Here is a 72,089-nt window from a genome sequence, read left to right on the forward strand (position 1 = left end):
CTTAGTTTTGCTGAGCTAGGTAGGCCATTGTATGCTTTGATAAAACCGAATTTCAAAGCAGCTCACTGGCTGCCAGAACACACATTCTGCACCATGTGTACCTGTTGGTGGGAGATAATGCTTTCACATACACAGTGTGCAATCTAGGGGAGACTAAACCAATTGCATATAAGTCACATGTATATTCCACACCCGAGTTAAAATGTACACCTGAGGAGACCATTCTGGCTACAATTCAGATGATTATTCAGAAGGAGAGGCCATTAGCAGCAAATAGAACTATACACATAAACAAACCTTTAGCTCAACTTGAGGCTGCCACAAAAGCTAGCGTCCCCAATGCAAAGGCATTATATAACAGATGGATTCAATGGTCAGCGTATCAACAAGCTCCAGATGTAAAGTATCATTATAAGGCAGAATTGCAAAGAATGTGTGGATTTACTTGGACAATGGGCACAGACCCTGACACCTCATGGCCTGAAATACCATTGTTGATTTTTTCCAAGTAATTTACTGCGATGGTACTGCGATACCGGCGCTGGGGACACATTCCAAATATGCTGCCGCCGGCGCAGCAGTTCTAGGACATTTTTCACATGAAGAAGCATTTATACACACTGATATTGCAACAAAGCATCTGGGAGATATGTCTACCCAGACTGCTGAATTGCATGGATTACTGTTTGCATTGCACCTAGCAGATGCAGGGAAGCCCACACTAGTAGTCTCAGATTCAGATTACATTGTTAGTGCTTATAACACTGATTTGCTTTGGTGGATTCAAAAGAACTTCAGAGACATTCGGCATAAAACCATTGCTTCCAGGCAACTCTGGAAGCAGATTTGGGATCTTAAACAGACTTGCCCTTTGCTATGGGTGATGCACACAAGAGCACATACTAAAGGGCACATTCATAGCGCAGTGTGAAATAGGCGGCGGGAGGCGGACTGCGGTTTAAACCAAATCTTCTTTATTCAGTGTTAAGTACACACACTTCGTGTAAAACAAATATATAACAGAAACTAAATGTCAGCCACGGAACAGATACCGAGTACGATAGCCTCAGCTTGGTTGTTTAAATCAGTCCACTAGTAATGTCCCACCCGCTTTTCGGCTGCTTTCTTTAGCAATAACCAGTGTGATCACGTCGTTGGGCAAGAGATGTCAACTCGACAATTCGTGATCTGGGAGTAATACACTTCTTGCTTTTGGACGCTCAGCAAAGTAAAGTTCATCAGAGACACGCGTGCCCAGCTTAAAACCACTCAGCTCGGAGTGCACCTCCGTAATTGGGTCGCGAATACGGTCCTCCTCGTTCTCCTCTGTTCCGCTCCTTAGTATGCCCAGTGGAAGCCTCCAGAGTCTTCACTCCATTGCTCGTTGTCTGCGGGCAGTTGTTGCAGGCAAAAACAGAGAGAGCCCATGAGTCTCTGGATGCAGGTTTTTAAACACTCTCCGCTCCTCCACTCCAATTAGTGTTCCCCATTCCCTCTAATTGTTCCATTGTAGTTACCTCCCCTTTCCTTGCACCTGTCTTTAGAGTTTCTCCTGCCACCGCCAGGTCCCCGGTGATGTTTTCAGCATTCTCCAACCTTGTATACCATTATCTCGTGGGGTTTTACGGGCATAAGGTAAGTACATTCTATATTTGGTTTGCATACTCAGGTTCGTTTTGCATTTTAGGCTTCTGTGTTTTACCCTGGACAACCTGCAGTGACTTATGGGAGCTCTAGTCCCGGGATCCGGTGGTTTTATCGCCTCGGACATCCCGCAGTGTCTTATGGGATCTGCAGTCCAGGGATCCGGTGGTACTGTCACTTCCGGACACGCCTTACGTGCCATTTTATAATCCGGGTAACTGAGCACTGTATGTGCCTCCGTTTGGAACCCTTCTTCCACTGCCATCACGGGAGGTGTATAGTGTGCTTGCTTCTCAGTGTAACGTGGACCCTCTTGCTGTGCCGGGTGTTTGCATGCTTCAGGTAGGGTTGGGTCTGTTGCAATAGTGGGTTTTGGTTGTTCTGTTGGACATGGCCCGTGGAGGCCCACCTCACACAGGCAATGCATTGGCAGATAAATAAGCCAAAGAGCACACAGTGAGAAAAACGATAGCAGCCATAACTCGCTCAGCGACTGCAGTGGATGAGGAAATGAAAGAGGCTTGTTTAGGTATTGTACCTAGGCCAAAAGGTTTCCCCAGTAATTATCTTTATGACATTGAAAGTAACAAAGTAATAGTCACCATTCCTATGAAACTAGGGGATCCTATTCAAAGATGAATCCCTAATAGAGCAGACAGGGAAAAGCTGATTGCAGCCAGGCTGGACTTGCATCTGCCCATTTTAAAAGACAATATCAGTCAGGTAAAATCAGGATAAAAGTCCTTAAAATACAATTCACATTAATAATAAACAGAGCAGCAAGGTACCTCCGATTGAACCTCTGAGAATAGAATCGACTTACCCCAATTGACCCGGAGGCCGATGTGTCATCCATACATTTGTAGGGTTTCCATTATTCTGGTGATCGACTTATGCTGTTCCCTAACATAGAACAGTAGGTCATCCACATACAAGGAAGTGCAGTCCTCCTGTCCCGACGGCCACACGCATCCCTTCATGAGGGGATCCCCAGGGGCTCGATGGCTAGGATAATCAATAATTGGGAGAGAGGGTAACCCTGGCACTTATCTCTTTCCACCTATAATTGTTGAGAATTCACCCTGTTAAGCCGAAATGTTGGCTGCGGCGCTCAATCAACAGCCTAATCCATTGCAGGAAAGTTAGTCCGAAACCCATACCCAACACCGTTCAAACTGCATCCCAGTATATTGAGTCCAAAACCTTCTTGAAATATATAGCCACTATCGCCAGCAGATCTGGGCTTCAGTCTGCCTTGTCCAAAGCTACAAGGAGTCTGTGAATATTCATATGAGTTGGCCTATCTGTCAGAAACCGTTTTGATAATGATGGATCAGCGCCGGCAGGATGTTCGACAATCTTGTTGCTAATATTTTAGCCAGTATTTTAGACTTCATTTTAAGGAGCGAAATTGGTCGGTAAGAGGCACAGTTTTCATTATGACTATGATGGTCCAGTTGATGCAAGTGATTGGGCAGTCTCCCCACATTCCTACTAGTCTGAAACACCCATAACATGGGTTCAGGCACAGCATCACTAAGCCTTTTCCGCAGGTCTGCCGGTAAGCCTTTAGGTCCTGGAGCCCTTCCCGATTGGAGCTACGATATTGCTGCAGCCACTTCATCCTTTGTGATTTCAAATTCCAGAGCTTCTATCTTTAGTTCTGTAATTCAGGGGAGGGAATCGCCACCAAAAGTTCCACGTACACTGGCCTATCATGCCCCGCAGGGATCGCGTACAGTTGCCTGTAATAATCAACCAACTCCTCACAGATTTAGCTGTCCTCAGTACCCACTTCCTCCATTGCCATGGCGACCTTCTGTACATATGTGGGAGGTGAATCTCTGTTCCATCCACGCAAGTAGTTGCCCAGCTTCATCCCCTACCTCGTATATTCTAGTGCAGGATGCCAGATGGGCTTATCTCGCCTAATCAGTTGCGATGAAGCGGTACGAGTCTCTTGCCTGCAACAGCTGGCACTGTGTTCCCTGGGAGCTGTCGGTAAGACACTGCTGCTCAAGTCGCATCAACTGTAGCTCAGTATCCGTCAGCTTTGCCAGCCTCTCTTGTTCCCTGACGGCAAGGACTGTGATTGCCTCACAATGTAAAACTGCCTTATAACCATCCCAGAGTATCCTGGAACCGTTCACTGGGGTTGGGGGTGACTGGGGGTATTCAGCTTATTCTGAGGCCCTGTCCTGCAACCTGCTAACCACCTCCGGAAATAGCCCAAAATAAAAGTTTAATCGCCAAGAAAACTGGTAATGTGCCTGTGCCGTTACCCATAGAAATCAACAACCGGGAGTGATCGGATACCTCTTGGCAGGAGCAGGGCATCGGTGACCCTATGGGAGTCCGGGTTCGGCATGAAAAAAGAATCAATCCTTGATAAGGAGAGGTGCACCCCCGAATGGAAGGACTAGCCTGGCTTGTGCGGGTGCATACTTCACCACACATCCACCATAGACTGTTCACGCTCACACACACACAAAGTTTTGTCTGTTCGTGATTTGTCTTGTCGGGCCTGGACACCTATCCCAGCTACTATCCATTACATCATTAAAGTCTCCGCCCACGAGCCATCAGTCTACATGATGTTATACGAACAACCTTTGAAGCTTGTGGAGGCGATCTATATTACGTGGCAGCGGGGCATACACACAGAGCAGCCCCATTGACTGTCCTCTGAAAGACCCCATTACCAACACATCTCCCCTAATATCCCGGCCAACTGACATGATACTAAACGGTGTGTGTTTCCAGATTAGCACCATCCCTCCCCTGAATACTCTTGAGAAGCCTGCATGCACATTAGTTTCAGTTTGACTTTTTTTAAAACATGCAGTCCGTCACCATCAAATGTGTCTCCTGAAGAAACACGATTTTGGATTTTTTATCTGTTCAATGTCTGTAAAACACTATATTGATCTTACCGCACAGACCATTAACATTGCAAAACATTGTCACCTGGGTAGTCTTCCTCCTCCAATTCCCCAATGCTCCCTCCTCCTCACCTGAGCTGGTGTCTTCAGACTGCGTCTTCTTCGTCTTCCTCCATAGACTTCCTTTTTTTGTATGCCTGCTACGAGACGAAGCCACCTTGATCACTTAGTAGTGAAGCAGCCAGAGGGCCCCCACCCGGGACGGGGAAAAAGCCGGAAGGCACAAAACCCCCCTCCGCTGAATAGGTGATTGCTTGGATCTGGCTCCTTTCGGGTTCCGGTAACCACAACTGGAGGAGAAGTTGGTAGGTTGAAACCGGCCTTTAGCAGGACCAGCTTGTTGGAATGTGGGTTCCTGGCAGAGCACTGTGTGACAGTTATAATTATCACACATAGGATAAGTGCCGAAGGACCACGTAGGACCCCCAGAGAGATAAACTCCGGTGGTAGATGGAAGACAAGGACCACACAGAGGAAAGATCACGGGCAGAGAGGAGACTCCAGAGAGGTACCAAAACTGGGGAAGGCGCTCTAGCACAGAGAGGGAGAGCAGAGCCAGGGAAGCCAGAGAGCACGAAAGGACAGATAAGCGGAGGGTAAGTAGGAAGCAAGGTGAGAGGCCAAAGGGAGGAAAAGGGCTGCAAAGGGAGGCTGGCAGAAAAGGAGAAAGAAAGCACTGCAGAGACGCGGCAAGAGAGACACGGACAGAAGGAGAGAAAGAGAGGAGCGTACCGTAGCGTGCTTACCCAAAGAGGAACTACCGTTGTAGTGGGGTTGCAACGCGCCGGCCGTCGGGAAGATAGGGGAGAAGTACCTCCTGGCAGCGGCCATGTTGCCGACAGCTAGACCGCTGCCCTGAATGGAATGGAACGTGGCGGCACAATCAATGGCTGCCCAAGCACCAGCAGTTCCATAAGCGCCTGCCCACACGGTGCATGACAGACATACACACTACCTTCTTGTCGACTGTGTCATTCAACCAATCTAGGAACATTTTCAAGAAGCAAAATTGTGTGACTACGAGTGTCGAATGGCTATTGAGTTAACAGAAATACAAATATTCCCATCATCCCCAACAAGATACCCCACCCCATACACTCTCTGAACTCGCCATCGCCCAACTTTAAACACTCTAGAGAGAGCAAAATGACCCCACCCTAAGAGGAACACAGAGTAAAACTCTGGTCTCGCCACCCGTAGAAAAATAACACCCCCCCCCTCCAACCTTCAGGCGGCCCTTGCAACGCCTTCCCTAGGCTGTGGCACTTCTGTACCATACATAGACATTTTAGCAACTTCCCCATTTCCTGCAGGCCGTAGGAGCATCCTCCAGTATAGGCCCCTTCTTCCTCATAGGCAGCAACTATCAAACAATCCCAGCCAAAATGGCGGCCCTACCATGACAAATCGACCTAACAGTGTCTTCCTCACTCAGCTTTGGAAGTCCACCAAATTGTAATCCAGATCGGCTCCATCCACAGTAGTCTCCAAAGACAATGTGCTGTCTGCTCCCACATATATCCTTTCATTGGGGACATTGGCATGCATGGTCACCTCAGTACCAGCAATAGCCGATCGGGACAAACCTGGCACCCTCCCCGCACGATTTCTGGTCCACACCCTGCCCTAGTGTCTCCAGCCGGCCTCAGACTTGGTTTGGGCTGTGAAAGTAGAGGCCCTCCACCAGCACCTTTAGTTTGGACCTATAAAACATCATATACTTGTTGTCCAATTCCCTTAGCTTCTGCTTCACTGTGCTATAGGATTTGCGCTGCCACTGCATCTCTTGAATGAAATCTGTGAGGACCATCATTTTCGAGCTACCCACTTTGTAGGGAGAGCATCTTCTTCCGTCCTGCAGGATCGCATTCCTGTCACGAAAGTTGAGTATACGCATAATAACTGCAGGGGGGGGAGCCCACCAGCGGTTTCCTGCCAGGGACCCTATGTGCCCTCTTGATCTTGAAACACTTTGAAAGGCCTTTAATCTTCAGTTTCCACGATAAGGGTCTCCAGAAACCACTCCATACTGGGGCCTTCCTCACCATCCGCCACTCTCAGGATTCTCTCATTGCTTCTTCGTGAGTGGCTTTCTGCATCTTCTGCTCTCTCCTCCACCAATCCTGTCACCGCTGTGAGAGCATAGAGCCTGGCCTGCAACAATGTGACAGTTTCCCCCACTTCTGCCACTTTCCTCTTATCTTCAGTCACCCTTTCACACACCTTCTTGAGGTCCACCGCGATCGAGGACACCTCGACATCCACTGTCTTCACCTTAGTCTCCAGAGATGACCTGGAGCCCTGTATCGCCTCAAGTCGCTTGGCCATAGGGGTTGCACAGTTCATCCCTGCTGCTGCACCAGACTTTCCAACAGGTTGCTGGGCCTGTTTGGACCGTGCACCTTTGGCGGCCAAGCATTGTTTGAGCTTCTGCTGCCATTTCTGTCACTTGACCATGATGAAGGTGTGGTGCACTCTATCCTCTAGCCTCTCCAAGTCAGACGGCAGGGCGCTTGCACTAACCCCTCCCCCACCTCGCAGGTTCAGGTGATCCAGTCAGCTCGCCAGACAGAGGGGGAACCTGGGCCCAATACAGTCGCCAGGTGCTGGTCCAGTGGGCCGTCACTCCATCAATCCCTCACAGAGCCCCCCAGTACACAGTCTCTTATCCCCATAAACAGAAGATCTCTCAGCCCACCGTGCCCTACTTCGTATGCCAGAGGCTGGACGGGCAAGGCCTTCCGGATGGACTAATCAACCATCTTGGCCAGCGCCCCTCTAGTTACTATGCTATGTTCCTCTCCACCAGCTGCAAGTCCAGTGGACTACACCCACCTCTTCAACACCTGCCTCCCTGGAGCTGCTCCTCATGCTCCGCGCAGCCGGCTTCAAGATGACAGTTAGCGGGCCACTTTATCACTCCCTGTCACTCGCTCCTCGACACCCTTGCAGGTCCACACGCCACCTGGGATTTCATGGCACCTATCGTCCAGTCAATGGATCGTACACCCACAGAGCCTCCGGCCGCACCATTCTGCAAGATGGTGGCTAAGGCTGCCATCGCCAGCTCTCGTCGTCCCCGCCAACAAATCCGCTCTGGAAAAAATGATCAGAGTAGTCAGTACACTTCACTGGTGCCTCACCCCCTTTTTTCAGCCCACGTGGGGCGCTGCGGGCAGGATAGTTCAGAATATCCGCGGTGTGGGAATCGGAACTCTGGGATCTCACATACTGGAGAGGTTCACGTAATTCCTGGCTGATAGTACCCAGACGCTCTGTATGCCCCATTTTCTTTCCGCACCGTGTCACCTCAGTTGCAGAGTGCCTTCAAATATTTGTAGAGGTTGGAGACTATGCTTTTCGATCCTGTGTTTGTTATAATATATTGTTAAAAGGGCGTCAGTTGTCTTGGGGCTGCTCCTTTTATTGTTGGGATGCTTAGACAATGTTTCAATTGATTGTGTTTGAATCTGTCCCTTTCCTCCAAGCCTATATCTTGATCGCAATCCTCAAACGTTCTAAGTGATTGTCCTTGGTACATGTCCCTTTACTTTCTCCCACTTCCTAAATGCTTCTTTGCCCAAATCTGGGTTTTCAAACATTGGGAAGAATGGAGAATGTTTTGTCGATAATGCCCCCCTGCCTGTTGCCCCGTCCCACATTTCCATTCCTACTCCTATTATCTCACTAATTCTTGTATTGGGGTTCACTTTCCTTTATCCATCCACAGGAGCCCCTGAAGGGGTGATCCCGCAATCGCCCTGTCCTGTTGTGCCCATGTTTTATTTTCGTTTCCCATTAGCCAATCTCTCATAACCCTTAATTTTGCCGCCTCGTAGTATCTGAAGAAATGTCGGAATGTCAGCCCTCCCTTGTTCCTCGGGCCGTGAGTGTTGCCATTGCTACCCTGGTCGTTTCCTCTTCCATATGTATGTATTTTTGGCCTTATTCAGGGAGCGAAAGAAAGTCTTAGGGGCTTTAATAGGTAGTGCTTGAAATTAGTACATTCATCTTGGTAAGATCACCATTTTTACTGTCGTCATTCTGCCCCACCATGTTATCATTAAAGGGTTCCATTTGATCAGGTCTGTTCTGATTTTTTCCAGTAGTTGGGGTAGTTCTCCCCATATAGTTCTATTTGTTTGTGAGGGTTATGCCTAGGTATGTTAAGCCCTCTTTGGCTTGCTTCAGGTGTGTCGTCTGCTCTAGTCTGTTTGTTATCTCGGAGTCTTCTGATAGATTCAACATTTCAGATTTTTGTCTATTTATTTTTAATCCTGAGATCTCCCCGTAGTCTTCCAATTCTTTTGTTAGGATCTGTAGTGAATGTTCCGGGTTCGACAGGGTGATTAGTATATCATCTGCGAATGCTATTATTTATGTGTTTCCCCCTGCCATTTCTATTCCCCTCATTTGGTCTGATGCTCGTATCCTAACCAGTAGCGGTTCTAAGTAAATGGCGTAGAGGAGTGGAGATAATGGGCAGCCTTTTTTAGTTCCACGTCCCAAGTAGACTTTGTTCGATACTATGCCATTTAGCATTATGCATATTGATGGTGTTGCATAGATAGCTCGTACCATGCTAATATCATTTGTACTGAACCTCATATGTTTCATTGTCTTGAACAGCATCGTTCCTTCAACCCTGTCAAATGATTTTCCTGCATCTAACGACACCAGGATTGCTGGGTTTTGTGTTCTTCCCGTTTTTTCTATGAGGTGGTAGATTCTGCGGGTATTGTCGAATGTTTGCCTGGTTGGTATAAAACCCGATTGGTCCTGTCCTATTATTTTTGGTAGAAGGTGGATTAATCTGTTAGAAAGTATTTTAGTATAGAGTTTAGCATCTAAATTTATTAGCGCTATTGGTCTCTGTGCCCCTGGTGTTGCTGGGTCTTTACCTTGTTTATGAAACACTACTAGCTTTGCTTCATTCATTGATGGCGTGATATTTATATTTGTTTTGAATGTATTAAATAGCTTTGTTAGAATTGGGGTCAGAATGTTACTGTATTTGTTTATAAAAGATTGCGTGCGGTGTATCCATCCGGGCCTGTTGCTTTATTCTTTAACAGGTCCCGTATGGCTTTTTGTACCTCTTCTTTCCTAATTTCCTCCTTCTAGGTCTGCCCGTTCCTCTTCCTTTATCTGTGGGATAGGGAGTCTTGTTAAATATTCTTCTTTTCGTTCTTCTGAGGGATTATCTGATGCATATAGGTTCTCATAGAATTCCATAAATATTTCTCCCATATCTTCATTTATTGTCTTCTCCTGCCCCTGGCTGTTTTGGAGCCTCATGATAGTTTGTGTCCCCTTTTTCCCCTTAATTGTCTGGCTAGGTGTCTTGTCAGCTTTGTTGGCTTTCATGTAGGGCCACGGTTTTAGAAATATTGATGCTTTCTCGGCTTTCTTTGTGCTAAGTGCCTCGAGTTGACCCTGAATATGTCTCAGTGCCTTCCTTGTGCCTTCCTTAGTTTGTTGCATGGGGATTTTGCCATTTCCTCTTGTATGTCTCTTAACTTTGCCTCCAATTCTTTTTCCCACTGCCGTCTCTCCTTGTCCTTCCAACCTTTAAAGCTATTAGGTTCCCCCCCTCATTACCGCTTTAAAGGCATCCCATATTGTATCTTGCGGGACCTCTTCTGATTCATTTTCTCTGAAGTATAACATCATCAGCGTCTCTATTACTTTGCTCTGTATCGGGTTGTCTAGGAGGTCAGTTGGGAGTTCCAGTTCCACAGTCTGCCCTTCGTATTTCCCAACCTCATGCTAATCCAAAGTGGGGCATGATCCGATAGATGCTATTTCCATTTCTCTCACTTTCCCCACTAGTCCTGTAGATGCCTAGATGTAATCTATCCGTGACATTGTTGAGTGTACATGTGAATAATGGGTAAACCCCTGTCCTGCCCTCTTTTTACCCCCAAAGATCATGAAGGGCCAACGTGGTCATCTTCCGCCGGGACCCAGGCTATGTTGAAGTCTCCCGCCAATATGATATCCCCCTTGGCAAAGCTTTCTAGTTTGAGAGTATTCCCCTTATGTAGCCATCCTGTCTCGTATTTGGGACATATATTGACACGAGCGTAAACATTTGGACCCCTATAACTGTATTCAGGCATACACATCTACCGTCCTTGTCCGATTCAAAGGCCTTAACTTAGCCTGTCGTGTAGCGCTACCAGCACACCTACCTTTTTCTCCCTGGCATTAGCTAGGTATATTTGGGTATATCCCTTTTATTTTATTTTTCCCTTTATCTTGTTTTCTAATGTGTGTTTCTTGTAACATAAGTAAGTCACGTTTTTCTTCCCTGTAGAGCTGTTCTATTTTATTCCTTTTGACTGAGGTGTTTAGACCCCTCACATTGTACGTTAGTATTTTAAAGTCCTTCATCCTGGTTCTATTTGTTTCTTCCCCTCTCTTGTTTTCATTCTTAGGGTGAGGCTGTTCCTACCTCTGGTTCCCTTCCTTCCTTCCCTTTACCCTCCCTCCTCCCCCAACTTCCCCAACGTATCAACCATAACTCCCATCTTCAACTTCCTCCTCACCCCCTACCCTCTCCCTGAGGAGGGTCCAGGTTCCTATGTGTGCTCGTAAGGAGTGTCTGTTGCACCTGGCCCTCGTTTCTTCCCAGAGGAACCCGCGTGGGGAGTACTAAACCCAGATGCAACCCCCACTACCCTCCCCTCGGGCTGCATTCTTATGGTACATGTTATTGCCATACCCCCTTCCAGGGTTTCATATATCCACTTCTCCTCCTTTCCCCTTGTCTCTCCCACCCAGAGTTATTGATTCCTATTCCCCTTTCTTCTTCTCACGTTTTGGATCCACCTTTTCCTTTCCTTGGTACGGTTTTCCACTCCCATGGTTTCCTGCAATTTTTCACTCCACTTCAGCTTTCCTCCGTGGTCTCTTCCTCCTCACTTTGGAGGCTCCGGATCTGTGCTCCTTCCTTGCATGTTGTTATTCTGTGATTTCATCCCTCCCACGGAAACTTCCATTTGTACCTTATGTGTTTCATTGCTAAGAATTGCACAACTGGCCCCATATGTTTCCTTTTTTGGAGCATGGTCTATGCTAGATGTTGATATGGATGCACCTTGTCTCAGTTTATTTACACACTGCCCTGCTAACCCCGCTTTCTGCAGGATTTGTTCCTTCTGGTTGTATGACGTCATTGCTACCAGCACGTCCCTTGTGTATGCACCTGGCTCTCCTGTCCTTTTCGGTCCTACTTGGCGTATTCTGTTCATTTGTACTTGTTCCTCCTTATCTGCCGCCAATATATCTGTGAATAGGTATTGAATCGTGCCTTTCAGGTCTTTATCCTCCACTGTTTCACAAAGATTTTTTATTCATATATTAGCATTCCTTTCGCGGTTTTCCAGATCCTCACATTGAAATTCGAGGTTTTGTGATAGGCGTGCTGTGTTCGACTGTTTCGTCATTTTTTTGTGAGTCTTCCATATTCTGTACAATTATTTCTAATGTGTCTGTTCTTTCGTCTAGTTTGGCCTTGTCTATTCTTATTTCCTGTAGTGATTGCATCATTTAGTCTTTCAACACATCGAACTGAGTTTGAAATGATGTCATAAATTGATTTTGGAATTCTTTAAACCAGCCCTGCATAAATTTGTTACTTGACACTATACCTTCTTCTGTAAGTGATGGTGCGGGCTCGGTTTGGTTTATATCTCCTTTCGTGGGGGCTGTTATGTTTTATACTTGTCTCTTGCCTTCCTTGGGGGCTCTGTTGGGTTGACAAAGCCGCCCTTGCTCTTGTCTTTGACATGTGGGTGCTGATGGGGCTCTTGCAATGAGCCCCTTTTTTCCTTAAGGGTGTGCCCCTTCTTTCGCCCCTGGTGCTAGAGCTGTCGTTTTGTGTCTCTCAGGTGCCCCCTGTTTGTGTTTCCTTTCCACTTGTACTTTCAGGGGGGGGCTTCCTTATTTAGGGCCCTCTCCGCTGCTTCTTTCAGATGTTGCCCCTTTCCTGTTCTGCTCCTGTTTCCCCCTCTGTTGCTAGGCTCATTGGGGGGATGTACAAGAGGGGGTGTCAGCCACCCTGATGCTTTATTTGGATGTCCCCTCTTGGGGTCTGTGGGTCTTGTCCCTTCTGTGTCATCTCCCCCCTCTCCCAGTTGTTCCCCCCTCTCTTGTTGTTTCCTGAGGTGGGTTATGTTTTGTTTCTCCCCTCTAACCCCCTCCTGGTGTTCAGGGCTCTGTCCTCATTGCTTCCGTTTCCCACTTCCTCCTTATCGCCTTGTATTAGGGCCCCCAGGCCCTGTTATTCTTTCTGTTCTCCCTGCTTTGCGCTGTGGCGCACTGTGGTGCTCCCCTCTCCTCCCCGGGTCTGGGCCGCCTATGGTATCTCCTCACCTCTCACCAGCTGCTTGTTCATTCGCTCCCCTGGGGGGGGGGGGTTGCCTCCTCTGTCCCTCCGACTCCACTTCCTGCTGGCTTGCCTGGCTGAGTGCTCCGGTCTTATTCGGCTGGGATTTATCCTGTTCTCTGGCTGCTCCCAGGCTGCTTCGTTTCGCACCGTCTTCCATTTCGGCTTCTCTGCCTCACCTCCTACAGTCTTTTCCTCCCCGACTGTGCGGCCCACCTCTGCTTGGGCCCTGCCGCTATGTATCTCTGTGCTCCGCTTCAGGTGGAGTCCGTTCCTTCATGCAGTGCTGCATGGGTTTTTGTCCCCCGGTGGAGGGATTCCTTGTTATTATTCCCTTGTTTCCTTGTCTCCCGTATGGATTGTGGAGGAGATGCGTAGAAATGCTTTCCACGTTGCTTTATTTTTACGCTGTTTTGTTCCTCCGCAATCTTGGATCCTCCGGAGATACCTTCTTTTAAAGGCACGTGTAAATGTGATTGGACGTAAGCAATCCTGCATTAAAGGGTCCTTACAACAAGTGAACTTCTTACATCACACCCAAAGCGCTTTGTGCTACTGGAAGTGGAGGGGACAGGAGAGAGAAAAAAACATGATGGTGGAACCTTTCTCCAGCTGTAAGATACTCCTGCTGTCTACACAAACCCCCCCCCGTTTCCTTTCTCAATGGTATCAAAGGCACTTGTGGTATGCAGCACCCTGGTGTGAAGCTAGTAATTTTGTCAATGAGTGTGTTCTTTGATTCCTATTCCCAGGACATCTTCCTGTGGAGTGGCTGTCTCTCTGGGAAGGGTGTTAACTGCTCTCACCAAGGAATAACGTGAGGCAACTCCCAGGGTTACAGTCTTCCTGTCAGTAGCAAGGACAGCCTGGCTAGTGGGGAAATGCACATAACCCTTCCACAGCTGAACTGGGCTCACAAGGCTGACACATGTTGATATCAAATTGATGTGGTTTGGGTAAATATTATAGAGGCTTGCCACCATACCTCAAATTCTGGTATGACTTATTTAGACAGATTAACATGCCACCAGGATAGCATTCTCATAGTTATGTTGTTTTTGGAACAGAGGTGCATATCTTAAATGCAGCTCCAGTGCTTCAATTAAAAAACAATGATAAAATTGGAGCATGTTCGGGAAAGAGAAAACTAGCCTTAGTCCACCCATTTTCTCATTCAAAAGAAGTACAAATCTTAGAAACTGATTAAACAGAAATTAAATATGGCTATCCCCACACAAAGAGAAACTTCTTCCAGAAATCTGGGGGTTAGAGAAAGCAAGAGGTCACACACCATGTGGGAATTCCAGATGCTGCACTTCAACTAAAATAAGTCCTGAATGTGATCTGGGACTTATAGCATTATGGCAACAGCATGTACTTACTAATTGCAACAGCCTGATGGTCATTTATGCAATTTGGTGCCCATTCAAATTACTGTATATCGGAAAGCCCGAAAGAAAAATACGGACCAGGATTATCGAGCACAAAAGTTATATATGCAACAGAGTGGAAAATGCACCATTAGTGAAGCATTTTATAGAGCAGAATCACAAACACGAAGAGATAGCTTGGATAGTCCTCTATAAATTGAAACCAGGAAGAGAGGAAAATGGAGATAAGGCAAGATTATTTAGAAAAGGACAAGAACTAATCTTCCTCACTAAAAGCAACACACAAGGGCTAAATGAGAACATAGAATGGCTACGAGTTAGCATTTAACATTAGCTACTTCACCCTTAATTGGCCGAGTAGCCTCTTAATGTGTATTCTCTGTGTTACAAGGCATTCTATCCAATTGAAATGAAAAGAGACCTAAGGGACAAATGGTTGATCAATCTGTAAATGGCATTCATTCATGAGGCACACTATCATCATGACCATTGCTCTGAGTAGTTGGATATATCCTAGATTTTAATTTATTTCTTTTTGTATTTGTAAAGTGCACTACAGCCCAAGGGCATTGAGGCGCTGTTGCAAGAAGGTGTCTTAGTTACAGGTATTAGATACAAGCTCCATTTGTCAGAAGATAGTCCATCTGATGGTGAAGAAAGGAGAAAATTAGAAAATCAGACAGTAAAGAGCCTTATTTGACTTGTTTGGACCCCTAAAGAAAATTGGAGAAAGAGTTAGCAGGGAACCTAATTTGACTGTTTGGAGCACAATACATATTAGTATGTCAAACAAGGTGGACAGTAGTTGTCCGCTTTGGGAGCTAGCATATATGTAGCATGTTAGACCAAGCATGTGAAAGGGATGGTTTCAATAGTCACAATATCTTACGGAGTGAGCATATATTGAGCACTATAAATACAGTGCATTAAAATGATTCTGTTTGATGACACTGTAAGACAGAAAAAAGGAACGGTGAACAGAGCACCATCAGTGGTCTTCTCCTGGCCGGGGTTTCAGCATGACAGTTTGCTTGTCAGTAGGAGACAATCATGCATATGGGATTGCTATGTCTAATGAGGAAAAGTACAATGATTAATCATACACGTACTGCAAGTAGCGTAATATGAAAGCAGGACGCACACTCGTTAGTCATAGAACACGACATGTAGTTTCATTACAACTACACTTACCAAAATGCCTTGAGAACCTATACGGCACAAATTAGTACGTCAGCGTCGTCACAAGACGCTGATTAGTTTCTTTTCCTATTACAAAGCTAACGGAGATCGAGGGAGAGCCGAGACATCCAAGGTGGAGCATTAGTGCAAGAGGAAAAGCCCAAACCAGGTAAGCACAACGCCCCAGCAATGAGCGGGGACTACGCTCTAAAGACCATTGTGCATTTAATGAGATTGATGGAAGAACGCATGCCATGCTTGTTGCCTTTACAGCATATGGAGAAGTTCCCAAGAGTTTAAACGTGGTAATGAAGAATGCAGTTACTTCCATAGTGGGGCCATCCCTACTTTGCACATCTCCCCTCACCACAGGCATAGATGCAATGATTATTTTTGCAACCATAATAACCACAGAAATCATGAACATCTTTTGGAAACAAAAGATCACATTTATTGGAGTCAAGCAAACAAATTGGGGGTGGTCCCAGTCCAAAAACAAAGCAATGTCCTAAAGCATCTTCCAAGGTAGCCCTTTAGATTTCCCAGGCTTGCAACAAGATTATTGTCCATGGGTGACACGTGGCAAATTTTCAAAGTAGCGGACGTCGGCCTCTGGTTAGCAACTGCCAGGCAGTAATAGATCCGGGACCACTGTACTCAGATGACGAGGAGTCTCAACTGTCCGTGAGGGAGTCAGTGCCCGTCGTCTGAACCTGGCTCCTCGAGTGCGGACATCGGGAACTGCTTGTGGCTGAAACCGCAACGTCAAAGCTCCTCCCAGGCTAGGACTGCCCCGTAGCTCTGCCACGCTTTGGAGGTAGCTGTCCTCAGTGCTCCAAAACGTCAGACTGTATCTTCACATGCTGCCCATTTTAGAGCTATGAACCACCACAAGGAAAATCTTTTTCCGTATGTTTAACATGAATCCCTTCCTTGAGGGTCTCAACTGCCAGGTCAGTTGCCCATAAGCTTTGAATGGGTCACTCCCATTTCCGTTTCTTGCGAGAACGTCCCCTTCGGTATCCGACTGCTAGGTCAGTCACTCCCATAACCTTTGTATGGGTCACTCCTGGTATATGTCTGCCGGGTCAGTCATCATCCCCATTACAATACCCCAACCAATTTCAGGCCGAACTACTCACCATACCTCCTTTCGGGTGTCCCTTTAGCATGGTGCAAAGCACCTGGCATGCTGGACCACGCGGACCTTCTAATGTAGCCTGCGACCTGCCATTGCTGCCTTCCCTGCTCCTTATCCTCACTAACAGGTACGCATGGTGTTGAAACCAGGTGCTGCTGGTGACAGGCCAGTGTCGCATTGCACTGTGTTTTTTCATTGCTGAAATCAATACACTATCTCACATGTCCCCACTGATCTCAATGAATTTTTTTTGTATTTGTATTTGTATTTATTGTATTTATATAGCGTTTTACTCCAAAGTGCTTCACATTATAACAACAAGATACATAGTAGATTATAAGAGTAGAAGCAATTATAAAACATGAGTCAAACAAACAAAACAATGACTAGAGCAATTAGCCTGTAAAGAAAAGGACAGGTGAGTGTAGTAGGAGAGGAAGTAGGTAGGGAGCGGTAAGCAGGGGAGAGACATGTGGGGGAAAGAGAGAGCGGTTTCAGGGTGGGGAATGGAGAAGAAGTGATTTCAAGGAAGCATGGAAGGAGGAAAAGGTGAGGATGGAGCAGATAGAGAGAGGTAGGGAGTTCCAATGTATGGGGGCTAAAAGCTGAAAGGAGCGAAAGCGAGAAGAGGCACATGGGAGCGGGGGAACAGAGTAGGACGAGGTCAGCAGAACGGAGGGAGCGGGAAGGGGTGTAGAATGATAGGAGAGAGAAGAGATAAGGGGGAGCAAGATCATGAAGAGATTTAAAGACAAGACAGAGGAAATTAAATTTGAGTTAGGAATGAAAGGGAACCCAGCCAAGGTAAGAGAGCGAGGAGGAAATGGAGTCATGAGAAGCAAATAGACAGCGGGTACGGATAGCAGAGTGGTAGAGGGATTTAACGGGGGTGAGATGAGAGGCAGGGAGTCCAAAGAGGATAGAAGAGCAAAAGAAGAAGCGAGAGAAGATGAGGAAATAGATTAACAGTTTAGTGGCATGGAAGGTGAGAGAGGAGCGCACTTTACGAATGTTAAAGAGGTGGTAGCGACAGGAGCGAGAGGTAAGAGAGATATGGTGGGAAAAGGAGAGGGGGGAGTCAAAGTGGATGCCTAGATTGCGAGCGTGGTCAGCGATGGGAAGATTAGAAGGGGGGTAAGTGAATAGAAGGAGGAGGAGAGGAAGGGGGAAAAGTGTTGGAGGGAAAGAGTAGGACTTCAGTCTTATCAGTGCTGAGAGGGAGAAAATGGGAAGACATCCAGTTTTTAATAGCAGTAAGACAGGAAGAGAGATTAAGATGTAGATCTGGAGTGAAGGAGGAGAAAGAAGGGAAGAGCTGAGTGTCATCAGCATAAAAATGGTGGAAATTTCCGAAGGAAGAGATGATAGGGGCTAGAAGGGAGGTGTAGAGAGAATAGAAAAGGGCCAAGTACAGAGCCTTGGGGTACACCGTAGTTTAGGGGAAGGGTAGAAGAGGTGCGACCGCCCCAAGAGACAGCAAAAGAGCAGGAGGAAAGGTAAGAGGAGAGCCAGTTGAGAACAGAGCCTTTGCTTCTGGCATGGAACCTGTGTTGCTTTGCGTTGTCCTGCTTACAAGACAAACTGGATGCCACTGAGCTTAAATGCATCCTGTGAACCCTGCTAGTCTTTAGCAGGTGCTCAGCATACCCAGTTTTTCAGATGTGTCTGTCTGTTCAGAGGCTTAAAACTAATCCTAGCAAAATTATATAGATAACTAGATCATGGCCAGCTAACTAGAGCATAACACAAAGTAAATTGTATGTTCTCAACTGAGGAGCACTCTTCTAGACCTGCAGTGATTTTAATCGAGAGCTGGCTTGTTGCTCCCCGATGATTAACTTGCTGAGTTACCTCCCCAGTGTGCAGGAACAGCACCCTGGCCCTGGGTGCGCAGCTCCAAAGATGGCCCTCAGGACTTAGCCAGAGCCCCAGCCAAGGTGACACCAAGTCACTAGTAAGGGTATTCCAGCATAACAGGGCTCCCAGGGATATCACCTTTCTGCCAAAGAGTTGTGCATAGCACATATTCACCTATTATTACCATCCCAACGTAGTCAGTTCTCTTTTATCAACCTCAGAAATTTGAGGGGCTCAGTAGTCCACGCCAGGATATGGACCTGCAGTGTGCAGTTCCCAAATCCACATTGCTGCAGCGAGCCCTCAAACCACTGAGCTATCCCAGCTTTTGAAACCAGAAGTTAACATATTAATAGCTGTCTTTGCAGCCTTTCCGTTATTTAAAGAATCCCTACTTTAGTGCACTTTTAATATTAGTCCCACAGTATATTATTATATGCATCCAGCAAAGATCATTATGACGATACAGACTTTGCTCACCAACATGAAGGACCCTCACTAACGTCATTAATACTGAGAAATGATCTCCAAACTGGCCAACTGCTCGCTGATGTTTCTTGCTCAATAAATACCCTACTAGCCACATGTATGCAGGGGCCGACACTGGGCTGTTCTAGCTTAAGGATCAGTAGCCAACCATGTTAGCTGGTGTTCCACCTGTTTGGCCGTAACATGCTATCTCTGCTCAGATTGCACATCAGGCGGGGTTGGGGTGTATTATACTGGCAATGGTAAAATATCCTACACGTTGTCCATGCATCCGTGTATCCTATACTATTACCTATTTCAAGGCCCTTGACCAACCGAGCCCCTGGTAACAATGTGTACACGTTCCACTTCTGCATCCCTGACCTGGGGATATGACCGTATTTTAAAAGTTGCCATTGCACTTAAACTATCGGTCAAATATTACCTAGTAGATATAAACGTATAAACCTGCTGGCCCTTTACCTTGTAGCATGCACTGTTAGGAATCTGAAAGTAACAGATGGCGTTACTCCCCATGGAAAGGTGTGTCCTAGACTAAATGTGTTTGGTAAGGTCTGCTTCCCTAGAATTACAGTTAGTTATTCCGAACAAGGTTTATGCTTTGGTCTGTGTACCTTCAAGCATTGTGTTGTGTTTTTATAATGTGTTTATGGTCTATGACAAAGTGCTTACCCCAGGACTTAACTTCGCCTAACTGTATTTATAATAAACCTTTCTTTTTTTATAATACTTCTGGTTGTAAGTGTTTCTATTGAACCCTTGGAATACAAGGTCTTTGTAACTTCCTACGGCCCTCTGTCGCTCCGTAAAAAAGAATCCTGACTGTTCTGTCGGCGCTTCCAAATACTCAGGTGGTACAGCCTTATAGTAAGAGTGGAGTTTTGTACTGTCTCGATTGTATGGTTTTACTAAGCCCTTATTTGGACTTTAGAAAAACCTGTTGTAGCACCCAAAATGTCATAATATTCTGAAAATGGCCCAAGCATCCATAGTATCTTGTACTATTGAAGGCCTGTTGATCAACCGAACCCCTGTTAACAATGTGCATGCTTTCCACGTTTCGATCCCTGACTTTTACATGATAACCATAATTTTAAATTGTCAGTGCACTAAAGCTATCCATCCAGTTTTACCGCTGAGCCTGTACCCTGTGGGAGTATCGTACACCGTACCAAAATTCGTCGTCCTCAGATATCTCCATTTCCTAGGACAGCACATAAACATAGGTCTGTTAGTATTGACACTGCAACATTACTTGCAAACTGCAGATCAGTCGCACACGCTGAACCTGCAGAGCTAACCTCCAGCTCAGGCCATGTCGTTGCAGCCCCGGGCTCCAAATATTTAAGACGCAAACCTTGTTGGGGAAACAGCCTTATACGTAATTCAGTTCAGTGATCTATGGAAAGACCACCAGCGTGGCAAGCGGCCGCTGCACCCTATTGAAATCTGCCATCCTTACATAACCTGTTGTCCTTGGTATAATTGGGCCCTTCTTAGCAATAATCCCTGTTCAGTTGCTGCACATTCATCGTATTTGTCTAGGCTGCACCAACCTGTGAAGCACCTCGATACAGTGTCCTGTGCCGGTAAAATGGTCCTACCACCAAGCCGGAACATTGTGCCTCATTTACAGAAACATTTCGCTCCATATCTATATCTGATTAACGCAGTATGCCGCAAGTATACTTCACGACTGTATAGAACTAGAGTTTGAGAAATTATTATCACTTCTAGTTATCAATTAAATATGTATGCAGCTTTTGACACGTTGCAGTAGAAGAACTAGCTGCAAAATATGTGTTGCAAAGGTCTTGAAAAAATACGTCTCCTCATGAGAGCTTGATGAATCATTAAGTGAGTGTGTTTTCTTCAATGTGCCCTACTCACATTTAAGAGCATGGTTTGCACAAAAAGTGCAATGGTGTCGGGGTACAGAGAATAGAGACATGCTTAGGTAGAGATGGAAACACCTTTATTTAAGGGTGTAGACCATAGATGTCTTGTGCATTTTTACTTCTAAGTTGCACAACATGGCTTACACTAAAGAGTAGGGTGTGCACGACGGGTGTAAGGGTGTTGGGTGATTTACAATAGTTGCTTGCTGCAGCACCCTTTGGTTATGGAGAGTGCACCTGGGAATACCTGATTTAATGGGTTATGGCCCATAGTTGTGTCGTGCTTGGTATACTTACAGTTGCACTGCATGACACCTAATATTCAATATTTCAATATGTGTAAAGTGCCTTAGAAGCTATATGGCACAATGGTATACTTTTGTTTGTCTACAGAATACTGGATGTACGATCTACGAAATAAAGAAGTGATTGTCTTCAAAGAATACATCAGTCAGAATTGGTGTATGGTTCATACGGGAATGTTAGTCTCTGAACCAGTTGTTAATATCAGACATATGTGGCATTTTATGTGAATCGAGCATAGATTATTGCAAATGAAACCCTGTTGTAGAATATAGGTGTACACAAGCCCCTGAAGAAGTTCCTGTGATTTATCACTTAGACATATTGGAACAAAACATGTTGGGCAGGCTTCTATGAAATTGTAAACTACATTTGAGGTTTTTAAGTGTATACGTTAGTGTCATGACTCCTTGTGGTGACAGAGGAATTGTTGAGTACACTGTGCCACCAAAACAGTCGTGATTTGAATGTGGAAGTTATAGACATCCTTTATATAGATGTTCGGTTGCACGAGGCACTTTAGAGATGACCGAATGAGTGTGAATGTGTGTGAGTAGATTGTATTAGTACATCTTTGTGAATTGTTGGGTCATTGTGATATTGTATTTTGTACTTCTTTCTACAAGTGTTTGTGTTTTTATATTTTCCTATACAGGGTTGAAGAAACTTTATTATATGTGACTACTGAATGAATTGACATTCCATTGTACTGTTTGAATAATAATTAAAAGATTGTAACACTAACTTTGTAGTGCTCTGCATGCATGTGGGTTTTGTGTTGTTAGTGCAAAGACATGGCTGTCATTGCATCTGTCAGGTGGGTGAAGGCATACCCTTCCCGTATTAAAATACCCTTCCCGTATTAAAAAGACCTCACACTCAAATCTTTCCACTTTTCCCTTATTTCTTTTTCCCTTGCAATTAATACTCACGTGCCTGTGTTCTTTCAAGAGCCTCCATTCATGGTATATCCAAAAGTTGGGGCCTCTCCGTCGTGCCCCGCTGGCTCCGGTGAGAAGTTGGGTATTCTCAAAGCCGGGACCCACAAAACATTCTCCGCTGTGTACGCGTTTCTTTTGGGTCTGGTGAGCCGTAGGTGGGGGGCAGCCCTTCCGTGGAAGCCCTGGATCTCGCCGCAAGTACAGTGGTGTCTCAAGGAATATCACGTATGCAGGGTCACCAAATGAAGGCATACACCCAATGGGAAGCACGTAATTTCCATTAGACAAGAATTTAGACACACCCAAGTAGGGAATGAGACCAGGAGAATAATTGCAAGTGAGAACAAATTTACATAAGATATTAGAATGCAAGCAAAGAACTCTGCTGCCCGAGAGCGCTCTGCCAAACAACACACAGGCAGCATCTTATGAACCCAAATTACGTCATGAGTGAGGTCACGTCATACAGTAAGAAATAACAGTTTAAATTGGTCGGCCCCATGGCACAGCATACGCATATAGGTAGTGGGGGTCCACAATTGGTTGCTGGGTCCAAGATGATCTGGAAGCACGTGGGTGAGCTGGGTTCATCTCCGCATTGAAGGTCGGGTTATAAGAATGTTGCTAATCTAACTGTCTAAGCTAGCACAACAGGAACTGATGACCTGAGCCAAATGGCAATCATAAAATTGGGACATGGTTAGGGGGCCCTCTTAGAACTTATTGGCAGATATATTGATATGTTACACCCTGCACCCAGGCGCTTATAAACCACAGTGTTGCCGATCCAGGTGCAGATTCTATGGGGTTTGATCTACCTGATGCCTCATGGTACCGATGGACATGTGTTATTTTTACAGAGGATATATTGGTGCATAGGATAAGGGCTGTTGTGGGTGTCCTGGGCTGGTCACTGCACAGGGTCAGATGTGTATCTGTATCAAAAGAGCAGAGGGGTATGGGTCCGGTGGACTGGGGCCTAGCAGGGTGGGGGTCGAAGGGACATGAACAGGTTAGTGGAGATGGATGTGCCTTCAAGCTGGGGCCTGCTCCGGTCTCACACGGAGCAGTGAGCTCATCTGTCCTGAGATGATACTAAATGTTGCTTCAATTAATGGCTGGACTTCCGTGAGAAAAGGCCTTGTGCGGAGCTTGGCAGAAGGTGGTGGGGGCCTGGGCCGTTTGTGTGCGGCACTGCGCAGGGGAGAAGCAGTATTAGAGATCATTTTTGGGCCTAATAAAAGATGGTGTCCAATGTGTCGCAAATATTGAGTCTCTAACCATCAGGAAGGCTTAGTTGTTTGCGTGTTCGCTACTGTTGATTAGTGCGTATGTTATTCGTACATAGATGGGCGTCTCCCCCTTTAACCTACATCGGATCTACCTGGATGCGGGAATGGTGAGGGGGTCCAAAAAGACCATGTTTTCCGCAACACGGGCACCTGTGACCCCTGAACCTGCTCTGTGCCACTAGGGAGCAGGCGCTGCGGATCAGGGTACTGATTCAGCAGGGCACTCTTGTACACTATGTGTTTTTGGCACAAAACCTATGAGAGGGCAATCTGATCAGCAGATTTGCCTACCTGAAATGTAATTACCTGCATGTTAATAAAAATAAAGAAGCTTGGACTTCTGCATCCTGCCAGATGACAATTCCTCACAATCTGACTGCACAGATGTAGTATGATAATTATCATTTAAAATCTTGAATGCAATGCAGATTTGCTAGCTACCTATTGGCTGCTTTTTTTGTGTATCAGTATATATTTGGCTTTTCACACCAAACAGGATAACAAATTCATACAATCTTAACAAAAAGCAATAGAAACACACTTATTAAACAATTAAAACAGTTAGACATAACATAACATACTCAATTAATATTGGCTGCTAACAGCATAATTTGTGGCTTTTTTCTTAAATTATGTTTCTGGGTCTGCAAGTTTGATACCAGAGAACTAACCCCACACTCCTGTTTTCAGGATATCCACACAAAATCAATCTGAGCACAGTGAATCTAAACAGGGGTTATTGTTTGACAAGAAGTGGGGGCCTCCCCGTTCTGCCAGGGGGGCACGACGGGGAGGCCCCCACTTGTGGATATAGCACAAACGGAGGCTCTTGAAAGAACACGGGCACGTGAGTATTAATTGTAAGGGAGAAAGAAATAAGTGGGAAGATTTGAGTGTGAGGTCTTTTTAATACGGGAAGGGTATTTTAATACGGGAAGGGTATGCCTTCACCCACCTGACAGATGCAATGACAGCCATGTCTTTGCATTAACAACACAAAACCCACATGCATGCAGAGCACTACAAAGTTAGTGTTACAATCTTTTAATTATGATTCAAATAGTACAATGGAATGTCAATTCATTCAGTAGTCACACATAATAAAACTAAGTTTCTTCAACCCTGTATAGGAAAATATAAAAACACAAACAGAGGTCTGACTCTGCCATGGGGGTGGGGGGATGGGGAACCTTCTTAACCTGGGGCTGGAGGCCTACCAGGATGTTCACCAGAGCCCATTGTGCCACAGATACATACCTGTGCTGTCCTACTCCATACCTATGGTCCCCTGTCCTAGCCAGTGTTCTTTTTCCTGTCATCCAGTAGTACAGGGCCCAGAGGTCCTTGAGGCAGAGGAGAGAACGTACAGCTCACAAGCGAGAGAGACGGTGGTGAAGAGGAGGGCCACAGAGCGGTATGTGCTGCAGACCAGCAACCAAGAAGCAACAGACAAGGCGCATAAGAGCTTTGAGATTGTCCATGTTCGTCATGAGCCACCATTGCAAAACTCTGGTGCTTGAGAAACGGTGTGGCTTAAGAGGAGCTTTAGATGGTTGCACTTGTATGACATGACCACAGGACAAGAACAGGGTAGTGATTGGCCCAGCGAGTCAGGTGGGAAGCAGGACCAATGGGAGTGAGAGAAGGAGCATAAACAAGAATACAGGAAACCAGGAAGTATGGGTTGTTCAGTTGATGCCAAGGGAGGAGAAAGCGGACCGAGGGGCCAGGTGGAGGAAGGACTGGGTACCAGAGCGTGGAGGAAGATTATAGAGAATGTGTGCAAGGTGAGGCATTGGTTGGTGAGACTGCTTGTATGGTGGGGATGGAGAGTGAGTGAGACTATTGTAGGGGAACAAGTGAGGCTGTGTGAGAAAAGTGATTCAGAGAGTGAAAGGACAGTAGCTGGAAGAAGAAGGGGTGGATAGGAGTGGAGAGCAGTAGAAGAGAGTAATATAGAGTGGGGCAGAGTAGCAGTAGATGGAAGAACACTGGACGGACAAAGAGAGGAGGAGAGTGGGAGGAAGAGAGGGAGGAGAGTAGTAGCACAGCAAGGAGAGAACATTAGGGCGAGGAGTACAAAAACGTGAGAGGTAAAGACCACGTGAGACCTGGGTGATTGAAAGGCACCACTTACGATTGTTTCTTCTTGTCGGTCCCCAGGTTAGGATCCACTTAGAAATTCCCAGACGGAGCAAGGGAGATATGGTGACTCTTTAATTCCCTCACTAGTAGCCATCCAGATCACAGATAGTAGTGATTATCTGTCTCTAGTGACCACCTTGGGATTTAGTGGTGCCTGGGCTATGGAGGGAAAAGGCCACGGAAGACGAGAGAGAGAGGGACAGCCCTAAGTGAGACCCTACTCAAACATTTTAATAAAAACCCTTGAATGGTGGTCTTTGAGAGATGGTGTGCTATTGAAGTCATCTGTGACAGTAGTCCATGCTTACTATGAAAACCTGGTACGATTGTGATTTTCAAGGACAAGAGTGAACAGGAAGTCACTTCAACGATGTTCTAGACCTTTTATTAATACACATTTCAAGACCTTTATCAAATGCCACATTCCAGTGGTAACTGAGTGGCATATATGCGCCTCCTAGTGTCCTGAGACATCAACTCCGACTCATTTCAGACATTGTCCACTTCCCATGAGCGGTCGCAATGGCAGCGAATCAGGAAGTGTCGGCACAGCTCACTGCAGCCATTTCACGGTATTTAGTGATGGGACATTTTACTGCTGTATTTTATGGGTGGGTTAAAGAGGGTTGGGGATAGTAAAATAGGAAGTATAGGGAAAAAGTAACTGTGAATGTCCGTGAAATGTCACGGATTCATTCAGGACTACTAGCTTCCCTGTTTTAAGTCCCGTACAATGTATCTTGTGGTCTCTACTTTAATAACCCTGAACCAGAGTGGAATTAGGCGTCTCCCTAAGCACGCCCTGCCCTGAGGCACAACGAAAGCTCTGTGCCCTGCCAAGCCAGGCTCTGCGGCTTCTATATAGAGAGTGTCTGGAGGTGAGGGGGGTACTTTCGCTGATGAAGCTTTTCTGTGGTATGTTAGAGTAGCTGGCCTTGCTGCATTTAAAGCTGTACCTATGTGAAAGAAGGTTGCATTTCTACTGTTCAGGCTGTACCTGTTCTGTAGGCAAGGGAAGCCTGTGCTATTGCTGCTTGTGTTGTGCACTTGTGCCATACTCTTTGCACAAGAGGGACATGTGCACTGCTGCTTATGCTCTGAATGTTATGTTTGTGGCTGGCATAGTAGCGCAGGGACCAGTAGAGTTGTTAGAGCACGGAATTTGGTGAGGGGGATTGCCCCTGTTTCCACTTTGCTGTGGCACTATCAACCAGGTCACCTTGTTACACCAAATTCAAGTTCAGGTGTGTAGAGCCTTGTATAGTCAAATGGGTAAATGGGCTGGACTCGCTTGACTATGGTACGTGCAGCAAGCAAGGGGTTCTTGTGTGTGGCATTTAGAATGCCTGGCAAGGTTTGGGCTGAGAAAGGTGAAAGACCAGAGATGCCCCTGGTTTTCTCGCCTTTGTCTAAAGGTTAAAGTGGCCATTAACTAGGTGACCGGTGCACCCATGCGATGTAGAACCGAGGATTTTCCTGTCTCTTTTGGCCTGCTTCAGCAATTGTATGTATTTATTTATTTACATGGATAAAGCGTGCAACAGCCCGAGGGCATTGTGGCGCTGTTACAAGAAGGCATACTTAGTTACACGCAGATGACAGAAACAGAAGGAGGGGAAACAGATGAGGGAGTACAAAAACAAGGTCAGTGTAGATGCAATACAGTCGGTTATATAAACCGAGAGACAGACTAATGTGGACTATATCTAAACCACGAAATGAGGCAGGGGAAGGGTGGACTGTGGGGAGGTGATTAGATGAAGAGCCTGGTTTTCAGCATTTTCCGGAATACGGTAAGGGATGTCTCAGCTCCGAGTGGGTTTGGTAAGGAATTCATGATTTGGAGGCGATGTAGGGGAAGCCTATGCCGCCTGCCTTAGCTCTCTTGATAAGAGGGATGAGCAGTTGGTTTGCGTGGCAAGCTCTTTTGGGGCACAATGATGTGGCTCTGATGATTTTATCTGATAGATAAGGGGGGACTGTGTGTGCAAGGCACTTGTGGTTGAGGGTGAGCATCTTGAAGGTAATCCGTTCCTTGATAGGGAGCAAATGGGCTGCGCGCCTGGCCTGTGAGATGTGATCTCTTTTAGGGATGTTTAATGCTGCTTTGAGAGCATTGTTTTGAATGACTTGAAGTATATTCAACAATAAAAAGGATACAAACGTATATGCCTCATGCCAAGCCAACTTCATCATTGTGTTCACATACAAGTTACTTTCTCTCCCCAAATGACTGTGTTGGCATAATAGGATTTGAGTGGAAAGTCTGGGGATGCTCTGGAGCTTCTTTCTCTCGCATTTGGGTGTTTCCTTTGCAGATTATACTGTTTTCAGAGTTTGGACCTTGTAAACAATGCATTTTCTATGCATGCAGGTTCAGACAGTAGTCTACTGCTTTTCAGGCAGAACTACAGTTTAGGGATTTGTAGTCAAGAAGACTCCACAGCTCTCAAGGTAAGTTGTAATCTTTAATGTCCAGGTCCAGTTCCTTCTTCACATAACAGGATTGTAGGTGAAACACTAAGACAAGCAGAAGGGAGAAACACTGGGACAGCCCCACATCCCATAAGCACCTTAACTCCACTGACTAGTCCCAACCGTCAATAGTAGAACACCTGAACCCACACATTCCACACAACGACACCCTCATCATTCCACTAGCTCATAAGCCTACATTATAACACTTCCCCCTCCCTTGGGAAAACAACAAGGAACACGGGAAAAATGACCAGCATCAAACCCTAGTCATCACAAGACAAGCACTACACTACTAAACATGGCGGCCGTCCAAGTTAGCAATACAGCACCCAAGGAAAACTCTCACTGGGCCAACCAGACCACAACCACAACAATGCTCCACGGGCCCACCAGGACCACAACCACACCTAACCACTACACTACCACCAACGACCAAGTCCAGATCACATGCCCAATTAATTCCAAAATTAGTACATTCATAACCTAACCAACCCACCAGCGAATCCAACACCTCCATACCAAACACCTCGGTGAAAACCTGCGAGGAACAAAAATAATAAAGAAAAGCACTTCCACCGTTCCGAGCTGCCCCTCGGAACCTGGGACTGCCACTCCCAATCACACAGTTCATCATAGAACACGACTACCTAACAAAACCAACACCAACATGGCACTAACATCCTCCCACTCTGGTCTGCCCCCCAGAGTCTCAGAACTGCCACTTCTGAGCACAACCCGCTCAGAAGAGCACAACAATTGGCCATCACCACCGAGGTACCACGCAATTTAACAAACAGTCCACTGCACCAACAACTTAGAAAGTAATGACCTAACACCCTAACCAACATTAGATCTGAAAAGGCTTATTGACAACTTCACCACTTCACCACGCCGCCTGCCCAAAAGGTATGACTAAAATTGGGGCACGGTAATACCACTGCCAGGACAAAACGCCACAGCCTGGCATAAAAACATACTTTCCAACTCCTCAGACGGGCACATACCTCTACATGAACTCAAATAAGTCCAAAGGACAGGGTGAGAATGACATACCAAATTTATCCACCGGAATCGCGGACCCACCCGGCTTCCACAACCACGAAAAAACAGAGAAGGACCCAAACCGGTATCCATCTGCCAAAACATATCCATGCCCAAGATTAACATGGTAACAAACTCATGAGGCTGAAGATGCAACAATAGACCCACCCGGCATCTACGACTTGCACTGCCTAAACCGCAAACCGACATAGTATATACAGAAGTTCACCTACAATGAATCTATGAGAAAGAACATGTAACATAGACCCACCCGGCATCTATGAACTGCACTGCCTAAGCTACACACCAAACATAGGCACACGCATAAACCAACACCATAATGAACCAATAATCAGAAAATGCCACATAGACCCTAAACTACAAACCAACCTAGGCACATGCATAGAGTCATACAGTGATGAACCAATAAACAGAAAATGCAACGTAGACCCACCCGGCATCTACGACCTACACCACCAAGTTCTGCAATCCAAAAATTGGCAACTAAATTCATCAGCTATAAGTACCACACTCACACCCCTCACAAGACAACATGACATGAAACATAAACATTATTATGCATTCCATGCAAATAACAGTTCTTGGTAAAATGTGCATTGCAGTACAATTCATTAAATTCACAAAAAACACTTTTTTTTTCCATAAACCACCACCCTCAAGTCCAAATCCAGTCCCCTGGAAACACCACCCTCAAGTCCAAATCCAGTCCCCTGGAAACACCACCCGCAAGTCCAAATCCAGTCCCCTGGAAACACCACCCGCAAGTCCTTTCTTCCCGCATAAGAAATAATCACTCTAGACCCATGGAACCACAACCCTACAGTAGTGACATTGCTAAGATAGATTTCTATACTGGGACCTAACATGCACTGAGGCCACAAGAAAACACTCCACTATGAAGAGACGACGGCCTCGACAACATCGACCCCTTACACTACCAGGAGTTCAACCCGCACCCACAGTGGGCCACAACATCAACACAACAACACACTGGCCCAAAACACTAACCTGCAATGTTCAATATTGTTCCGATTCAGACGGTTCCTTGAAGTGCCCAAACACGAGATCTAGGAAGTGAAAGTGACGCATATTACTTCCAGCGCCGGCACATAAACTCCCATGACACTGTTCGCCGTCCTCCTCTGCTGGGCTTCCATTACCAGGACCAGGACAGCACGAAGAAGTCCTCAGAACGGGGTGCAAAATCCTCTGCTGGCAGACCCCACCAGGACCAGGACCATCCACCACCCCTGACCGCATTGCTGAAAAGGAAACATCCACGGCATCAGCCACATCGCCGTACTTCCGCATCACGTGACCGCCATTCGTAGCCTCCGGAAACGAACAACAAAAGTTAGCATTGACCTCAATGCTGACGTGGGCAGAACACTTCCCACAGGAACACCAACGGCCTTGGCGGTAATTGGCCAGCTTAGTGAGAGCCAGAGACGACGTCATCATTCTTCCTCCAGCCTTCGACCTGGCAACAACGCTACCGAACGTTGCTGAGACCTCCTCTGTGGACTTCCCATAATGGCTCACACCCGGATTCTTGGACGCTGAACTCTGTCCATGGAAGGGACCAGGCACCCACAACTGCCGCCCGACGGACAGACGCCCGGACCCGCTCCTCCTCTCCATGCCCAGAACGAGCCCAATGCTGACTGCAGACCACTCGCCTCTACTTAGCCACTGGGAAAACTTCGGGAACCCGCTCCAAACTCCTAAGCATTGCCACACGGCAACAAATGGGACCTCTACCGCGAGCAAGTCTCCTTATGAAGTGACGCAGGTACATGGAAGAGACTGACCCCCCACAAGGTATAACCGCTGCTCACGGACGATGCGCTTAAAGCGGGCCGGATGTCCACACGGGACTATAAGCATGGCAAACCTGCGGCAGGGCTCCAAACTGCTGAACCAAGGAGCCAACGAAGAGAAAAAAAAACGGCTCGGTGTTAAGCCACGGACCCCCGGATGACACTGAACATCTGTGAAGCTGGTAGTCGCTCCTCTGCCAATCCTAAGCGGCGCTTCCTTCGGGGGCAGTGTACTCCGGTGGCACAGGGCTGCACCCCCCCCCCAGCAGCAACGGTCTCCTCCTACAATCCCATCCTCGTCGCCAGTGTAGTAAAGAAGGCTCCACAGCTCTCAAGGTAAGTTGTACTCTTTAATGTCCAGGTCCAGTTCCTTCTTCACATAACAGGATTGTAGGGGAAACACTAAAACAAGCAGAAGGGAGAAACACTGGGACAGCCCCACACCCCATAAGCACCTTAACTCCACTAACTAGTCCCAACCGTCAATAGTAGAACACCTGAACCCACACATTCCACACGATGACACCCTCATCATTCCACTAGCTCATAAGCCTACATTATAACAGGATTCTCTGTCAATCCTACCACAAATTGAAACTGGCGTAGTGCATGACAACTTTGTCTCCTTAGGTTTATCGTTGCTGAGTGTGTGGTCATTACAGCAAAAAGCCTTGGCACGCTGTGATATCACTGTGGAGGTTCATCTTGTGTTAGACAGTTGTTGGTGTTGCTTTATGAGCTAAAATGTTATAGACCGTTCACACTGCTGGTTCTTAGGGGGGGCTTAGCTGCCTCCTTTAGCTTTCCTGCTCTGTCTGTCATTGATGCGCCTGCACACTTCAGCTCCGCTTATGCCAGATGGAGGAATTACATACTCACTACAATGACGATACTGCACGCAGTCATCACTAGAGCTATGCAGAGACAAGCCGCAGTCTCTGGGTCACTCATGCTAGTTCTTTATTAACCAGGCGAGCACCCTCCAACAACAATACTACCAGAGGGCTGTAGGGCTGCCACTGGTTGGGCTCCAGAACACGACTCGGCCCGCGACCATACTGGCTGCTGGGTGCGCTTGTGCATGTGAGAGTCAGAGATGTCTGCGACGACAAATCATCAGGCCCGTGCGCCGCTACGGCCTGTTAAGCCAGTGCGCTGTCAATGTATTTGGTTGAGGGGCAAATATCAGTAAGTTGAAGAGCTTAATCAGTACAAATAAAGCCAGTGTTGTAATGTGAGTTAGTCTTGTTCTGTATCAATGGCCAGGAATGCATGCAGATAGAATGTTGGTGTATGTATGATAGACAGCTCAGGAGAAGGTTGAGTGAGTGTTGTGTGTATGTGTTCCGTGAATGTCAGTTGGGGGCCTGAGCTGGATGTGAGAGGATGGTACGGTAGGTCTGTCCTTTATCTGTCACCATCTTTCTTAGTCTTAGGTACCTGCATTCTCACCATGTACATACTTACAAGTAACTGGAGTTTTACATATAATAAAGCATCCGGGTTCAACCTACACGGCTGCACAGCTGGTCTGTGTACGGATCAAGAGAGTCCTATGCACAATCTTAACAGCCAGGATTTATAATAAGCATATGTATCCCACAGGAGTGCGACAACACTTGTCGTTTGCTGCTCCCAAATTGCGCTCTTTCGCTCCCTTCCTGAAAAAGTCTTCAGCAACGTGATGCCAGGTGTTTGCAAAGAGCGATGAGCGAGAAGGAGAAGCGTGATCCTCATACATCGCACTTCTCAACAATAAAGTGGATTGAGGTACACAAGGAATTAAATTGATTAATTAATATTGCTCACAGTCCTTGAATCTGCTGGGCGAATCTGCTAGGCATCCTACTCTGCATGCCTTGTGTTGCAAGGTAGTTTACTCCACAGACACCATGAGCCACTTGTAGAAAAGGAAACGTCTTTTTATTTTGTTACAGGATAGGTTAGACTCAGATACCCAGAGAAACATCCACCAGTAACCCTCTCTCTCCTCAACTGTCACTCCTGGAACATACAGCAGGGACCACTCACACTACATTCTAAAGTAGAACACTCATTACATCACATTCATACAGTGCAGAGCAGCTCGGTAAAGATGGGAGGGACAGGCTGGTCGCCCTTTAGGATTGGTTAGTGTCTGTGAATGGAACCTGTCTCAGTAGGTTAGCTGATCATGGCGTAGGATAAAACACCTTGTAATTTTCAGGTAGTAGGACTGGGAACAACGGGGGCTTGTGACAGATGAGCCCCGTGAGTTGTCACATACTTCATGAAGTACCATTTCCCGTATGAGATCCCCTTCTCCTGGTGGCTTTGCAATATCCTCTGTATTGTCCTTGTCTGATGCTTCTACGGGTGCACTTGCGTCTATATCAGTAGGTGTAGGTTCCAGTGTGAATAAATCTGATTCCCTTTCATAAAGTGCCACCCTTTCCATGTTCTATCTTCTGCCATTTACACGGTTTCCCCGTGTGTTGATCACTTGTGGCTGGAAAGAGTTGTTTTATCTTTGTTTGGCAACTTTATCTTTACAATGTCTCCGGTATGTGTAGTTGCTGCCTTGGCAGAATGGTTATGAGCTTCATATTCCAATAATTCAAAAGGGTTATCTACTGTTACGGTTTTGGCGTCATGCTATGAGCTGCAATATCCTTCACTGCTGTCGTCTTCATGCCCATCCCTGATGCAGCTGCTAATTGTAGACTTTCTTTAATAAACCTATTAGCATGTGGGTGATAGAGTGCAATGCGGCTATGTTTCATTCCCTTTTCATTGAGGTAACTCCCCATATTGTGTAAGTTAGGTTAGTCATTAGTATTTCAGTTTGTTCCCTAAAGGATTATCTGGTGTGCGTGCAGGCTCTGGATGCAGGCTATGCAATTGGCAACTCCCACTTGAACTTCATTACCCATGCCATGCCACTGGCAGATATTGCAAAGTCTTCTTTTTTATAGTGTGGTAGCTAAATAGCCTTGATGTGCCTTCCTTGTAACATTATTTCTGAGGCTGATGGGTTGTATCAATAGCTGATTTTCTCATTACTAGGTTTCCTTCGACCATCAACTCGTCAGACAGTTTCCAATAAAGTTGAACGTGTGCTCGTAGTTTTCGTTCCTCTGAAGGACACCCTCTCGTTATCAGAGTTTGTAGTAGTGGAAGTTCATCTTCCTCAGTTTGTATCTGCCATTCCTCTTATAGCCCCTTCTTTCTAACCTGCGCCCTAGATGATGTATGCCATGCCTTCATCCTTGAGGAATTATTCTCCTGGTTCTTTGCATAAGGGGAGCTTTGGCAGACAGCCAGCCTATTGTTTTTCCAGCCTGGCAATTATTCAACTGTAATATTCTTGCAGCTTTGCCGCCAAACTAGCCAACTGAGGTGTTGCAGTTTTCGTTACACTTGGACATGGGATATTTATAAGAGGCTTGTTAGTTGTGAGAAACCTGAAGGTGTCTCCCTACCTAGTTCCCGGGAATCTGTCATCCAGGTGGCCAGGGCACAGCCATCGCTATTGGATCCAGTTCCTGGTGGTGGACCAGTGAGGGAGGATCACCTGGATGGAGGGTCCCCAGGGAGTGGGAGTGGGACACCGACGGGCAAGACGTGCATCCCCCTTCTTTCAAAATCTTTTCCCCATCCTACCACATTGGACATTCAAAACCACTGCCCCCCCCCCCTTTTCTGACACAAACACTTTCACACAACACACCAGAGAACGGACTAACACCAGAGGCGTTTAGCCCTTTCCCTTGCACACAGGGATATAAGGTGGAGCAAGAGAGCACAGTATGGGAAAGGCAGACTGCACAACGAGACAGCTATGCGGACCCGGCAGTTCAAGAGGAGGAGAAAGGCAGCAAACCTCTGCAGAAGGAATCGTAAGACTGAGGACAATGGCCCAAGTGTGTTGCACCAGATGTCGATGGTACATGCAGCGTATCGATGCTGATAAGCTGGAGCGGGTGAGACTCCTGCTACTGTGGTACCGGCCTTGACTCCAGCTACAAGGAAAGCAAAGCGGTTCATTACAGCCGATGAGTCGAGGAGAGAACCGATAAGAGCCACAAAGTGACAGAACGAAAGAGGTTCAAAGAACTGTAAGATTGAAAAGGGTGAGACCAGCTAAAGAAGGGGACCGGCACCACATGGTTTCTGCTCTGAGAAAACCTGGTCCGTCCCCATTTGAGTAAAACTCCAGATACCAGAAGGCAGTAGGAGAGCCGCCAAGATAGGTCAAAGTGGTCATACAGGAGGTCAAGCAAAATCCCTATACAGTCAAAACCCTTTGACCTAAGAACTATAAAGAAAGCAAGGGAAGTGAATCCCGCCACATGAGAAAGGGAAGTGAATCCCGTAAACTTTGGAAGCGATGTGAAGGTGAAGTTTGCAAGAGTTAACCCGGAACAGGGATGCTGACAAGGAAGGGGCAAAGTCCAAAGTCCCAAGAAACAGTGTGTTGACAAACGTGAATCCAGCCGAGGGATGTCCACTGAAACTGTTTAAAAAGACATTAAGATTGGTGAATAAAGGACAAGCCATAGTGAACCTGGAGGAGGGAGGCTGAAAGTAAAGAGGGTCAGCACCCAGAATAGGGAGACCCAGGGTTGACGAATCCTCACCCGAATTAAAACCAGGAAACAAACTTTCATTTTGTTGAAGGAACTTTTTTGTTTTTTTATTGAATACGTCGGGCCCTCGAAGGCAAGAGAATTTCCAGGGAAATAAGACTTGGCCATCGAGGCTCCTGATAGACTGGAACATAAATGTCGACTCGTGCTGGGAAAGCTTGAGTGTTTGCTGTGCTCCAACATCCCACTTTTCCCTGTGCTCAGAACATGGGGAAGAGAGACCCAAGCTACCGCATCCTGACATATTATTTAAGAACACTTCTTTCTTTCTTGAAAACCATTGCAAACCCTTTTTGTATTAGTTGTAAGGTTTGGCAATAGGTTTCTTAGTATTGGCCCTTTTTTGGACACAACGCCACTAGGGCTGCCTTATTTTCATTTGATGGTCAACGCTTGCTCCCATCTTAGATTTAGGTTTAGATTAGCCGTTTTTCCAATCTGCATTTACAGTTTAATAAAGACCCTTGAACTATGGTCACTTGTGTCTGTCTTTCGTGTTGCCCCATGAGTTCCTTACACAGTATAAAGTTTGAAGCTTCTCCCCCTTGCTTATAACCGTAGATGTGCTGTGGCTCATGCACACACCAGCATTTACTTCTCAATAACAGTTCATTACAGACTAAGATAACATTTCTGAAGCATGCATTACCATTTGTTCTTCAGCGTGTCCAGGTTTAGTCAGGTTTGCTCCTATGTCATAATCACTGGCGTCAACAGTGATGCAAGTGCACATTTCTGCATTCAATGACTTTATTTATATTTGTGTACAGGAGGAAAAATGCTCTTTTGATCACAAAAGAGATTACAATATATATGAAATATTTGATGGGAAGCAGTGAGCTTCTTAAAATGTGGTGAGTTTGAGGGACATTCTGACCAGGTTGTGGAGGCGAGGAAATGGAACAGTCACCGTGGACAATGCATAAGTGGACGCACATAGATTAAGGACAACCAACATTGGACATTTTTAAGTGCAGATAGGCGGTATGGCCAGCTGTGCTCAGGATTTTACCATGAAGGGTGAAGTGCTGCAGTGGAGGAAAAGGAAGTGAAGGACAGAGGCAGGTTAGAGGCAAGGGACAAATGTTATCTGGCAGTCCGATGCGTGTAGAGGGCTTTAGATATGTTGCTTTGGTTGTGGATATTTTAATCTCTTTGAATTTCCTTTGCATCTCATTTGCCCATTCAAATCCATGTCACAACTAGTAAGGCTGCTCCTGTTGTGCTCGTGATCACACCATTTGAATACCGTTTTACTTAATACTGCCTTACTGTTTTTATTGCTTTTTTATTTTTATGTGGGCACTGTGTCATTAAGAGGGCCTTGTGTGGGGAATCGTTGTATTCCTTTTTAATTACTGTTCTCAGGGAAAATATGGTTTTACTTTTTCTGAAGTATATCTACGTTTCTACGTTTCTATCACTTATTTCGTTAAATGGTACGTGACCCACTGCACTTATGTGCTGGGGTGAGCGACCGCGTGCAGCGGGTGCACCTGCGGCATTCCGGTGGTATGGTTAAGGCAAGCTCGTCTGTGCCAGTCCGGGCCTCGTCTGGTCTCTGGGCTAGCCCCACTGCAACGGATCCCTTGGCTTCATTAATGTACTCCAGAGAAATACTTTGCAATCTTGTGCCCCCTTTAACCTTCTGGCCATCGAACTGGGCTTGTTACCCTGAGCCTAGCATGCCGTCATTGGCATCTGGTTGTTCAGCATTGTATGGTTTGCTCTGCAACGCCCGTTCTCTAGTCTGTCACCAACTGGATATTTGTGAGCTCCTTGAAATGCATACTCCAGATTTTCTCTGTGTCTCAGAGACCTGGTTGTCGGAGGCTTCAGCCTCGGATCTTTATCATGCCCTTCCAGACCCTTACACTATTTTGCATGCTTATCGTGTCTCTGAAAATCCCAGAGGCAGGGTGGCTTTAATTTTAAGAATCAATTTAAATGTTCATTGGAATACCTCCTCGTTCGTTTCCTATTTTCTCCTAAAATGACTACCTATTTCCAGATTATCTATCATCCTACTAGCTCTGACCATTTCTTTGCTGCTGATTTCGACAATTTTGTCTCGGCTTTGCAGTTGAAATATTCCCATTTGGTAATTTTAGGAGACTTTAATCTTTGGCCAGACGACTCTTCGAATCTCCATGCTGCCAATCTACTTACTTTTCTTTGCGATCTCCAGCTCTCTCAAACGGTGTCGCATACGACTCCCTGCATAGCTAACTTTCGATCTGATTTTTGCAGAGACCGACAGTGTTGCTATCCACCCCGTTTACCCGGTTGTTTGGTTGGAACACTATATTATTCCTTTGGCTCTCTTTATCTCTAGCTCTAGGACAATGACCAGGCCTGCATGCTCCTCTTTTCGATCTTAGTCAGGTGGACCCAGTCTCCGGTACTGTTTCTATTAGGGACCATTATGATTCTGTTAATAGTAAGTCCCCTTTGGACCCCTCTTCAGCATTGTACTTGGCTTTTAGTTCGGAAACTGACAAATTAACCCTGGCAAAACAGCTCAAGAAGTCCCAGGCGTTGTCGGCTCCTTGGTTTACTGAGCATTTGCGCTCTCTTAGTAACTGTGCTGAGCGCCTGTGGCGCCTGGACTGCTCTGAGTCTGACAAAGTTTCCTTGAAAGCGCAATGGCTTGTTTACCAGCAGGCCATTAAGGAAACTAAAATGGCTTATTTCTTTAATCGCATTCATACAGTACAAAATCATTCTAAGGAGCTCTTTACTGTTGTACAGGAGTTGTCTCAACCTGCTTCGACTGTAACCAAAGTGCCTGGGTCTCGGTCTCTTTGTGATTTGTTCTCCGATTTCTTTGCTCAAATGATTGCAAAGATCTGTATGGGCATATCAGATGTTAGTGGAGACCAGGCTGCTCCTCCTTCAATGGTGTTACCCTCTTCTTTTCCTCCTGAAAATCCTTTTATTTTTTTTTCTGCTGCTGGGGAGGAGAAAGCTCTTTAGGTTGTTAACTCGCTTAAATCTGCCTCTGCTCTGGACCCTATCCCCCTTCGGGGCCTGAAATCTATCACCCTGTAGTTGGCTAGACTTCTTACTGTTGTAGTGAACCGTTCATTGCACACTGGTATTAGTCCTGCTTTTAAAAAAAAAATGTTGAGGTTTCTCCTCAGCTTAAGAAACCTTCCCTGGACCCTGCCATTCCAGAAAACTTTCACCCGATCTCACTGTTGCGGTTTCTGAAGATTCCCAAATCCATTGTGATGCCTCAATTAAGACAGCATTTAGAGTCGCATTCCATTTTGTACACATTTCAATCAGGTTTTCGTCCCTTTATGGGTACGGAATCTGTTCTGGTCGCCGTTATCGATAACCTCTCCCTTATACTTGATCAAGGCGGAATTGGCGTCCTCGTTCTGTTAGGCCTCTCTGCAGTGTTTGACACTATTGATCACGCTATCCTGTGTCAGCGTCTGAGGCAGATCGGAATTGTTGGCTCTGCTCAAGGCTGGTTTCAGTCCTATTTGTCTGATAGAGCCCCATCTCTGTCTTTGCTCACTTTTCCCTCCACCCCTGTTACTCTTACCTGTGGAGTCCCCCAATGCTTGACGTTTTCGCCCCTATTTTTTAATATGTACATGCTTCCTCTAGCTAAACGTATTCACGTACATGGCTGCAGGTTTTTCTCTGATGCAGACGATATGAAATTAGTTTTGTGTATCGGTCATGATCGGGTGACCGCTGTCGCCCGCCTGGGAAATTTTCTGCCTGACATGCGGGACTGGATGCAGAGGAACTGGCATGTCGCACTGTGACATTTTTTTCCTGGTTGGCTGATTTCTGGCCTTTTGTTCTGGGTCTTTTTCCTGCACCAGTTTCTATTTTAAAAACGTGGCTGTTATAATTGCCTCGTCACCAGATTAAGACCAGATGTAGCGTCGCCCACTTCAAATTCAAAATACTCAGGAAGATTATTCCTTTTGTGCCAGCGGAGTAGTTTCTACCTCTGTTATGGGGAATCTAGATTATTGTAACGCCACCCCACTTGATCATCCTAAAATCCTTCTTCATCATTTTCAGGTTGTGATATGATATGATAGTTTATTTATATAGCGCCTATACACAATGTGTTTCAGAGAGATTCAAGGCAAGGGGAGGGACCAAGGGAAAATACAATCACATTCATTCTTACAGGCCATGAACAGTAAGGATGTGCAAGACACGGCAGCCCGGTTTTTGCCTAGACCTCTACTGTCCTTTGGAAGCTGAATTGCCACCCGATTGCCAGTTGGATTAAATTAAAAACCCTTTCATGGTTCATCGGGCCTTTCACTGTTTTGGAGCTGCCTTTGTCGGAATATTAGCCGACTGATGAGGTTCAACCAGACCGAAACACGTGTCTGGGGTTGCTGTTGGTACTCTTGTTTAGAGGAGAATTGCCTAGCATTTCGGTGCTGGACTGCCCCAGGGCAGGACAAAGACTGATATGTTTAGGATATTTCTCCTCTGTGAAAGATAGTGAGCTAAAGACGCTGGGTAAGGCTCTTGTAACCAGGACTCATGTCTGGCAGAGAGTCTCCCAGGACCCCCCTTGTTGTTTGCATATTTCAAGTAACTTTGGGTCTCGCTCTAAGTTACTAGGGGGATCCAGACGTGGACCCCTTGCTCACTATTCTTAGAGAGGCACAGCTACACCCTACTGATGAGGTTCAACCAGACCGAAACACGTGTCTGGGATTGCTGTTGGTACTCTTGTTTAGAGGAGAATTGCCTAGCATTTCGGTGCTGGACTGCCCCAGGGCAGGACAAAGACTGATATGTTTAGGATATTTCTCCTCTGTGAAAGATAGTGAGCTAAAGTACTCATGTCTGACAGAGAGTGTCCCAGGACCCCCCTTGTTGTTTGGAATATTAGGAGGTACTGCCCCTCTCTGAACCTTCATACACGCTGATAATTTTTTGCTTTATGCCCTCCGGCCCCCGCTTTCATAAATCCACTGTTGGTGACAGAGCCGTTTCAGTGGCTGCACCCGTTTTGTGGATTTCTCTTCCCTTGTCTCTTCGTATTATTGAGGATCATCTGTTTCCGAAAAGCTTTGAAAATGTTTATTTGATCACTGAATATGTTGTCTTTTTTGCCTTCTTTCTAGTCTCTTCTTCTTGACGGTTGTCGGGCCCTCTCCCTTTCTTGTGGCCCTTTCTTAGCGCAAGGACATCCATGGGCAACAGTTGCGCTTCACAAGTTTCTAAACATAACCTGACATAACATGTCTCTCGTTCATTAGACGTCTCAAAGGCTCAGTCCGCAATGAGAAGTTCAGAAATGTGCTTCAAATGTCCTCATCACCTTGTGCTGTTGTGCTCTGGATAATGTATAGTAGAGGCCCTTCATTTTACATTTGGAGCACGTTTTGTCACTAGCAGGATGCAGATGTTCATTTTCTCAGATACAATCCATCGCCACACCTAAGGAATTTGGATTTGTCTCTGCAGAATCTTACTTATTCATGAAACCCCTTGTCGTGCATCTGTTCTCTTTTTTCTCATAGTCCTTTTTTCTGACGGTGATAGCATGTACTTCAACAGCTTGTGATTTTCTTTCATTAACTTCACACATTTGACAGAAGCTTCTTCTGCTGTGAATGCAATCGCCAGTCCCTCATCCAGGTTTGTCCAACATCCAGAACCTAACATGTCTTGATGCTTGTCCTGACCACTAATACAGAAAGGAAACAAACAAACGGACACACATCAATGGCTTCTTGCCTCAGAGTGTGAACTGTGGTTGGCTTCTGACCCCCCTGCCCTGTCTTTGCTTCAAAGAGGGGTCCTTGGCCCCATTGTTCAGTCAACACAATTGTCTCTTTCACCTCACTGCACTGAATAAACAGTTTTCTTGAATTCAATGTGCTTTTTTCCCTTTGCTTTCCCAGATTTTAACTCTGCTGCATACTTTGTACCAATGCCAGGTGTCTGATACCATTGGTCTTGGTAAATCCATCTCCCGGTTGTCTCTGGGGTGTGTACTTGACAGATTCCCAGAATGTCGTCTCCACCTTACGCCTCGCTGGCTCACGGGTCTTCCTCCCCGCGTTGAGGTTTCTCCCTCTGTAACCCACCTTAGAGCTTTGTTTCTTTTGTCCCAGCTTTAGGCTCATGTGTTGCTTATGCCGCCTCGCAGTCGTCCTGTGCTCACCTCACCTTGGTCATTCAGCTTTCATCCCATCTCAGGGTTGTTTCGCTCTCACCCCGTCTTGAAGTCGTTTCTCTCTCACCCCTACTCGGCATCTGCTTCTTACCCCACCTCGAGGTAGTTTCGCTTTCATCCCGTCTTGGGGCCGTTTCTCACTCACACCCTCTCGGGGTCTGCCTTGGCCATGGCACTCACCTCCCGACTATACCTAGCAACCGTGTACCTCTTGTCTACATTTGGTGCTCCTCCAGTCTGGTGTGTCGAGGATATAGCAGGGTTTCCAACCTTTTGATAGCCTCCAATTAATCAAACTCCTTCGGGAGCAGTGGATATACTGTTTGGTAGTCTTTTGAATATTCAGTGCCCTTGTACTCTATGGTTATTGCGTAGCATGTCTTTCTTTCTTGCAGGTTTACATTCTGCCCCATCTATTGCTTCCTGATAATTCTGGAACAGTTTAAGTCATTGTCGTAATTCTGGAACAGTTTTAGCCATTGTTGCCACGCAATCCCTGGTCTTCCTGCAACTAGTTGCAGAGATGGCTTTTGGAGCTGTGACATTTTGCATTTCAAAAAGTATTGTTATTTCTTCTCTGTGTGGCTTGTTCAGGGCTCACAAAATATACTAGCTCACTAACATTGGCTAGTAGTTTTCATGAATGGCAAGTACCATTTGCATGATACTCGACCTTGCTGGCGAGTAGGGGGATGTTAGGAACTTATTTTCCATTACTGAAAACACACTTTTCAGTAAATAGCAAATGCATTCTTCACTGTGGATTCTTGGCAGCATTGCACCAAATATGAAGTGTGCTTATGGCGACATGCACCATTTTACAAAAAGCACTGATAAATATTTTGTCACCTTGGGGCAAGTGCATTTCTCTTAGGTCGCGTATATAAACTAAGGAACTCCCCCCTGCAGGTTTAGTGGGATTTTAAGTTTTTGCAATGCCTGATTGGATCTGTATGATGATCCTGCCTTGTCACCAGTCTTACCTTGCAGCGAAATATCAATGAGTCAAAGGAATCAGTAAGTATGAAAAACACTCATGCTAGGATATGCAGCCCAAAGAAGCGTGACCAAACTCGTTGCTTGCCTCAGCCAAAGAGCGTGCTCTTTCTCTCTCATGCCATGGGTGGCACTAGCCCCTGGCCACTTTGAGGCAGAAGGCAGCACTCTGCTAAGTGCCCGCGCCGTTGCAAACGGCTTCTCGGTGGGCGCTGCCCTTAGCGAGTATGCCCACCAAGCCTGGCCCCAGCCTAACAGAGGGTGGCCTCTAAACCCAGCTGCCCCGGGCCATATGGGGAGAGACACGTCACTATGGGTGACGGGACGGAAGGGAAAGAATTGGGGTAATGGAAGGTATCAGGGAAGGGAGAATTGGGAATGGGGGAATGGAATGCAGTTGGAATTGGGAAAGAAATGGTTAATGGACAGATTTGAAGATTGGAAAGAATTGGGGACTGGTAGGAATTGGGGAATGGAAAGAAGATCGGGAGAGGTATTGGGTAACGGGAAGCATTGGGGATGGGAAAACGGGTGGGTATTGGGTATGTGAAGGAGAATGTAAAGGAGCTGGGCAATGGAAAGGTTGGGGGAATAAGCAGAGTCGAAGTCTTAGGGGGGTGAGGAAAAGGGGCAATGAAGGACATGGGTAATGGGGGAAAGTACTGACCTCGGAGAAGATGGATTTGTAAAGAATGGGTGGATGCCAAGAATCGGGGCAGGATAGAATTGCGGAAGGGTCAGAATTTGGGAGGGGACAGAATTGGGGAAAGCAGAGGATTGGGGAATCAGAAGAGTTGGGCAACGAACGGTTTGGGGTTTGAACAAAGATGGGGGAGTGAAAGAATGGGGAAGGAGAAAGAAAGAAAATAAAAGAATTGAAAGAAAACGTTGGGGGAAATGAAAGTAAAAGTTGGAAAATGAACAAAAAGGGGAAGAAAAGTAAAAGAATGTAAAAGTAAAAGTGACAAATGCCCATGGGTAGTGAGGGAACATCTAGGGAGGGAAGGTACCACCCGACAGGCGCCTCAAGGACCCTGTTGGGGAGGGGAGGGACTAAGGAAGCCACACCCAACGCAGAATCCTGAGGTGTGGTGGAGAAATCGATCACCTGTAAGGGAAGAAAAGTAAAAGAATGTAAAAGTAAAAGTGACAAATGCCCATGGGTAGTGAGGGAACATCTAGGGAGGGAAGGTACCACCCGACAGGCGCCTCAAGGACCCTGTTGGGGAGGGGAGGGACTAAGGAAGCCGCACCCAACACAGAATCCTGAGGTGTGATGTAGAAACCGATCACCTGTAAGGGAAGAAAAGTAAAAGAATGTAAAAGTAAAAGTGACAAATGCCCATGGGTAGTGAGGGAACATCTAGGGAGAGAAGGTACCACCCGACAGGCGCCTCAAGGACCCTGTTGGGGAGGGGAGGGACTAAGGAAGCCACACCCAACGCAGAAACCTGAGGTGTGGTGGAGAAATCGATCATCTGTAAGGGAAGAAAAGTAAAAGAATGTAAAAGTAAAAGTGACAAATGCCCATGGGTAGTGAGGGAACATCTAGGGAGGGAAGGTACCACCCGACAGGTGCCTCAAGGACCCTGTTGGGGAAGGGAGGGACTAAGGAAGCCACACCCAACGCAGAATCCTGAGGTGTGGTGGAGAAATCGATCACCTGTAAGGGAAGAAAAGTAAAAGAATGTAAAAGTAAAAGTGACAAATGCCCATGGGTAGTGAGGGAACATCTAGGGAGGGAAGGTACCACCTGACAGGCGCCTCAAGGACCCTGTTGGGGAGGGGAGGGACTAAAGAAGCCGCACCCAACGCAGAATCCTGAGGTGTGGTGGAGAAACCGATCACCTGTAAGGGAAGAAAAGTAAAAGAATGTAAAAGTAAAAGTGACAAATGCCCATGGGTAGTGAGGGAACATCTAGGGAGGGAAGGTACCACCCGACAGGCGCCTCAAGGACCCTGTTGGGGAGGGGAGGGACTAAGGAAGCCACACCCAACGCAGAATCCTGAGGTGTGGTGGAGAAATCGATCACCTGTAAGGGAAGAAAAGTAAAAGAATGTAAAAGTAAAAGTGACAAATGCCCATGGGTAGTGAGGGAACATCTAGGGAGGGAAGGTACCACACGACAGGCGCCTCAAGGACCCTGTTGGGAAGGGGAGGGACTAAGGAAGCCGCACCCAACACAGAATCCTGAGGTGTGATGTAGAAACCGATCACCTGTAAGGGAAGAAAAGTAAAAGAATGTAAAAGTAAAAGTAAAAGTGACAAATGCCCATGGGTAGTGAGGGAACATCTAGGGAGAGAAGGTACCACCCGACAGGCGCCTCAAGGACCCTGTTGGGGAGGGGAGGGACTAAGGAAGCCACACCCAACGCAGAATCCTGAGGTGTGGTGGAGAAATCGATCATCTGTAAGGGAAGAAAAGTAAAAGAATGTAAAAGTAAAAGTGACAAATGCCCATGGGTAGTGAGGGAACATCTAGGGAGGGAAGGTACCACCCGACAGGCGCCTCAAGGACCCTGTTGGGGAGGGGAGGGACTAAGGAAGCCACACCCAACGCAGAATCCTGAGGTCTGGTGGAGAAACCGATCACCTGTAAGATAACTCTTGGCTCGTTCAATAAACTTTGCTGCAGCAATATCAACTTCCACTCAGCCAACTGGTCCCGCCTCTTTATTCAGGGGAACTCTGCCACATTGGATGGGAAGGGGTGAGATACGGAAGCGTGAATGGGGTTGCGAGGTATGACTGTCAGTGGTATGCTGGGAAGGGCCGCATGTGTGGGCTGTGTGCATTATGCTGTAACGCCCAGTCCGTTGCGCCAATATCAAAGGGTGCAACGGCAGTAGCCTGCCAAATTTCCCACCTCGGAGCACTGCATCTACTTACGTTTAGACATTACCGTGGCAGCAGCAAAGGTACCAAGGCAGAGGACAACGCATGCCCAGGTCTCATCAGTATATCCCCTGTGATGAAGCAAAGGCTTAACTGCTGCACTCTGCTTTTAGATGGCATACGCCTGCAATGATTAGCAAACGTTTGTGAAACTAAATAGCCACTGGATTGCAAGGTAAATCTCTTGGAAGAAAGGAAGGCGTAACAGCTATTCAGCCTCCTGGACTCAGAAGAATGGGGAGGGGGTCGTCAGCACAATGGGTTTAATGACCTCACTCACTACCAGCGTTCATAAAAGTCACCCAGCCCACCCAATATGTCGACCCTGCTCATGCCGTTACACTGCTAGTTACCATTTTTATACATGACAATTCGTACTGCTTTTTGGTTACCAAATGTTTGCAGGTATAATCCCTCGGTGTTAGAGCCAGAAGTTGTATTCTCTTATGGAAGTTGTGGCCTCCGCAGGGACTGACAGGTTTAGCCTGGCTCACTAAAAAGCTTAAATAAGACAGGAATCGTTTGCGTCATGGAAGTCATCCCATGCTATACTGGAACTGACTGCCTGACAAGTGATGTGATATAGGTGCGCTCTGTGTATGGACTTGTGTGTAGGACAAATTCTGTGCAGTGCACAGCAGCGAGGGTGCATGATAGCACGTGTGTTCTGTACGCACTCTCAAGTGTGCACGGTGAACGAAGGCAAGCCTCCGGGCTGTTGTGCGCTTTATAAATACTAATAAATAAATAAGCATTCATGCATGGTGCATAAGAGCTAGTAAGGGCTCTGAGCACATTCTATGCAAGCATGCATGCAAACTGGGCCGGAGCCAGCCTCAAAATGTTGGGGTGGCCGAAGAATACTTATGGAAGGAGATGGCAAGTGGGATCATGAGTGTTCATCCAATAGCAGTTACTCTCCAAATGCCCCCTCAAACACGCAGACGCGCACAAGAAACCGTAGTCCTCCTCGAAGCTGAATATTTTCTTGTTTGTTTTGTGTAGACCTTTTTCCCTTAAAGCGTTTAGCGAAGCAGCTGGAAAACGTACACACTGTCACCCATGGCTGTGTAGAACTGCTGTTAGCACAATGACGATTGGTGAACTTTGTTGTAGGCAGGGCTTAACACAAGCCCTTTTTTGTAATGCAGAAGCAAGTCTTCTTCAACTTAACCTCATCACACTGAGTGCCCCTCCCGGGAACATTTTGCAAATAACAGGGACCAAACGCTGCATGTTATAGCATCATTTATAATTAAATTGGCTAAAAAGGCATAACTTTCATTAACAGCTCTAAAGGGAACTCTGTATAAATACTCTGGAGGTCATTTTCCTTCTCCGCAGTGGACATGGAGTAAATGCCGCCTGCCCTCTAGGCATGGCAGGCGCCATTAGGAATGATTTCCTATGGAAACCGCATGCTTTTGCATAAGCCAACATGAAAATCTTTTTGAAGGTGGAAGGCACGGAGGTGGAAATACAACTGCTTTCTCTTCCTTCAAAAACAATGAAAATCCCCTGGAGCGCGAATGGAGGCGTTAAGACAGGCAAGTGTTACGCTGTCTTTAGCGCCGCCATTTACACTACAGGGCACTCCAGAATGAGCCTCTCTCTATTCTATCATGGGGAGAATACATTTGCCTTAGCTCTGCTACCTGCACCCTATCTGTAACCGCCTGGATGTGTTCCTTATGTACCGAGACCCATTGATTCTTGGCTGTATTTGCGCTTTATAAATGCCATGTATCCATCCCTACATGTGAGTAAGTAGGCAAATGATAAAACTATCTGCCAAATAGGGTGAGGGCACATGGGCAGATAATCGCAAAACCTTGCATATTGTGAAAGTAACGGAGTGATGGCAGTATTTGGAAAATGGTTTGAGTACCAAGGCATATGCTGCTAATAGCTATGTAATGGTGTGAGTACCTGGGTATAGAATTCAAGTATATTGGGTAATTATCAGAATATCCTTCAAACTGTGTGAGTTGCTTGCGTCTGATGGCAAAAGCTGGAAATTTGTGTGAATATCTGCCGAAGGTATGAACTGCTATATGGTGGAAATACTGGTTTTATAATGTAAGTATGTGAACATACCATGGAAGAACCTGGCAAATATGTGAACCTGGGCATGCAATCACATCACGTCCCGGGAGGATAGCACAGCGGCAGCGTGCGCGTCTTGGAAGCAAGACGACACAAAGCAACAACAGGTTTGATCCCCGGGTCCGCGCTTAGAAACCTCTGAGTGTTTAAGCGCGTTTTAAATACGTAACTAAGACAAAGAAAAAACACAATTGCACAACTAAGAAAAACTAACAATTCCTGTAACAGCCCCTCGATGCCTGCGGGCTGTGTGAGCGCTTTATAAATGTAAATAAATAAATAAAATAAAAATAAATCACCCAACACATCATGTGGGCATGTGATAATACCTAGCACCAAAGAATACAGTTTCACAATGCACTAGTCAAAATTGTTGGTTTTGTTGATGCTTGCTTTCTACTTGTGTAAATGAACGTGTTTCGCAGCAAATATCCCATACACAGGAAATTGTGTCCGGACACCTACCACACCAAACAATGGCAGTTATCGCCTCTCACCAACAGACCATATTAGCCCTGCACTCAACGTGCTACACTGTCTCCCTATCGACCAAATGACTACCTGTAAAGCCATGTCCATAGCTCACCATGCCCTCCATATCACTGGACCCGAATTCCTCCAGGATCAGCTCACACGCTATCAACCCACTCGAAACCTCAGATCTGGTTCTGCTCTTCTCCTTTTTATCCCCTGTTACAATTGCACCAGATTGGGAGGATCCTCATTCTCCATCCAAGCCCCATCATATTGAACTCCATTCCCTCCACTTCCGCCGCATTGACAACTATCTCTTCTTCAAAAAGGCCCTCAAAACTTGCCTATTCCCCATGGCAGCCTGAAATCCCCTCCCCACCTCACCCCTATTCCTACCGTCACATCATTTGCATGCATCAGTGTCACTCACATCAAAACTCCAACAAGCCATGTGCACATACACCTACAGGCGGATGTCGTCCGTTGTCGCAGCGGCCCACCCTATACACTCATTCCGCACACCACTAAGTGTACACGAGCACTCAACAGCCCACCTAGCCTCCTGCTCTCAGACTGGTGTGCCCAGGCTTTCCTGTATATAGCTCATGACAGTTTGGTGAAAGCCAGTACTTTACCAATTAACTGTATTAGGCTAACCTCCCAGGGCACAGAATTAAGTACTATGTTCCCGCCCATTACACCCCGCCTTGGATACACACCTAGAGAACCCATACTGGTAGCCTGTCTGCTGTCAAGGATTTATGGGGATTACTGATAAGGCAGTCAGAATGTAATTGAAATTGGAATCGGAAGTTCAAGGTTGATAACCTGTCTATAACGATTAGAAGATGTATTAGGCCAGCATGTTCTGCTCCAATCTAGAGATAACGCAGCCTCTACCAAACTACTTCAAAGACAATTGCACATTAGGAACTGTGAAGGCTAGCACATGTGCTGCTTTAGAAGAAATTTTGAAGGTTAGCACATGCATTTCACTTGAAGATCTGCGATGGTTAGACTGATTGGAGGTGGGCCGTGTGCTGCATTTAGATGGCTCTGGGAGTGGGCACTTTGGGCTGCACCTCATAATGTTAGCTTGCCCATTGTGCTCGAAGATATATGATGGTAGCCTAGCCATGCACTTAAAAGATGTTTAAGTTAGCCATTGTAACACATAACGATATATGCACGTATCCTTGATGTTGCACTTAGAAGATGCCTGATGGTAGCCTATTATGGAATTTACAAGATATATAGTAAGGCTATAAAGGTAGCCTGTCTATTGCGTTTAGAGAATCCTATGATCCCCACACTTAAGGTAGCCTATCTGCCATGCCTAGAAGACGTACTAAGATAGCCGGTCTATTTGCGCTTAGAAGAATTGGAGGGTAACTTGTCTATTGTGCTTAGAAGAGCCTATGAGGGTAGCTTGTCTTTCCACACAGATGATCTGATCACACAGTGAGATGAAAGATAAGCTCCATCTGAGTTTAAGGTACGTAAAAACGCACCACTTCGGTGAACACCTGCTGCAGCCACGCCTATCCATCCACACACTTTAGAACGCATCTACGAATATGACAAATTCAGTCTGGCGGTACACAAAACGGCTTTGCCTCCTTACATCAGAACTTGCACAAGCAGACATTTTTGCTGTCTCATAGTAAACAACATAGAGTGACCAGGTGACACCATGTTACAGGACACCTGTTTTCTAGTTATGGAAATTCATTTGACTAGCAAATACATTCTGGGAGTTGTAGCCTTTGTTGTTTTTAATTGTAGCAACACACTAGACAAATCATTTCTAGACAAAACCAACATTTAGAGAAGTAGTGTTCCCGCGCTTTGAGTCGTTTCTTTAGATCACCAAAAAACAGCTAAATCAAAGGAAAAGTTGCACGTCCTGTGCTGCAAGACAATGGGCCTCATTACAAGTTTGCCGGTCTGGAAACAAGGGTGCCGTGTAAACTCCCTAGGCAAACTAGGAGTCTGTCTGCTGCAGCCGCTCTGTCCGACAGGTCTCACCTTGAAGGGCGCAGCGGCCACGGTAGGCAGACCGGTCACGGAAGTGATGGCACCGTTAACAATGGTGCCATCGCTTCCGTGTCCCCACTCCCATAGGACTCTATGGGAATGGGGACTTACATTTTACCTGCGCCTGACTTCCTGGGCCCCCAGAGTTGTCATCTCCCGGTGGCACCGGGAAGACAGGCATCAGTCAAATTTTACGAGTCCGTCGGCAACCCGCCAATAGCACCGGAAGGGTTGCCGCCAGACTCGTAATGAGGCCCTATGATCTGATGAAACGTCACCGCTTCTCATGTACTATGTCTTATTTTGGGCAATTACATCAGTGTTCGACTAATGTCCCCTAACCCCTTCTTCCCCATGCAGCCTCAAAAAAAAAAGGCAAGCATTTCATTTTACATGTAATAATACCCTGCTGCTTCCCTCGCACGCCTCCCACTGCCAACCTACCTTTCAGCCATTCACTTATTTTATTTGTTTTTGTTGCCATCATTTAGCTTTCTCGTCCTTCTTGCCTCCAACCCAACCCTAACGCTCAATTCTGGCAGGCCAGCGTTTACATGGGGCAAGTGTCGCACTTGGTCCAATATGGACAGAGTTGCGGATATTAAGTTTCACGCAGATATTCTCATTTTTGGGCGGCGTAAGTGGTCTAACAATCCCGACCAGAGCAGTTACACCTTTGGCTGCATAATGTGGAGTAGATTGTTATGGGAATCAGTGGAGGGGCAGGCTTGCGTACCCTGCCACTGTTGTTCCTGCATGATAATTATTGAATACTTTGCTCTGACAGGTGAGATATCCGTCTCTCCTAGAAACTCCCATTCACATTCTCTGCTTAAACAGAGCATCGAAATGGGCGAGGCTGTAGGGTGCTGTCTCCTGCCAGAACATTCTTAATATTCGGTGAGGGTTTTAGCCCAACCAAGCCCTGGGCTGTCGTCACCACTGGGAAGTGTAGGAGCACGTGTGTACGGTTTCTGCTAACAAATGCAGCAAGTGTGCACGGTATGAGCGGGTAAACTGTCTTCGAACACGCGGGGCACAGGTGCAGTCCCCCACAGCGAATGTGTGTGAGGCGTTAGACTATGTGGGAGAGAGATTGTCTGCAAAGCGGTCCTTTTGTAATTTGAAAACACCCTCCATCCCTCCCTCAAACGCATGTTAGGACTATATATATATATATATATATATATATATATATATATACATATATATATATATTACAAGTGAGGGATTATTGTACATTTTGATAATCGTAAATTTGCGCTGCGATTTTCGTTCTTGGTGAATCCTGGGTAGCCCCCAGTTTTCATCTGCGCACCACGTCCATCCAGCAGGAACAAGCGAAGCACTGATGTCATGAGAAAATCTTCAAGTAATGTATCCGTTTTGCACATATTCTGAAATTTTTCCAGTAGGGGTCAAAGGCTGTGTACTCGCCTGTGAATTAATCTGGGTTAAAGGTCATGTGGTCACTTCTGAGGTCATCAGAGGGTTAAAGGACATACAGTAGTGCTTCCTATTACTGTGGAAAAAGGCTGCGTGAGGCTGCCAGATTCCAGAGAATTCTGGCAGTTCCCCTTGAGGAAAATGGCTTCTCATGCCTTATGGTCCACCCAGCATGCAACCCAGACAAATATGGGGCAGTTCAATGAATTTCTCTATGTGCTGACCAGGTTAGTTTAGACTGCAACCTGAACTAGAACAGCAACCAGTAAAGCAGAACTGTTATGTGGTAAAAGTGCCGGAAAGACACCATTGCCATCGATTTTGGCATGCTCCTCCCACATCAGGCAATCGTATTTTTCGCACTTGTCTTACTTTGGGGCTAGGAAGGCACCATGGATCCTGACAGTGGGGTTTCAAGGAATTAACACGTCCTTTTCCCTGTGCCCACCCACGGATCAGATTCCTGGTGGAAGCTCTGGCAGTGGAGCACTCCGGTGGTCGTTCACCGAAAGAAAGTGAGGCAATGCGCCCCCAGCTGATTATTTGTAGTGGTGTAAAGGAGTACAGGATTCCCCACGATTATAACGCTATAGGGTGGCCATCTAATCCTCCCACTTAAGAAGGAATACAGGGTTTATGCTGCGCATATCCAGTCTGGGTGGCTGGCCTGGCGCCACAGATCTCGAACTTGAATCATTACGCATACAAAGCCTGCCTCCACATTATGCAGGGAATGCCCAGTTGCCAGCCAGCAAGCTAGAAAAAAGTCCAGAGTCTGCGCTTTGGCCTGAACACAGCACTCCGTATTTATGACCACTGGCGGTTCTCAACAATTCAAGCAGGTGCAACATCAAGGTGGGGGACATTAAGTGCGCTTGCAGCGTGCTCCAACCATGCACAAGCGACTTGTGTGGTTGTCGAAAAAACTCGAAGGGTTTATTATCATGTTGATAAAGTACATCAGATCCATTTTAGGACAGAATGGGAGCTCACATTTGGGGTTCCTGGGCTAGTGCCAAAAAGGTGACCATCCGAATAAGTGCTCCAAATAAGGACTGCTGGAATGAGGGCTCATGCTGGGGATTTTTGGAAGGAATGCATGGCTAACATCTGCAGTTCTGGGCTGAGGGCTCAAATGAAGACCTCAGTCGCGAGCGCTCATGTCTGGACTACCAACAACCAATTTTGTAGTTCCAGGGCTGGAGGCCAAAGGACTCCTGGGGTGGCTCAAATCTAAGATTACCACCTATTCCGAAAAAAATTTGAGTACATTTGATATCATTTTCTTAACGCAGTCACAGAGCGACCGAATGTAGCAAAGAAGCCCCACCTAGGGTGGTTCGGGAGGGGTGGGTGTTCTCTCCTTGAGCAATTCAAAAAGTAATGGGCTGAACTGGTGACATTTAAAGCACTTTTGGTCAAGAAAATTTGCAAATAATTGATTGGCTGAGAGAATGTTGTAATGGACACTTTGTGAAATCATCCAACACTAACATATTTTCCATGGTACCTAAAAGCCTTCTGGCAAAGACATGTAGGTGCCCTAGCCGTCAGAAACATGTTAATACCCACTAGAAACCCTGCCTTCACAGAGCCAACATATATTGCAGAAATTCCCTCACCCATGCCCCGAATATGGTCATTACACTTGCTTCGGGCCAAATGGTGCTTTTTACAGGTAATTTTTCCGAAGTTATAGGAAACGACCCATATGATTTAAAGGCGCTCTGAAAATAAATATCTTCAGCTCCACTGCTAGCTGACTGTTTTATGATAATCTGCAGCTATTAACCCGCTCCATCCATTGCTTTAGGATTTTGCCACAATATGAAGCAGCAAGATAGGGCTGACAGTATACAACAAACTTCTTAAACTAAAGGCTGTGTCACTTTAAATGTGCTTTTGCTGGGCAAGGACAGGCCCTTTTTAAAAGGTGCAAGCTTATCACCGACTTATTTTACTGTGCCTTCACCATTTAGGTTTGGGACAGGGAATATACTTGGGGAATAATGTTCAAGGGGCTCATGTCATGCACCCTCTATGATAAATTCAGGAAAGTCCCCCAATACAGTTTGCATTAGGCAACATCTTCATTATAATCACTGCACCAGATCGCCCCAAACGTGATTCATCTGGCCCGGGTGACCCATGAGAACGGGGAGGAGAAATAGAATCAATGGAAGCTATTTGCTGCTTTTGCAAAAAATCAAAGAGCATTTTTAAGAATGAACACAGATTTTTACATAGGACATATCTGTTACAGTAATTCAAGACTGAAATGCAACCTTGCTGAACACATAAAACACAATGGCCTTCCTCATTTTTTTATAGGTCATAACACCCTAATAGTAAAATTACTGAGAACCCCGAAACATATGTACTGATTTAGTCAGCTTATGCCTTTGTGAGTCAGGTGTTGGCTGTGTACTGCTCTAGCAGCACACAGCTCCTCAGCCTGCACATTTCTTTAAAGTTTCACAGTAGCAACACGTCCCTAGCAGAGTGTTCAGTTGCTGGTGCTCACTTAAAACCCTGCCGCTGCAGCTATGCTCCTTACGTGTGTTGTGCGGGACTGAGGGAGGGGAGCCCGGTACTCCTAGCCAGTTTTTGTAGACTGCTGCCATTAGCTCCAAGTTCGAACAGGACCAGCCAGGCCTGGATCAACCTACCTGACTGACACTCACCCCACACACTGCTCCAGAGTGTACGATCACACCAGGGTGGCGAGGCTCAACCAAGTCTGAGTAAGCAGGTAGCGGCCCACCGGTGGCAATTCAGTGAATTGAGAAAAGACACAATTATTTGGTGCATGCTTTCTTGTGTGCATTGAATGAGCAGTGGAGCTGTTGGCAAACATTTCTTCTAGGCCCTCAGAGTGGGCTCAGGGATTGGGAAAAATTGCAACAATGTCTGTGCACATGCCAGCCAGCAGCACAACACACTCGTGCAGGAATGCTTGGAGAACCATTGGTCTCAGGCAAGCAGTCAGTGTGACTATCTAGTGGTTGTTTCGCCAACACTGGTACAAAGCCTTCACTGGTGGACAAGGGAAAATCTTTTGAAGGGAAAACCCTTACACGATCCAGAAGTACAGGCGATGGTTACGACAGACGCGTCTCTTGCTAGGTGGAGTGCTCATCACCTTCATCACACAGCACAAGGTCTGTGGACTCGTGCCATGGCGCAGAACCACATCAATCTGCTGGAACTACTGGCGGTGTTCAAGGCCCTTCAGGCGTTTGAGATACACCTAGCAAATCAGCCAGTGCAAGTCCTCACCGACAGCACTACGGCAATTTTTTACATCAACAAACAGGGGGGCACACGTTCTCCAAATCTGTCCAAACAAGCACAACAAATTTGAAAATGGGCACTCAAACTGAAAATATTCCTATCCTCACAACACGTTCCAGGGGAACTCAACTCTCTAGCCGATTCACTGAGCAGAGATCCCCTACCAGAGGAACACGAGTGGCAACTAGACACAAAGGTCGTAGACCACATCTTCTCTCAGTGGGGTTTCCCCACGCTAGATCTGTTCTCTACAAGCGAAAACAAACAATGCCCAGACTTCGCGTCCAGGTTCCCCCAACCAGACTCCAAGGGGAGCGCCCTATGGATGAACTGGTCAGGGAGATTTGCTTACGCTTTTCTCTGACTCTTCTCATGAACAAGGTGGTGAACAAGATCCACAAGGAATAAGTGACGCTCAATCCCAGTTGCTACTATGTGGGCAAGACAGCCATGGTATCCACATCTGCACAAACTGGCGATGTGCGATCCCATCAAACTCCTGTGCCAGACCAACTTACTCACTCCACATGGGGGATTAACAGTGCACCCACAACCTCACTCGATGAACTTGGCAGCGTGGCTCCTGAAGTCCTAGACTTTGGACATCTTAACCTACCACAGAGGTGTATGGATATCCTCAAGGAGGCACGAAAGCCAAACACTAGGCACTGTTATTTCGACAAGTGGAGGAGATTTGTTATTTGGTGCCAGTCTAAACAAATAAACTCCATAGAATGTAGCTCATCCCACATTTTACACTATATGCTCCACTTGCTAGACTCTGGGTTAGTATTCAACTCTATGAAGGTCCACCTGGCGGCCTTGTCTGCTTACACCACCTCCCACAATAAAGTATCATGGTGGAAAGTGCCGGTCATCAAAGCATTCATGAAGGGAGTAAAGAGACTCCACTCTCCAATTTCAAACCCACTGCCAGGAAGGATGGCATCTCAATGTAGTACTCGCTAAGCTCATGGGACACCCTTTCGAGCCGATGTACAAGTCAAGTCTTAAACACCTGACTTACAAGACTGCCTTCTTAGTGGCTATTACTTCCATAAGAAGAGTCAGTGAATTGCAAGCATTGTCAGTGCAGGATCCTTTCTTTGTCATACACAAGGACAAACTGGTTTTACATACTCATCCTAGGTGCTCTCCTAAATTCATCTCTAAATTTCACGTGAACCAGTCCATTGAGCTTCCGACTTCTTCCAGAACCCAAAAAGCTCAGCTGAGGTAAAACTCCACACACTAGATGTAAGGAGGGCGGTCCTTTACTATGTAAACAAGACCAGACCGCTAAGGAAAACAGACCAACTGTTTGTCTCTGTAGCCCCAGGCAGAGAAGGAGACCGCATTTCCAAGGAGGCCATCTCCAGATGGATAGTCAGATATATACAACTGTGCTATTCTCTGTCAGACAAGACACTGCCTTTCAAGTCAAGAGCTCACTCCACAAGGAGCACAGGAGCTACTCTGGCATTTATTGCAAATGTCCCCTTAGACAGCATTTGCAAAGCAGCTACATGGAGCTCAATACACACTTTCACTCAGCACTACTGCATTGACACCCATTCCAAGACAGATACACAGGTGGGGCAAGTGGGTCTAAAACATCTTGCCAACGAACCGTCTCGCAACCCACCACCTTCTCCCAACACTGCTCGCTAATCTATGCACAGCATGTGATCTAAGCAGATTCCACAAGCCTCGGAAGGGATACATTACTCACCGTAATCGTATTTCTGATGCTTGTATCTGCTTAGATTCAAATGCGCCCACCCTTCCTCCCCTTTGGTGGTCATGGGTGATACCCTACCTGGCATCGAGGTAGTTCCAGTAGTACTTTGGGTTACTTCTTTGTCTGGTGAAATGTTACATTAGGTCAACTTCATGTCAATATCAGATCTTAGCGATCATCAACCCTTGTCCCTGTGGCTGATGGTGGTGAAAAGGGGAGAGTGTAGTCACTCTTATTACCGAGAAATAGAGGCTACTTTGGGTGAGAACAGAGTCTGCTGGAACACGGCGATCATGGAGAAGTTCCATGGCACACTCCACAGTCTGTTCCCCCCAGATAAACTTGAGCGGGCTCTGTTGGTTATTCTCTACAAAGATGTTTTAGATGAAATTTACAAAGTTATGCCTCGACCAGGTAGTAGAGGAACAATTTTAAGAAATCACTCTTTCGACCACATTATCTATTCAAAATAAAGCGAATTGAGACAGGACCTTAGACTCTGCCAGCCATTCGAGAGCGCTCAGAGAAAGTCACTGAAGCTTGAATACAAACAATAGCTTTGATTCTACAAATAAAGGAACCCAGTTGAACGGCGCTCAAGATATGTTGCAGTTGGTTAACTCATGAGATGTGTCCTTCTTTTGGCAAACAATTTAATAATCTTATGTCACCATTGTCTAGCGCCCTGATTAATCCTATCGGGGAGCAAGGGTGGATTGACCCCTTTATGAAAGTATACAAAGGTGACACTTGGGGGTAAAGTTCTCACTTGGAACCAACCTTAGTCCTATGGCATCTGGGCATCTCAGAGGAGCTAATAGTCTCTTTAAGCACCTGTATCAAGTTTTTCCGTGCCCTAGGGCTTGATGGTATGTCGAATGGAGTCTTAAAACTTGATCCCGACCTATGCCAGCATATTATGGGCTTAGTTTTCAACTAAATTACATCTCCAGCAACCTTGCCGAAAACATGGACACAGTCCGTTATTGTACCAATTTTCTAAAAGTTACAACGCTGGCTACCTTGTAACTACAGGCCCATAGCATGATTGGACATTCCGGCAAAGATTTATGTGAGTATAGTGCTGAGCAAGCTAACTGGCTGGGCTCTGGGTGCAGGCAGATTGGACCTGCTTCAAACAGGCTTTAGGAAGGGGACGGGCACGAACGCAAACATCTTTATTCTGGTTATGCTACAGAAAGAAGCAACGGCGATGTCGAGAACTGACTATATGGCGTTCATCGACTTCGCCATGGCATTCAATAGCATCGACAAAACTTGTCTATTTTCAAATCTCCTGCTCACGATCCTTGTGGCCCTACACTCTGATATTTCTATAAGAGTGTGCCTGAATGCCCAGGGCAAATTGTCATCACCAATTGTGACAACGTGTGGCCTTAAGTAGGGCTGTGTCCTGGCCCCTCTACTCTTCAGCTTCTTTCTCTCGGACCTTGCTGAGATCTTTGAAGCTATCCCTATTTTCTCGCCAAATTTAGCTCACATTAGTCTGGATTACTCACTCTATGCGGACGACCTTGTACTTTTTGATTACACAGCAATAGGTTTGCAGGATAGGCTTGATAGCCTGGCTGAATATGCAGAACTAAATCACCTAAGTATCAATACAGCAAAATCACAGAAACTAACATTTAGACCGGGGATGAAACTAAAGTACAAGAGCTTCCGATGGAGCATCAGTAGTACGCCCCTACTAAATGTTTCGAACTTCTGTTATCTGGGATGCAGATTACTTGAACTTCATAAGAAAATGGAGCTTCAAAGCTACCAACGTTCGAAGATACTAAAGCTTGCAACTCAAGCTCATGCTGTAAAGCAGAAAGGTGTAAATGTTTCTCTGATCCCTGTTCTAAAAGTATAAAACCAAGGTTTTACCATCTACAACCTTCCTACTTTATTGGATTGCAACACCCTGGAAGGTATGTTCTGGAGGACCGTCTTACACCTACATTCTGTGTGTGAAGGAGGGCTCAATCTGGTGGCTGTTAAAACAATTGCTACATAAGAAGTCCTGGTTCGCCTTACTGATCTGAGAGAGGTTCGATATCTCAAGAGAGACAGTTTGTCATAATCCAACTCAATTGAAAAGGGGACTCAAAGAGTGGGATTGGATTGACACAATCTGTAAAGTCAGATCACATCACCTGTACTTTGACTTGCTGATAGACGTTAGACCAGTTGGAATTTGTCCGGAATACTTGAAGAGGTCACCCAGTAGATCGTGACAGTCAAGGGTGATGAGGTTAAGTCTGAATTTGATCTACACTAAAGAAATTGTGCGTGCCTGGAATAAAGTTCAGAGCGATTTGAGATTATGTCGGTTCTGTTCCCTGACCGAATAATTGGAGACGTTAGGCCATATATTGCTGCATTGTAGATCATTAGAGGCGAGGCAAATACAATATTTTGGACACCTTATTCAACCCTATGCCCAGGTCCACACTGAAAGAGTGTGGCAGCTTATCATGAATTCTTATGGTCATAATAAATGGATAGTCGCTGCAATACATTTCCTAAAAGAAGTTTTAGACACAGGTGAAAGGGTAACATGATCAACTTGATACGTATTCTAATTGTCTCTTCCTTTGTCATGGATTCTACCCTGCTTTTTTCTTCTTTTTTGTGCCTTAAATGCTGTATTTTCATTTTAAATTAATTAATCATTAACCTGTATTCTGTATTTTAAATGAAATATATGTATATTTTAATTTTTATGCTTTGTTAAAGGTTACTTTGTTAACCAAACAACAATAAAAAAATGTTTTAAAAAAGAATGTGTGTGGTTTTGTGTTGGTCCGTGGAGCTGATTTTGGCAAGTGGGGGGGGATGAGGGTTGTATAAAAAGCATTTTAAAAATGCCTTTGTTGCACAATCCCCCTGCCCACCTGCCAAAATCATCTCTCCTTCTGAGGTGCTGTGGAGCCCAGGGGACAGGGATGGTATTTTTTTACTAGACATCTATTATGGATGTCCAGTAAAAAAAAACATGCTTTCCCTCAGGGCCCCCCAGCGCCTTGCATACACGCATAATCATGTTGATTGTGTTGGGCACTGCAGGGGACAGGGATGGTATATTTTTATTATAGATGTCCAGCAAAAAATATCATACATGTCCCCTGGGCCCGCCAGCGCCAATTGCAAACTGTTTGGCTTTTTACCTATTTTTTTTTTTTAAGTATGCTCTGAAATGTATCATGTTAACCCATTATTGTAAAACAATTCCCCGGGGACCCCTCTAACCCCCTCTGAACCCCTCTTGATTGGTTTGGGCTCCCTCAGTCGCTATGGAATAGCTGGGGGAAATATTTATACCCCTTAATTTAAATAATTCACCAGCCGCCACTGGCCATGGAACTGTGCTGGGAGCAGGGTGGCGGAGCCAAGGGACTGTGGTGGGAGTAGGATGGGCGGGAGCCATGGGATAGTGGTGGGAGCAGGGTGAGGGAGCCCAGGCTCTATACTGGGAGTAGGGTGCGGTGATGGCGCGCAATACTTAGTAGTCATTTGGACTTACTTTCCATTTGGCATTTTTGGGTTGGCCAGGCCTGCCCACATTTTGCTTGTAGTGGGGGCCTGAGCCTAAAATGTTTGGAGACCACTGCTGTAGAAGAAGACATAGATGGCCCATGGTGTGTGGTGGAAATTGATGGACATGAATTGAGAATGATGGCAGATTCGGGGTCCAAATACACAGTGATTGGCGCAGAGACATTCCAGAAACTCAGGCACAATTTATCAGAACTGGTTGAACCTGACATATGCTGAAAGGGTATGGGTGGGATGCTGATAAGAATTTTAGGCTCGAGAGAAGTCAAAATTAAGTTAAAGATAGAGAAATGCAAGGAGTTTTGTATGTAGCAGAAAAGGGTGTGCCATTGTTAAATTGGAACCACCAAAAATGTTTGGGGATAATCTTAGATCCAAATGCCTTAGTATCATTAATGCTTGTGGAAAATTGTTTGATAATTTAAGGATGTTTTAGCAGTAAATAATCTGTGTGCATATGTTTTGCCACAAGATAATTTTAAAGAAAGGAGTGAGACCAGTTGTCTACAAAGTGAGAGCATTGCCTTTAATGTTAAGGAGTAAATTTAAGGAAGAGCTGGATAAGCTGTGCAAACGAGGGATAATGGAACCAATTGCAGCTGTAGAGTGGGTGTCCCCGGTAGTAATTGCTGAAAATACAAGATGGTACTACTCGGATGCGTGTAGACTTGAGGTCCCTCAATAATAATATATGGGTGGATCGCCACCTGCTTCCCAAGGTACAAAGAATTATCTCTTCTGCACTGGGAACAGTAGTTTACAACTATACTACTATAGATGTATGAAGTGCTTATCACCAAATTGAGCTGCATCCAGATTCAAGAGCACTTACCTCATTTGTGGCGCCTTTTCGTGCTTATAGATTTCGAAGGATGCTTTTTGGTTTGGCATTAGTAGCTGCGGTTTTTCTGAGGGTGATGGAACTTTTGTTTGGCAAGATGTAAATGTTAGGTGCTTTTCAGATGACATTTTCATTTTTACTGCTGATTCTCATCAACAAGATGTGAGTTTGAGGAAAGTGCTCAGCATACTCAAACGGGTAGGACTTACGGTGAAGAAAGAAAAGTGTTGTTTTCAAGCCTTAGGAAGTATTATACTTGGGACATGTTATAAATGATCAAGGTATAAGGCTGAAAACAAGTTTGGTTAATGCTGTGTTGGAGGCACCAGCCCCTCATGACAAATATTACACTCAGTGTGTTTCTGGGACCTGCGGACTATTACTCAAAATTTGTGGCGGGCTATGTGACCTTGAGTGCTCCTTTTTAAAAGAGTTTTAAGGAAGAATGTACCTTGTGATTGTACGAAAACTCAGCAAGATGCAATTGCACAGATTAAAAGAAAAATAGCTGGGGCTCCAACTTTGAGCATGTTTGATCCTTGTAATAAGATGGTGTTGACAACAGATGCAAGTTCTGTGGGGCTAGGAGCAGTTCTTACTCAAGTGAGAGATGGTCGTGAAGTAGTGATTGCGTTTGCTTTCAGAGTCGTGAAGAATTATTCGACCATCAAGGGTGAGGCTTTAACGTGTCATTGGGCAGTGGACCATTTCATGTTTTTTGTGGGGTGTGCCGTTTCTGATCAAGACAGATCACAAACCCTTGGTTCATGCTCGGGTGGGTAAGAATATGTGTGCATCACCCAAAAATAAACCGTTGGGCCTTAGCCTTATAGGAGTACAATTTCTTAGTGGTGCATACACCTGGTCTAAGCAATGTGGTAGTGGACTGCTTGTCGCTGCTTCCTATAGAGATTGCAGACAAATTACCTGTGGAGAGTTGGGTGATGATTGAGCAAGTGAAAAAAAGGGGTGCGTTGGAATTGACGATGTGGCAGGAAGTGTGTGCTGCCGATGCTGAGATGATTAAGATACGCCAGTTGTTGGAAGAAGGGTGGCCTCAGGATTCCTTTAGGGGTGAGTGCACAATTTGACCAGGTTCGGGATTAATTATGGGTAGATGGTAATGCGTTGTGTAGATGTAAGTAGATTGTTCCGCTCAAAGGCATGAGGTCTGTCATTTTGGAACTAGCTCATGTGTGTCACTTAGGAAGGAACATGACCAAGAAGATAGTTATGGAAATGTATTGGTGGCCTAATGTGGATACTGACATGGAGTGGTTGGTAGCTTATCGTTTGCCATGTGCGGCGAGTGACAAATGGCATGTCCCAGTGGAGCTGCCTCTGTGTCCGGTTAAAATATCGGCACAGCCATGTTAGAAAGTAGCATTAGATATTATAGGTCCCTTACCGGGGTGTTATGAGGGGAAGAGGTTCATGTTTGTACTGATGGACTATCATAGCAAGTGGCCATGTGTAGAAAGGCCAGATGATATTACTGCCAAGTCTGTGGTAGAATTTTAGGATAGTGATTTCAGAGTTGAGGGGTTTCCCTCAGTGGTGTTGACTGGCAATGGATTTCAGTTTCAGTCGAATGTGTTTGCCGATTCCTTAGGCAGCGCTGGAGTGAAGCATGAAATGACAGCTCTGTGTTGCCCTAGACAGAATGGAATGGTGGAAAGGTTTACTCTGGTTATTAAAGGGATGCTTAAATTGGATGTTGTACCAATAGTAAAAGATATGGTATGGGCATATAGGACACCGCCACATTCCACCACAAGATTATCCCTGTTTGTGTCTAAGAGGAAGTAAAACCAGTGAGTGAATTGGCACTGGAATGGTTAGGCACCTCAGGTCTTGTTAAAGTGAAGTGATAAAAACTGATCACTAGGGCTGAGAAGTGCCAGGAGAAATACAAAAGGTGGCTTGAGAAGAAGCGTGTGCATGTGGAGCTGTTTCGAGTGGGTGTTAAAGTGTGTGTCAGGAATGCTACAGTGAGAGGAAAAGGAGTTCTGTATTTATCAGCTCCCAGGAGAATAGTGAGAGTAATTGGAACTGTAGCGATATTAGATGATGGAACAAGATGGAGTGAGAAGCAATAAGTTAAATATCATGCAACTGAATGGAGGGTCTGTGAGGGAAGGAAACGTGTGAATGGATTGTTGGGTGATATAATGGAAGGTGAGGTTGAAGAAACCTTTGGTGGTGAAATTGGTTCAAGGGCTGGAGAATCTTCAGGAAGGACTTTCAGTGAGGAAAGAGATGCAATGATTAGTGTGACATCTGGAGTATGTGTGGAACCTGGTGTGGTGACAGGAGATGTGGCAGAACATCGGAGAATTGTGTCCAGAGGAGAGAAGAGAATTTTAGAACGAGCTTTGGAGAAAGTGCCAGAAGATCAATCGAGAAGTGGAGGAGAAATAAAAACTAGTGGGCGAGTACAGAGAGCTCCTTCCAAGTTAAGACTTTGTGTTGAGTTTGTTGTCTAAGGGGGAAGGTGTGTAGCGGAGTAGATCTGGTGTTTGGTCCACCTCCCATGCAGGTGCTGGCCTCCCCATGCTGGACGCAGTGCAGGTGTTTGAACCCGGGCTACTGTTGGCACAGGGCAGGGGAGCGGCAGCTGTTACGGGGCAGAGCTGAGACGGTTGGTTGTGGCGCGACTCCTATCAAGGAACTGACTCGCCAATAAAGGAGCCTCGAAGTCTGCTCTTTGCTGTTGTCTTCTTCCATCTTTGTATGTGTTACAAACCACAACAGCCTCCCATACTTTATCATGTGGCTCCTGGTGGAGTCTGGCTTCCTGAGATGTCTATAATGCACCCCACTGCTGCAACAATGTCGGTGTGAATTATGTTGGCAACTGAGATCTGCTAGGTCAATACAGTCTGGCTAATTCACTGCCGGTTGTATACGTGGAGACCCTAGACGGTCTCCTGTTTTTTACCCCAAAATTCTCCAGACAGTTGCTTTCCCCGAGTCTATCCCATGCCAGTGATAATGCCCCCGACACAAAGTTTCTCATGCCGCAACGCGAAACTAGCGCCGATCAAAAGCGCACAAAGTTTCTTGTGCCGCTGCACGAAACCAATATGGCTAAAAAAAAGACCTGCATGAAGTCTCTCATGTCGCGAACTAAAAGACTCTTAACAAAGTTGCTTATGTCACTGCACGAAACAAGCGGGTATCGAAAAAAAGACCTGTGCGAAGTTTCTCATCGCGCTACACGAAACTAACATGGGAATGAAACACCTTTGCGCAAAACCAGGCGACGTTCCAGTGGCGGCAGAAAAGTAATGCTGATTTGGCGCATCCGGCGGAAGAGGAAGCCAGTGCGGATTCTGCATTATTCGCTTAGCCGGCGAAAATGTTGCTCACCCCGACCTATGACCAATGCCATTTTGCTGCGTTAGCTCTCAAGAGTAGGTGGGGGTGTTATGCTTTTAGAACAGTCTGCATTGAATAGCCACTATGCACTTGGGAAATTTAAGGTTTGAATTTGGGCGCTGAAAAATTATTTGTAGAGATCACAGTAGTGTCCGCATCGATGATGCCCACAGATTTCATCAAACCCGCCAAGGCGCTGGCAGTTGGAAGAAAAATCAAGCCCCACGCACATCCATTCCTTGCCCTCTTGGCTGAGAGTCCCAGCGCTGTTACTTTGGTGCGCATTGGGGCGCAATTGACAGAAAAATTAGGAGTGAGAGAAGAACAGTAATAGGAGAATGAACCTTGGCCTAACTCCCCCCCCCCCCCCCGCCCCCGCCCTTCTGAACCGGATGAGATCCCCGCAGGCTGCCCGTGCCGATTGGCGCCCTGCCCACTGTTGGCAGCCGAGTGAAAAAGTGAATGGAGAAGAAGGACCTTCATTCACAACAGCGGGCACAAAGGTCGCAGTGTGACCGAGGAGCTCTGAAATGTGTGTGTGTGTATGAACGGAGCCCACAGTGCCTGCCACTAGGAAATGGGATGGGGGTGGGGGAGTTTCACTAACAGGTACCTCATGGGAATACAGATCAGTTCACACAATTCAACGGAATGCGGGACACCACCAGCCCACAGTCGGTGAGGGCAGCTGACTCTATCCCCGCCTATAAAGCACCATGCTATCACTCAGATGAGAGCCACTTTTGCCTATTCACGCAAAGAGACGCTGCATCACTCGGACATGACCACTGCTCCCTCCCTTCGTTGGGGGCATCACACATAGCTCCTATGAGACAACCACTGCAGCACTCCTATGAAAAGGGGCACCGCCCATAGGGGCCAGCCAGTGCTGCTCCATCTGTTAGAGGGGCATTACCAATCACAGAAGACTGTCACTCCAGGCCTCGCCTATAAAGGGACACTACTAAGTGACAACCAATTCAGTGCTCGCCTCTGGCAGTATTTCTAAAAATCTTCCCAATTCAAAATGTACCACTGGTACAGTGGAAACGCCAGTGGTATTTCTGGAATACCACTGGTGGCATTCTAGCAGTGCCACTTAGTATATCTGTAACACCTTTTTTTCTATCCATTTGTGCCATCATGTTGATAGTGGAAAAGGATAATTTACTGTAGTGATATATACCACAACGCTACCTTAAAAGGTAATTTCATGTAATTCTATGCATTATTACATGGCTAATATGATGCCAGGGTGGGCGCCACCCCTTTCACAATGCGCCCATGTACAAACTGTTTTGCCTGTATTAAAGGGACACACTGGTGCTTTTCTCCAGTAAGGAAAATATATATACTCTTGGCGCGATTTTGCAATTTAGGTGAACATTGACGGATTTCCATTAGGAAAATCCAACTCGTAATAGGTCCGCATGTTTTCCCTTGAAATATTTCCCTGCAAAAAGCTAAATTTAGAGGCAAATATCGCCGCTTTTACTGTTGCCTCCAAACTCACAATGAGGTGCTTCCATTTAAGGAAAACAGTGTTCCTCTGTACTCCCTGACTCTGATCACCAGGCAAATTGGGCAGTTGTGAAGACGTTTGGGGACAAATAAATATGGAAGCGATTGCGGTGTATATATAGAAATGTAAGAAACCGATTGGGGGCAGTGGTTCTTGCGCAGATGTAGACATGTCCTCGAACACCTCATCTTGTGTGTTTGGTGAGAGATAGCCAGGAACAGCCATCTTTAAATCGCTGCTCTATTCTGCCGCTGTGTGTGATCTTGGACACATCGCATTAGCTTTATGTGGTTTACCCAGTTGTAAAACATGACTGCTTTCTTTAACCTTGCTCTGCTTATCTCCCTAGGGGACGGGTGTGGAACTACGGTACTGGGGCCACAGAGCGGGACTTTGGCTTCCAGGAATTACCCTGGTACCTATCCGAACAACAGCCGCTGCGAATGGAGCATCGGTGTTGCAGAGGGGGCCGCTTTTACTCTCACCTTTGGAGACCTGAACCTAGAGTACTCCCAAGCCTGCTCCTCCGGGTCACTGAGCATCTCCTCGCAAGGCATCAGCTACGGTAAGCTGTCGTATTATCTGGTAGATTTTGCACTATTGACATCTTTGGACGGTGTGCAACAGCAGGACAGGAAACGTCAGGAAAGAGCGGATGTGGCAGCACAGATTACTATTCTTAGGGTATTTAATAAGTGCGGAACCAGCTTAGGAAAGCAACAGAACACCTTACCTACTCCCAAACCCAGGGGGAAGAACCCGGCGAGGCAGCATAGCTGTCAACCTTTTGTGTCGCCATGGTGGATGAAAAGATTATTTCAGTGGATAGGTGCTTGGGGGGCAGGGGGGCAATTGAAGTTAATGGGCGTATAGGGGGCTTGGCGGGTGAGCCAGTTGATTTCAAGGCAAAATCGTGTGATTTGAGAGCTATGACCTGGGAAGCGGATAAACAAGCAACGGGAGAGTTAACAACAGGGGAGGGGGTGGGTTAATTTGACAGCAAGGGATGTACAAGCAACCACACAAGGAAACAGTGAGGGGCAGATCATCCAGTCTCGTGTAGGGTGGGGACAGGGCAAAGGACAGCGCAACAAATCAAGTCGGTACAGGAAACTCGGTAAAGAAAGTGAGAAAGGATGGGCAATGGCAGCAAATATGAGACCTTGTTGTTAATTACGCCACCGTAAGGAAAGGGAGGGCCAGGCAGCACAGGAAACAAAAGGGAAGGTAGTAAAGTGCAACACAGTAAATAGGACACATACAAGGGTAGCATAGGACACACGGGGTGAGGGGGGAAGAAGGCAGTGCTGGTATCAGGAAGTGACAGGGAAGGAAGAGGCAGCACAGGAAAGCAATTGACACAGGAAAGGGAAGCGAGAGAAAAACCGGCAGGAGAGCCATGTAGGAAGCGAGGAAATATAAGCGCAGAAAAGGGGCTGGGCAGGAAGGAAAAACACAGGAAATTAAGGGGATAGGTGGAAATGACCTCATAAAACGAAGTTATGTAATCAGCACCACGATTATGGAGCAGGAATAACCCTCCCTTCTCCGGTCACTGAACATAACCCTCTCCCACAAGGCATGCAATTGGAACTCTGCGAAAATTCCAGAATACTCTGAGGAATAGGGAAGGACTGATACAATACTCCAGTGGAGCTAACAAGTGTGGTAATGAGAGAGATGTGGAGAGAGAAAATACAGCCCATGAAACAAGTGAGAGAGTCAAAAAGACAACACAGAAAAAGGGTAATCGGGAGAGGTTAGGGTAACACAGGAAAAAGGTGACTGACTAAGATGGGGAAGGAGGGCGCAACAGAAGAGGAAACAGGCGGGATGCAATAAAAGGGGCAGCAAAGAAAATGGGTGCCGTAGAGCAACGGACAGTACAGGAAGGAGGTAGGATTAGACAGCAAGGGGAAATTGAAGAGCAAGAGGCAGGGGGTGGGGACAATATTGGTATTTTAGTACTTTGCTTTACTTGCCCCTCAAATGTAAAACCTATTTGACAAATGTATAGATAACCCATTTGGCTGGAACATTTCCTTCTTGAGTGAACCCACATCTTGGACTGTAAGGGTCTTTGGGTTACAAGGACCCTACCTCAAACACTCTACAGCCGTACACTGAGGTCTGCGTCGGGATACTACAGAAGCAGGGTAACCGTCCTGTACAATAGAGGGCATCTCACTCTGCTGCCTGGGTCTCTACTTATTTAAAAGTGTAATTTAGTAGTATGTATTTAACTGTGTTTTTTTCTCTTTGCTTTTTATGATGGATGCTAATGGTATACCTAATAAACGTTGATTGACTAGCTTATTTCAGAGCATCTTCCTCCATCATGGTTCCGGGAGAAAAAGCCATTCTGGGAAGGTCTCCAGTCCATATCATTGTTAGAATCCCTTTAAGAGTTCTGCACAGGCTGGAGTTTACCAGACAGGCACAAAGCTTAACATACAGACCATTGCCGTAGCTAAGACATGTGAACTAGAATATATGGACCAGTGATTTAATATTTGGCCAACTGAAGTTGTCACACACCTTGGAATGTCATTAGATAGAAAAATCCATTGTAACTACCACGGCTACTGGAGACCACATTTTCACATTAAAGTCAAAGAGGACATTGACCATACACAGTTCCCTTCCTGGAATTAGAAAGTTGAGTTGTCTTCTCAGGTGCAGTTGTTTGGTTGTCTCATCTTTTAGTTGGAGTGTCCTCTTTGCTATATTGGATGTTGTTTTGACTGCCTTCTAGTTTGGTTGGCTCTGTAGTCTGTTCTCTTGGTTGGTTGCTTGTCTTGCCAAGTGGTGGTTTGAGCTCTGTTTTTTTCTGACTCAAATGGATTGTGTTCCAGGCTGCTTATTATCAGTTCAATGGCTTGTCTCCTTAGTTTGTTGGATTTTCTTTGTTTCAGTGAATTTTATGTTGCTGTCTCTTGGATAGTGCTTATACCACCACAATACTGATGTAAAACAAAAGCACAGAAGACTGGAGGTTTCTCTTTTGATCCCCCTGACAAAGGTTGATACCTTCTTCCAGGGCACAGATCCCGGGCGACCAGTGCTTGTAAGACTATCCTGGCATAGCAAAGACCCTCTCACAACAGAGTGCTGAGTCTTTCTGAAGTCGGCAGTTATGGATAGGTTGGTGGAGTTAAAGGAGCCACAGTAGTGGTTTAGGCCAAGAGAGCAGTTCTACCATCTTGGATTCTGATGGCGCTCCCTAATCTTCCTGCCCTCTCCCCACTTCCTGCAGACAAAGCATGCTAGGTATGACATCATAAGGAAAAGAACACTTGTTACAGCATCCTGCATTGGAACTCTGACAACAGGCTTGCTTCCGACCAATCCCTTGTAGCATTTTGCCTGTATACGGTGGGGAGCCCCTGCTTTTAGTTTATTCATCTTTGGACTTCAAGGCGTGAAGGTTTCACCTGGATCTCTGTTTGAAATAGACTGTCTTCCTGAGTCCTCTGCAGAGGCGTAGCCAGGATTGTCTAACTAGTGGGGTATGAAGCTAATGTAGCTGGACCCACTGCAGTGATATTAACATCTGTAAATGCCCACACAGCCCTGGTTCACCCACTCATTTCGCATAAGGCTAGGATTGGCCTTCTTGTAACTATAACATTTTGGAATGTGTGGAATAGTGCGCGGGAGATGCTGAAGCACTACCTTGGGTGAAAACGGTGTTTTCGGGGGTTCTAGGTCCTGACCTAGAATCTACCTGGTGCCTGCTGACTTGGAGCTACTGTCTCCTGAGCAGCCAATTGGTGGCACAAGCAGCAAGCTGTTTAATCCCGAGGGTCTGGGTTATACCTGGTTGTTTGAGTTGCCATATTTGGGGTTTGGGATTCATATGGGTTGGCTGTGTTATTGTCTTGGTTGGTTTCGTTTTCTCTGTCAGTTGGGTCGTTTTCTTTTTGTATGTGCAGTATCCTGAATTACTTGTAGTGTCTCCTCCGTTGGTTTGATTGACGTATCTGTTGGTTGGGCTGTCTCCCCTGTTAATTGGGTTACCTTCTTAGATGGTTGGGTTAAATTCTTTGCCATTTGGGTCGTTTTCGCTTCATAGGTTAAATTGTCTTCTCTGTTGGCTGAGATTTCTCATGAGGTTGGGTTGACTTGTTTGTTGTCAGTTTGTTGCAGGGTCTTTATGAATGGTTTCATTGTCTCGTCAGTTGGCTGGGTTTTCTTCCCAATTTGTTGGGTTGCCTACTTGATTGGCTGGGCAATCTCTTAAGTTGGTTGGGTTGCTTTCACAATTGGTTGAGCTTTTTTCAACTAGTTAGTTTGTGGTCTCGTTTCTTTAGCAAGTGACAATTCCCCTGCCCCCCCTTCTTACAAACCTCTTTAAGGGATTTGCTTCTAAGGTTTCGCAATCATTTATAATGTTGGTATCTTAAGTGCCTGGAAAGGTACTTTTCTCCCAAACAAATGGCAAGGGGCCCATGTGTAAGACTTTCAATGAAGGAAACGACCGAAATAAGTAGCGTATTGAAAACTCCATTCCTCCTTCCGCAGCACGTAGTAGAATAATAAGGTTGCAATGGCAAGGCAAAGAGTATGGAGTAAGACTGGCGTACTATTGTACGACTGAGTGCTTTGAAACCGTAGTGACATCCAGTGTCGTAACACCATTGAGCTGACTGGGTTCAGCTCCCGCCCCCTGAAATGTGGGCTCTCTGACTCAATTTGGCTGATCTACAGAGCTGTGACCGGCCGAACAGGACACATGTAAAATGGTGCCTGTGCTTCGCTGTTAACAAAGGCCCTGCAATTACTAATGTAAAGCATTTCACTGTTAGCACCTGCATTCATATGCATACATTTTTACAGTGGCGGCTTGTCCATACTGGGCCAGGGGACGTTAACCCACCGGCCCCATCGCCCATTATGGCAGAGCCGAGGAGCTGCTTTTTCCAGCTGAGGGAGCGTACCTGGGCTGGATGAACTGTCAAAGGGAAATATGTTTCCCTTTGACAGTTCCCCAGCCGTGCATGCTCAATGAGCCATGCAAGGCTGGGGGTGTTTTGCTTCCCCAGCCTTGCATAGCTCATTGGAAATGTGGGCTGGGGAATTGAATGTCTGTGTGTGCGAGGGGGCGCTCTTGCACCTCGCGCATACAGACAAAGCAGTCTGGAGTGGGGTGTTTCATCACTCTCGCTCGGGCCCCTGCGTGCATTAGCAGGAACCAGGAAGCTCTTGCTTCTTGATTCCTGTTCACGCTGCAGGAGCTGGAGCACTAACTTTGGGACCGGGGCAGAAGGTACGTTTATGTTTGTTTATCTATTATTTAAATATGTGTATGGATGCGTGTATGCTTGTGTTATGACTGAGTGTATGATGATGGGTGCTCGTGTGAATGATCGAGTGCTTGCTGTGTGAATGTGTGTGTGCTTGTGCTGGTTCGTAGAGCTGATTTTGGCATGTGAGGGAGTGGGGGTTATACAATATACGCATTTTAAAAATGTCTTTTATCCTACAAACCTCCTCCCCACCGGCCAAAATCGGCTCTTCTTCTGAAGCGCTGTGGGGCCCAGGGGACAGCAATGATATTTGTTTTACTGGAGATCTATCCTAGATGTCCATTAAAACATACCATGCTTTTCCCCTGGGCCCCCCCAGCGCCTTGCATACACACATAATCATGTTGATTGTGTGCGTCTGTGAGGCACTGTAGGGGACAGGGATGGTATTTTTGTACTGAACATCTATGATAGATGTCTAGTAAAAAGTACCATGACTGCCCCCTGGGCCCCCAACACTGTACATACATAATCACTTTTATTGTGTGTGAGTGTTAGATACTGTGTCGGACAGGGATGGTATTTTTTACTGGACATCTGTGCTAGATGTGTAGTGAAAAGTACCATGCCTGCCCCCTGCCCCTCAACCCCACCTCCCGGTCTCCCCAGCGCCTTGCATACACACATTATCACATTGACTGTGTGCATGTGTGAGGAGCTCGGGTTCCAGGGGGCAGGCATGTCATTTTTTTTTACTGGGCA

Source organism: Ambystoma mexicanum, chromosome 11 (assembly GCF_040938575.1).
Source record: "Ambystoma mexicanum isolate Mex_15411 chromosome 11, UKY_AmexF1_1, whole genome shotgun sequence".
Lineage (NCBI taxonomy): Eukaryota > Metazoa > Chordata > Amphibia > Caudata > Ambystomatidae > Ambystoma > Ambystoma mexicanum.